This window comes from Haliotis asinina, chromosome 13 (assembly GCF_037392515.1).
Source record: "Haliotis asinina isolate JCU_RB_2024 chromosome 13, JCU_Hal_asi_v2, whole genome shotgun sequence".
Lineage (NCBI taxonomy): Eukaryota > Metazoa > Mollusca > Gastropoda > Lepetellida > Haliotidae > Haliotis > Haliotis asinina.
This window is the reverse complement of record NC_090292.1, coordinates 4,590,520-4,647,392: the sequence shown is the minus strand read 5'-3', so window position 1 is coordinate 4,647,392 and position 56,873 is coordinate 4,590,520. Positions and strand designations below refer to the sequence as shown.

The 56,873-nt window shown below is 44.2% G+C and overlaps 1 protein-coding gene across 1 annotated transcript; it reads right to left on the bottom strand.

Moving 5' to 3' along the window:
• Positions 1 to 17,549: 17,549 nt before the first annotated feature.
• On the bottom strand, positions 17,550 to 56,609 carry LOC137259290 (serine beta-lactamase-like protein LACTB, mitochondrial). The gene is made up of 7 exons (XM_067796924.1): positions 56,218 to 56,609; positions 51,399 to 51,465; positions 36,073 to 36,263; positions 23,576 to 23,647; positions 21,086 to 21,239; positions 19,769 to 19,934; positions 17,550 to 18,988 (listed from the first exon to the last, which is right to left on the bottom strand). Exons 1-7 carry the CDS (start codon positions 56,569 to 56,571, stop codon positions 18,403 to 18,405), a joined length of 1,590 nt encoding a protein of 529 aa, XP_067653025.1. The 5' UTR covers positions 56,572 to 56,609; the 3' UTR covers positions 17,550 to 18,402.
• Between the last annotated feature and the right edge of the window lie 264 nt (positions 56,610 to 56,873).

The window sequence follows — 56,873 nt, the reverse complement described above, 5'->3', positions numbered from 1 at the left end:
GGTGTATCGATACTTCTCACCTGCAAAACTGACATCTAGTTACTTACTTGTCTGGATAACATGGCCATCACCAAGGTGGTACGTGCATCGTCATGCTGAAACCTTGGTATTTTCCTCACTTAAAAGACCCGTGAAGATCCGGGTCGGAACTGATCTTCACTTACCCCTGTTTAACCCGCTGGATGCCGAGTATTTTTTCAGGCACACATTTTCGTAAGGTTTTAAAAGTGAGCGTTGTGCGAGAATTGTGCTCGCGTGGTCCAGGATCTGCGCACGGCTATAAACTTACACACAAATGTAGAATCTTTAAATTCCTATCCGTTGGTATAAATATAACTGCGGCTACCTCAGGGGTTTGAGAAGTAGACACTGCTATATGTTGTCCAAAACGTTTGTGTGCGTTAAAACACAGTACATTTCTCCGTTTTTTATCGTGCACCGGTAAAAGCACTCTGCTATGATTTTTTTAATTTGTCATCTTTACGTAAAGTGTGAGCGAAGAAAATATACTCTTCCCCTGAATATACTAAGTGTATTGAGCCATTGCAAGCAATTATTAGACGTCTGGATGTTGGAAAATTTCCGAAAATGCTACGCAGTGTAAAATTGGAAATTTTTTTGTTTACATTTCAAACAAGCACTGTCTTTCGAGCACAGCGTTCGTTTTCATACCAATTATCTTTCGTTTCGTTTTACCTAGACCATTGGTATTAGTTACTATTTGTAATTTGATTCTAAGGTGTGTGGGGAATTCAATGATGCATTTGTCGCAGCTGACTATGAAACATACGTGATGTTATAGGCGTCTCAATACCGGGATTGTCGAAACGTTTTTTTGTAAACACTAACCAATATGGCGGAAAGCGCACTTCGCCATCGTGTAAGTGTGTTTTCGAAAACCTCCCAACCGATTCTGGGTTCATCGTCGACGTTTTAGAATTATCATTACAGGTTACATGAAAACGGGATATCAGTGATCACTGATATGCTATTTTTGGAATTCATTACTCCCAGTAATTATCCGATTTTCACATTTCAAAACATACTGCAAATAACGCTGTGAATCTCGATTTTGTACAGTTTGAAAAATGACGACATTTACGCTGAAGCCAAAATGAAAGGCAATTTTAAGCACTTTAGCTTGGTCTAAGATAATAATGGGTGGTATCAAGAAACAGGGAATTTTCCGCAGAATTCAAAACTCTGAAGTATTTATAAATGCGTGGTATATTTAGAATTTTATTGGACTTCAAAGTGAGGGATGTAGAGGAAGGACATATATGTCCCTGTGGCATCCAGGGGGTTAAGGCGACCATAAAGGGATCGGGTGGTCAGGCTCGCTAACATGGCTGACACTTGCCACGGTACCCTATGTTGATGGTCACGCCCCGTCCCTCTCTCTCTCAACGCTGGCCCGTCACGGCGTGGGTTCGATTCCAGCATGAGCATAGTGTCTAAAGCCTATTTTTGAAGTACCCTTGTCATAATAATGTTGGAATATTGCTAGAAGCAGCGTAAAACCGTGTTCACTTCCTCACGGGCGACGAAAGTCTCTTCGGTTTCAAAGGTTTTCCCACTCAAGTCAGAGGTAGGATATATATATATACTGTTTGTCGTTCGGAATCTTCTCTCTTGAACCACTCGAGATTGCTTGATTAGAATATGTCTTCTGACTGTCACTTTTCCGATTTGGTAAGCAACTATTATAGGCACCTAGTCAACACCTGAGTGAGTGATTTTAGTTTTACGACACAATAGCAATACTCTAGCTACAGCACCGCGGGGGACACAAGGAATGGGCTTCACACATTGTACCCACGTGTCGAATCGAACCCTTGCCAATGCTGGGATGAGCGAACGCGCTAGCCACTGTGCTACACCTCCCCCCTCGACCCAAAATGAGATTACCCCCGCTCAAGTCAAAACATTGGTTACATAAGTGTCCTTTCCAGGCGCCCACTTCACAAAGCTTTCGTAAGCCTAAGATCTCGTACCTTCTGTCGTACGAGATCTTAACCAACCAGTCCAGAATTTTGAGACCAACTCATTCTTCTGTATGTATAAATGTTATTCAGTATTATCATATACATATCCTACCACTTGTACACTGAAACACTACGCTCCTTCCGATCCTTGCAAACACGTGGTAAAGCTCGCTTTGTAGTGCAGCGTGCTCTAACAAACGGAATTGAAATTTCGAAATCTGAAAACGAGTCTCGGCCGCTAGAAAAGTTTGGTGGCCTCATACGAACTTGATACTATATCAATCACATTATACATTACAAAATACACTTAGTAACCTAAAAGAAAACATAACTGGTGTAACCAGCGATCCATATGAAATGTGAATCATTTTACGACCTCATCAAACAAGGGCAGTCTGTGACGTCTTAATGAAAGTCATGCTGCCTAAATCTTGACATAAAATATAGACAAACAGTTTTTAAAGCTTAAAATTAAAATTCACTTATAAATACGATTTTACTATGAAATAAGGAATTGGAATTTCTAGTAACCACTGTTGTTTATAACGCCTCCTTTCACTTTTACAAGGTAAACCTTGGATCGGCTGAAAAGTAGGTCATTATCTGATTTGTTCGTGAGACTCATGTTTCAGTTTGACGCCATCGTCATTTCATCTGACTTTTATTTATTACTTGATTCAAGATAACAATAATCAATATTTTAATTTTCTGAATTAGGTATTATCATTGTCACAAAACTGTTTGCAGACGTCATTCTTGAGATGCCTATCCAAATTTGCATTTTTGATGTTCAAAAATACTTTCAGATTTCATCAAATTATAGTTAGCAATATGAATAAATTCATTTAGTTATTGACATCTGAAAATCAACACAATATATTACTGCTGTAAATGTATTTGTGAGCTGTGATTGTCATTGAACCAGTGACGAGCTCCGGGAACGAGATATCGCTGTAAGGAGCTGGTCTATTTATAGCGCTGATGCGGGGCACATTTAAAATCAATATCAAATCCTGCGCAGTAAAACTAACAAAAACAGCCACTCTTCCATACTAAAGACGACGTCTCGGGAAAGACAACAACTTTGAACTGCTTTTACTGATGAAACAGATGAAAACTGAACTGACCAAACTCAATCTATAATATTTTCCCCTTTAGAATGAAGGTGTTTAATGCAAACCGCCATTCTACATTCTGTAATAATAACTTGCACCAGTGACAAAGTTTTATAGCTTCTAGAGTCTGAATATTTGATAAGTGCTAAGATTATCTAACTTTCCAAAAGCTTCTGTGCCTTTACTTATTTATTCATTTATTTTTGAAATGAAAGTGGGTAGATGATAGTGTAGGTATATGCTATTTCATGCCTGTTCCGAGCGTAGTTTCATCAGTTTAAGATAGTGAGAAGACCACCGACTGTCAGAGGTGGTTTGGAGGACGAAGGAACACATGGTAATATTTATCACTGGCTTAGGAAGCGGGTGGTGGTGGGGGCATATTTTGAAGTGAGGTGGAATTGCCACCAGTTCGTTTGTTTCCAACCTTTTTTCTGGAAGCGGAAAGTGCAGCGTCGTTCGAGGCACTCAAATGTGACTTCGAAACGGTATGTTCGCTATAAATCGTTCATGTCGTGAGTATATTGATATGGTAACAGACTGTATCTGTGACGCACTAGCATGTTGTGATTACCTCTCTCAGACTGTCGAGGACAACGTTATGATGGAACCAGTGACTTCATTGGGCACATCCGTGGAGGTGCTGCCTAATTTCAACGTGATAAACCATGGGCCCACGTCCATTGCCTGAACCTTGCACTTCAAGAAGCAGAGAAAACCTGCCAGAGTTTAAGGGGTGCTCTTGATGTTACCATGGAGATTACAAAAATAATCATATATTCCCCATAACGAGAACATCTTTCTCAGGAAGTCGAAAAAGTTCATGCAAGAGAGACACCTGACGAAACTGATTTTGAAATGACACACAAGGCACATGGTCTAAGGTCTGTTTGTCCAACACACTGTGAACTCTGTTCTGGAAAGGGGCGGTTGGGTAGCCTAGTGGTCAAAGCGTTGGTTCGTCTCGAAGAAGACCGGGGTTCGATTCCAGTCTAAGTAAACTTAGTCTCAGTATTAATCGTTACACTCCGCTACCGAGTCTAATACGAAGACTAAGTTTATTCGGACTGGTTTCGATTCCCCACGTGGGTAGAGTATGTGCAACACAATCCGTGTGTCCTCTGCCGTGATATTGGGGATTTATTGCTAAAATCCCCAAAAAGTCATAATCACTCACTCACTGTTCAGGAAAACTATGATATTCTTCAAAAACCATTTAAGTGAAATTACAGGGGCATGGCGAGGTGGTGTGGTGGCTCTGCGTGAACAGTACATACTTGGGACTGAAAGGTGCCTCTCTGCAGCATTTGCTTCAAAAACTTCCAAATGTTAAACGAATTCTACAGTGAACGTTTCGACAGCATCCGTTTAGAAACATAGCTGACGATGCCCCACAACACCATAAAGCCCTATTGGTACTGTAGCAGCAGGAGCATATACATATGCATGTCGTTACCAATAATTTCAGTCGTGATTTCCAGACAAACAACCCAACCCTGGTCTCAAGGTTTCAAATGTGCACCCATGTGTTTAAAACTACATCAACGCCGAACTATTTCCACGTTCCTCGTCGACTGCGTTTTCAGACTTAACGCTGTTATTGCAATGTTTAGTTGCAAGGAAGTCATCGATCGATAGCCAAGGGCTTGAAGATCTAAACTAGGCTGACCCGTCACAATAACATTCCGGTCATGCTGTTGATCACTGGATTGTCTGGTCCAGACTATGTTTACAGACCACCGTCATGTATAGCTGGAATATTCCTGAGTGCGGCATAAAACGGTAACCAAACAAAATCCCTTTCTCCACACGCCGTAACTGCCGCTTTAAACAACTTTTCCACAAACCACGGGAACATCTAGAATTAGCCCAGGATGAGTGAGTTAGGGAGTGTGGTCTAGGTATATCCGGTTCTCGATGACTTACCTTTTTAGTATTTTATCTTTATTCAAACGTAGAACAATGTGCGTTCCACTTGACTTCAAAGAGTGGCCAATAAACATGCTGGTTTTTAATATGCTAGTTCATTATTCGTTATAAACATTGACCAGCTGCCATTTTGGCAACACTGTCACCATGGACACAAGACATTGCTTTAGTGCCTCACTCCAGTATGAACAAATGTCAAATTCGGAGTAACAGACAGAACCATGACGGGAAGCTAACGCTTCTCATGTCTGAGAATGTTTAGAGAGTCAATGTTTCCGTGTACATTTGGTCACTATATGGCAGCAGAATTACCGAAACAGTCACGTGATAATGGGCGTCGGCCTAGAGCCGCCCATCGTGCCGTCTCTGCGTTATTCGAGATCGTATTGTGATGACAACTTGAGCATTATATGTAATTCGAAGCTTGTAACCATGACAACTGTCACGCCAGCCCAGCCACAGATGCACCAATTCTCTGTAAAACGGAGCCGTTTATTTATATTGCTGTCGTACTTAAACTATAGCCTCAGGGGTTGGGATTTGTATGTAATAATATGTTTGCTGTTCAATATCAACCCAGAGGCATGGTAAACAAAGTTACACGCCTTCATGCTTATCTGACTATCCACAGATGTTCATACGGACTGATATTACAAAACGCTTGACGCCAGACGGGGTACCTATCTGTGCTATGTAACCCACGGTAGAGAATCCTGAAAACTTTTTTGAAATAGCATTATAAATATTCTATAATGTTGTTCTCTCAAGAGAAAATAAAGAATGGCGTTTAAATGTAGTGTTTTAGCCTAGATTACCATTTTCACATTGTCTCCAGTATCTGCGTGATCTACGTTGCCATTGAATTAATAATATCTAGAACATGCAAATACCTTGGTCAATTCTTCAAATGATGTGACACAGCTGAAGAAGTAATCAGGAACATGTGTTAAAGCTAAACAGCTAAACAGCCGATCACTCCAGATGCCTTTACAATAAAGCATAATTAGAGTTTATACCGTTTTAGTTTTTAAAGATGAAATCTGCGTGACCTACATATTTCTATATACAACATAAAATGCTGGAATTGGTCGACAATAGCGAGGCTAGTGCCTCATGAGGGTGTAGCAGATTGTAGTAATATGTCACAGATGATACACAGAGACAGTCTGTGATACTCAATACACGTAAATGCAATCTCTTTGATGTAAAATACATGTACGTGATGTGATGTGATCCACTTGACAGCTACAATACATTCTTTTCATATACAGCTAATAACAATCAATAAAACACTACTTACCTGATATAATGATCTTTGTTGTTGTCTTCTTTGTTGGTTCGCCCGTTTAGTGGTTTATTGTTGTACTCAGCAGTCAGCAAATGGTACACTTATGTGTAAATAATCGAAAAAATAATCATATATGGACTAGAAAACCCAGAATATTAACAAGCTGACTAACAACTAGTCTCTGAAAAATACTTATTATGCAGAATAAAGGCTCATTGTTAAAGAATAGACAGACAGACAGACAGACAGACAGACAGACAGACAGATATTTTATTCAGTATAACGGCCAAAGGCCCATAATACAAACAAGAAATAGATTCGTTGAGATAAGCGCACATAAAATGATAGGATTTACGTTTTCGGGGTTGCAGCTCTAGTTTCATGCACATATTTAAGAAATTTACAGACACGTATGATGATATTTTTTCTTTAGTGTTAAGTATGTGTATTTAATTTTCTTTGCTGACATTGCCATACAAAAAAGCTGTGATACACCTATTTCTAGCATCATTATATAATTTATAATCCAACAGGACATGTATTTCGTCTTCGTTACATTTCAAATTTTCTGCTTTACAGTACAAACAAACTCTGTCAACCATTGGAATGTCATTATATCTTCCTACCTCTATACCTAACCCAGAATTGCTGAACCTAAACTTTGCTAGAGGAGATTTCAGATAGGGGCAGATTCATAATGATAGATAGCTTTCTGCATGCAGTAATGATTTAAAGTGTTTGTAGGCAAATGAATCTGAAAGATAATGAACAGTGGCAGACCATGAGTGTTTGAGGTTATCAGACAACCGAAGTTTGAATTGCTGCATAAATGCCTTGCCATCACCGACATCCTGTGTGATCCATACAAACCCAAAACCGAGAGTAAATAAGATATTTTTTTAATATTTGTAGCCCATGTGGTGGTATCTAGATCATCAAGAGATTTCAACATGTCACATCACTGAAATGGGAGTCGATGTGATTTTAGCTATATTAACCTACACCAATATGTAACTGCTCTAGAAATATAATTGTATTGTAATGGAAGCCTGCCACATCCCCCTAGTTAAAGAATATAATATAGCGAAAAGGGTGAGACTTTCTTCATTTTCAGAAGCTGTGGAAATCTAGACTTGCCACAATTTATAGACTTACGTGGGCTTTCTTGGATATATTTGCTTCAGGTTTTGTATGTCGGACTAATGAAGACGCAGTGACCATTAAATTCTTTCCACCCTAACTTCTATCAAACAACAGTCCGCCTCCCAGGCCCAATTGAATGAATAAAACCAAGGAGTCTAACCCAAGTCTAGAATGTTTAGGCAAGGCTAGAATGTTTAGGCAAGTCTAGGACGTTTAGGCAAGTCTAGGATGTTTAGGCAAGGCTAGAATGTTTAGGCAAGGCTAGGATGTTTAGGCAAGGCTAGAATGTTTAGGCAAGTCTAGGACGTTTCGGCGAGTATAGTATGTTTAGATAAGTCCAGAATGTTTAGGCAAGTCTGGGATGTTTGGGCAAATCTAGAATGTTTGGGCAAGCCTAAAATGTTTGGTCATGTCCAGGATGTTTTGACAAGACTATGAGACGAATGTCTGTAGTTGTTTATTGAACCTTGTGGTGAACGGGTCTATGAGGGGCCTCTGGGTGGAACATCCATTCCGTGGGTGACGGACGAAGTGGGCGAGATTGAGCGTCTGCTTGTTTATTCTTGGCTCCTGGGATGTGATACGCCTTTAGCAAAATGTTTAACTCGTCAGGAAGGTGAGCTAAAGCAGGCCATTTATGTAGAATGTCACTGTTAAGTTGTCTGTGAGAACCATGACTATTCGGTTCAAATAGTGACTTCGACAAGTGTTTATGGTGTTAATCACAGCCTTCATCTCCAGCTAGAAGATGTTGTTCTTGTTTCAACCACTTCACTGAATTCACTCCATTGCCGAGATGCTCTCCCCATCCTTGTAGCGATGCATCTGTGTAGAGGTTCGTTTTAAAGACAGGCTCTTCTAAATCAACTTGTGAGTCCGCCATAGCTGGTACGTTTTGAGACTGTCTGGTAGGGAGTTCAGTGTGTGCTGTCCAGGTGTCTTGCCAGGACTCGCTGTGATGGACGTAGTCAAGTCCTGCGCTGGCGAGTAGACCGTGGGGATATCGCCATGTTCGTAACGGGAGATAACTGCTTCTGGAATCATCTTGAATCTTGACCCAACGCTTTTCCGGTTCACATGGATTCCATCTTGTGATGAACCTTGTTCCCGGGGTCCGAAGATCTTGCTTTGGTCCAAATCTGACTTCACCAAGTTTACTAGCCATCGCAGTTGTGTGAGCAGTGTGATGATAAAGTCCAGCTGCTGTGTGGGTGGAATGGCTTCTTGATGAACATGCCATCCAGGCAAAGAAGCACTGCGCAGACCTCAATGGTGTAGATAGGTGATGATCAGTCTCTCACGTAAACAACCATGCATGGGGCAGACAATATTCAAAAGGGAAGGACCACTGGAAGTACCGACCTCAGAACAGGAATGTCAGGTATGTTTTCCACTCCTGATGAATCGGGATGTATACATACGGCCTATGCTTGTCAAGCAATCTGCTGGGCAGACGAGTTGTCAGAGTTAAGACAGGTGGATCATTCTGAATTTCTCTGATTTGAAGAGACAGTTTAGTTTGAATCTCTTCATGTTGTAAATTAATGTTTATTTTTCTTTGGCGTTCTTCTTGGGTACCAGGGGATTGGGGAGTAGAAGCCATGCGTCAGATGATATTGATCTATCACTTCTGTGGTTTTCCTGGCCGATAGCTTCTTGACGCCTTCCTCTAGCTTTTCAGTTTGGTTGTCTGCGAAGTTGAAGACTAATGGGTCGAGGGTCAGCCACTCCGTGGCCTTCTCGCGGTACCTGTGAGACATAGTTGTCCGGTAATATTCCCAAATGTTCCCAGAACCTTTGTAGACGTCCACCAACTGTCGACAATTGTACAGGAACGGCTGGAGGTGGAACTGTCCAGCCATTCCGAACCCAACCTTCGGCATTTTGATCCTCTGGAATGTTTTTGAGAGCGCCCACTCCAGGAGTGGATCCTGTTGTTCCCAGAAAACAGTTTTTCTCGCCTCTGAAGTTGGACTGTTTCTTCTCCATTGCCTTCTGCACACCGTGAACTTTGACTTGTTGGTGTATCATGACCTCTGTGGAATCATGTGTGACTTCGTCATTGTCTCTGCCAAGGATAGTAGGTGACACCAAAGGAGCCCTTAGCAGAGGTTTAGTATACCTGTCACTCCTGGAACATGACGACAGTACATCTTATCTCTCTAGTAGGGGGAAACGTGATCACACATGAAGTGGTCAGACTAGTCCTTCTTCTGAGTAAGTAGTGCTGAAAAGATCATCCTACCCTCTTCAGTCATGGGATTCTGGAACCTGGATATCAACGCCTCGATGTTCGCTCTAGACCTCGCCAGGCCAAAGAACGTTCTTCTAGTCTTGGTGTCAAGCTGAACAATCTTCGTGTCTTTCGCCTTTTAAGACTTCTTATGGGAGTAAGATCTGGCACTCTCATGAAACGGTTCATGTGATGCAGAGGAAACTTCTCAGCATTGAGCACAGGTACTTGTTGATTCTGGTACAAGGTTGCTTTCTTGAACACTGTAGAAAGGTTTGCAGGCATCTTGGAGATCAGTTCAGTTGGTGGTATTGTGTGGTGTCGAAGTCATCCTCCATCTTCTTGAAGGTGAACGCTGCATTCAATTCCTTGGGAGTTCATAAGGGATCCAAGGTGTGACCTCTGCTTCCGAGAAGACAAAGTCGCCCTCTTCCCTCATATAATTCTGGGTATGCTGTTCAAAGTGTGCCTGGTCCACGAACCTTCCTTTTGCAAACCTTCTTTCGGTGAACCTTCCCCCTTCTCCTGTGACGAGGCTACTCTATGTCTGTGAGAGCTGCAGGATTCTGATGTGGAGTGACTGAATCTCGAAGAGGATTCCTTTCAGCTTGACGTCCTCGGAACACTGGGGGTTCGAGGGCATAGTTTCTTGTAGCCTCTTCTTCCTCCATGACGACTGAGTCTTCTGAAAAGGAATTTTCTGGAATGTGAACGTTTGCGAATTTCATCTTCAGCTGTTGAAATAGTGGGACGAGGATGTAGTCAAAATTACTCTGTAGGCTGGAACTGATGAAGCATTTCGGATGAGACATCATCTGCGACTTCTTGCAGCTGCAATGAGGCTACGCTGGGGTTGTCCTTGGTGACAGACGTGTGTGCGTTGCTGGAGTCAGGTCTTCAAACAGCTGAACAGCTGTCTTGGTTGCAGGGGACGATCGGCTCGCGGTAGACGTAGGGTGCGTTGACGTTCTAGTAGATTTTACTGGAACTTAAGGTAGCAGTATCGGAGGATCAGCATACAAGTCTGCTTCAGCAGGAGACACGACGTCTTCATCAAACGACCTCTGCTGCATTGTTTTACTGGTACGAGATGACTTCGACGAGGTTCTAGATGAAGACGACGTCCTCTGCACCACAGACTACGAGGACTATTTTTCTTTGATTCTCCACTGACGTTGACATAGTAGTAGCAGCAACAGATAACTGACCCAGTAAAGTACTGGGCAAATGACCTGAATTATACTAGCCACACAAAGAAACTATGCATTGACAAAATATTATCCCAGTTGATAAAAACTATAACAATGTCAAAGGTACATATAGATTTTAATGACAGGATCATGAGACCATAACAAGTCGGGAGAATTTCGATTGAAAAGTCAATCACAGTGACGTCACAAGTCCACAAGCGGGATAGGGTTCAAACGACCATGTCACAAGCTCAGTAACGGGCATGTCCACAATCGGCACTGAAAACAGCATTGCACTGACGACGCATACAGCCGATCAGTCGTGCAACGGAGCCTTGTGTGATGTCACGCCAGATTCTCTCAAGTTCTGTTGCAAGGTCAATGACGTTATCTGAGAGGAAGGAAGATGAGGAAGACGGCGTAGACGTCGATTCATCTTGTCACAAACATGCGCGCCAAGGCAGTCAGTCAACTTTGTGGTGGTGCAAGAAATCCATTGTAACCCTTGCCGTATGAGGGCGGGCATTGTCCTGTTGGAATGTTAACCCAGGACCTTGACGTTGGAGAAAAGGCATTACCACAGGTCGAAGAATCTGATCCCCGTAGCCCATACCAGATAAGTTGCCCTGAACAATTACAAAGGAGTTCTTTAGCGTGCTGTTATTCCACCCCAAATCATCACAAAACCGCCACCAAAGCGATTCCTCTTCAAGACACAGGCCTGTGCATAACGTTCTTCGTCTATAGGTACGTTGACGTCCATCACTATGGGTAATGTTAAACCTGGTCTCATCTGCAAAAACAACATTTGTCCACCAAAACAAGGGTCTGCGGACCACATTCGATTTCGGTGCCACTATCGGTGGCCTTGTCGATGACGTTGTGTCAAGTTAAGTCGTACGGCGGAACGTCGTGGTCTGACCGCGTGATAACGCAAACGTTGTCGAACTATGCTGGGGTGAATACGGCGAAGTCCTGGGATGATCCGGACAGTCATTACTGTAGTCTGAAACCAGTGGTGATGATGGGTCACCCTTATCCATCTGTCCTGTCTTGGCATTGTTACACATGGACGTCCAGAATGTGGCCGATCGGTAACGTTACTTGTGTCCTGATAGCTTTTCACCAGTAGTCCGGTGACAGTGGAAATCTGCAGCCACTTGTGGTTGAGATGTGCCCCTATGGACCATCCAAATGACCTAATGACGTTGTGCAGACTTTAGCCTTGGCATGCTATGTGTTTCAGTATCCGATTAATTTTTTGAACGATCGTAAGGGCAGGGGCCAAGCTTTCTAAAGTGACAGTATTATGTGGCATTCATTTGCTCTGCTTCTCTTGCCAGGAATGTACATGAACCCAGGAATTGCACGTCTCAAGGACGAAACCACCGACGTCAGGGAACGTGGCACGTGCATGCATGCTGGATACATGTCACTAAGCTCTGAGTTTAAATCCTTATGTGTCTACACAGGTTTGATAAATGTAGATTTTATATTTTGTATGCACAGTTTCTTTATGTACCGAGTATATGATCTTCAGACGTAGTTAACAACATACGGTTACCGGCATTGCCTCCAGGTTTATCTCCCGTGAACTGAGATGACTTCCTCACCCTATACTCCCTTGATGCAGTACAAATAACGATTAAATTACAGATCTGATATTAATACAGTATCTGAAACGCAAGCTGAAGAACATGGATTGATGCATTAGGGGCATTGGGAGTGACGATCAGCTGTTGATGACTGGTACCTGCAGTGACTGCCAGATTTCACCAAACATTAAAAAAACACTACTGATCATGAAAAACGGCACAAAATATGGATAACTGTTACACAATTCTGACATACAATTAATTTTAATTATAACCAGAAACCATACGCGGCTAAATTTGGATGATAGGATCTAAATATTGTCGCTGGACTTGGTCGCTGATAAAGTGGGCTGTAGTTGGGTAAAAACTGTTTACTCTGTAAAATATGACAACAACCGTATAAGATGATGTATGGCCGAGGGGTGTAACAACTCACCTCGGCCGTGGCGTGACGGGAAGTGACCAATATCAAGATTGCACAAACTTTATCATTTATTATATGGCCGTTATTGCGCTTTACATAATACCCCGTTGGGAGGATTTCCACCCGTAACCCCCGTCTTATTTTATCTATAATTGTTTATTTATCAAAACTCCTTAACACTAACTACTTCCCTCACCCATAATCCTACCCATAAACCTACCCTAAACCAGACACCATATCTCTGACTAAACCATATCCGAACCCAAACGATACGACCCAAATCATAGCCCTACAGTCTCGAAATAACCATTATACATATATATTACATCTTCGTACGCCTTCCTAAATGAGCAAAGAGGAATGAAGTTATAGATACGTAACGCATTGGGAAATACATACATCATAAAAGGATATAGTGCTGTATACGGGACTCCACTGCTCCACCGTGAGCGAGGAAGGAGAGAGAGACAGGTATGGTTGATTACCAAGTTGTTTTGGCGGGAAAGGACTCAAGGGAGGCAACTCGTGGGTCACTGAACTTTTACGTTCACTTCATGGGATTCAAGTGTTCCACTATCATTCGGATAGAAGGATACAAGCTTGATAAGCATGAGTCAGGATAAGGAAAAATCTTAATTTTAATAAAAAACATTCATTTATACGGTTTGTCATGATCTCCCAATAAAGGTGTGAGAGAGTCGTTACCAGTCCTCTCCTCTGTTACCAGTCCTCTGTTACCAGTCCTCTTGTACAGCTGTTCTCGGTAAAAGAGTGTGTGTGAGTGAGTTTAGTTCTACGCTGCATTCAGCACTATTACAGCTATAGGGCGGCGGTCTGTAAATAATCGAGTCTGGACCAGACAATCCAGTGATCAACAACATAAGCATCGATCTGCACAATTGGGAACCGATGACATGAGCCAACCAAGTCAGCAAGCCTGTACCCGATCCCGTTAGTCGCCTCTTACGACAAGCATAGTCGCCTTTTATGGCAAGCATGGGTTGCTGAAGGCCTATTCTACCCCGGGACCTTCACGGGTATTCGGCAAACGAAGCAAACAGGGTTCAAGAAATACTCAGTCGGGGAAAACGCCAAGAGTCCACGGGTCACAGCACTCTGGTGACGGTCTGATACTGGGGGAAGTACGTTGCGACATGTGCAAGACGGACACACGCCATGAAAGTTTGTTTGTTGCTTTTAACGCCGGGCGCGGCAATAATCAAGCTATACGTTGGCGGTCAGTTAAGAATCTAGTCTGGACCAGACAATTCAGTGATTAGAATCTGAAGCAACGATCTGTGCGGGATATCATCTTGAAAGACAAAACGTAGAGCAGAATGGCGCGCACCTGCTATAGTTACTGGCCCCAGGACGTTCTCTCCGTATCACTGTCCTGTTCAGGTTACCTATGTTCACCCAGAGACCAAATAATAGATCTATTATATGGTCTCTGGTTCAACACAGCAGTCGGCAAACCCTCTTACCAGTGTGTGAAATAATTACTTGATCGCTTGTAAAAATCCAGACAGGCCAGTAAATCTCAGTCAATGGCTAGCAGTTTGTATTGAATCGTGTTGAAAATATCACTCTCTCCGACATCTTACGTTGTCTGATAAAACTGTTCAACATACCAGCAGCCTTATGATGAAACCGGAGTCATGGCGACAATGTCATATTCTCATCTATATTTGCAATCTTTTGCTTAGGTTTAACAGGGAGCCTATATAGAGAGTTATAGAGTATCCCTGGGCTTAACCTTCAAATTCGGGCGAGTGAATTCTTTTGTGAGATAGTAACTTCCAGACATAGCAAGCACGACTCGCTAGCAAAATTTGGAAACTATTCCACACTGCTATGAACTACGTTGCCATAACCACATACCCTAACAAATTTAGGGCAGCTCCATCACCTTAGTGCTTAGTTTTGCACCACGGCCATGTCAGTCTCGTCAGAACTCCAGCGATTGACATCATTAGCACCGACCTTCTGTACTACGATGACATACATTACAGGTGGATCCAGTATTCTGGGTATGAATTCCTATCCAGACCTGCAACACCTTAAGTATGACACCTGAGACAATGTGAGTGGGTGAAATTAGTTTTAAGTGGGGCTCAGCAATATTCCAGCTATATGTTCACGGTCTGCAAATAATCGAGTCTGGACCAGAACAGACAATTCGGGGGTCATTATAATGAACATCCATCTACACGATCGGGAACCGATGGCGTGTGTCACCGAAGTCAGCAAGCCTTACCACCCGATCCCGTTAGTGGCCTCTTACATCCATGTAATGTTTCCACAACAACCAGTCCCAAAAGAATCAGCGAGTAGTCTCAGGCTTTGTAGAAATGTTTAATCAAATAATAATTAAACGAATGTAACACGACATTCCATACACCTTTCCTGTTGTGCTGATAAATGTAAGAAACAATTGAGGGGACCCTGGAATTTGGCACATCCGAGTTCATTCGAAACAACATGTATATATACATTGTATATATAACTGCATTTACATTTGCACAAGTGTATGCAACCAGACACAGACATATTTAATGTGATTAGCATACTTAATCATTATTCAATTGTAAACCAAAAGTCACTGTGTTCTGTAATCTGATTGGTTGAAAAACATGATCAAATGGTATTAGATTCCCGGAAAGTGCAAGACTATTCACTGCGTATTTACACGTAAACAATTGTTTTGTTGTGTCATCAACAGTGGTGACGTCATTCAAATCATATTGTGACGTAAAGTTAGAATGACGTCACAAATGAGCAACTCCAGATGCTACCATGGGAACCAGCTGAAACGGCCAGCTGATGACACTTTACTGCTGTACTCATACTCGATGTAAACGAGTGCAGACAGTAAAACCCCTTTGGTTTACTTTTTTGTTTACAATGTCGATAAACATCATTTGTTGGCCAATTTCAGGGTGTTATTGAGTATTTGAAGCACGGGAATATCCAAATGCATTCCAAATGCATGATGTTTATCTCCTAAATGCATGATGTGCAGAAGCTTGTTTGTTGTTTAACAGGATACTCTTAGGAGATAAACATCATGTGTTGGCCAATTTCCGGGTGTTATTGAGTATTTGAAGCACGGGAATATTTCATTTGACGCCGGAGGTTTCAAATGAAATATTCCCGTGCTTCAAATACTCAATAACACCCGGAAATTGGCCAACACATGATGTTTATCGACATTGTAAACACAAAAGTAAACCAAAGGGGTTTTAGTGTCTGCACTCGTTTACATCGAATACAGACACAGCAGTGAAGTGTCATCAGCTGGCCGTTTCAGCTGGTTCCCATGGTAGCATCTGGAGTTGCTCATTTGTGACGTCATTCTAACTTTACGTCACAATATAATTTGAATGACGTCACCACTGTTGATGACACAACAAAACAATTGTTTACGTGTAAATACGCGGTGAATAGTCTTGCAGTTTCCGGGAATCTAATACCATTTGATCATGTTTTTCAACCAATCAGATTACAGAACACAGTGACTTTTGGTTTACAATGCAGCATGACATCTGTATGACAGGGGTGTCCAAGCAATCAAGTCTGGACTAGACAATCACGTGATAGAATACTTTCTCATGGTAGTACATGTATACAACTCCCAGATCAGTTTTACTGTAGCAGTATATGTATTCAGGACTAGTTTCACTGTAGGTGGTTTCACTGTATTAATAGAGAGTTTCTGAAGTAGTAGTACTGTAGTCAGATACAGGCTCTGGAGTAGTTCTACTGTTGTATAGGCTCTGGAGTAGTTTTACTGTTGTATACAGGCTCTGGAGTAGTTTTACTGTTGTAGTGTACAGGCTCTGGAGTAGTTTTACTGTTGTAGTGTACAGGCTCTGGAGTAGTTTTACTGTTGTAGTGTACAGGCTCTGGAGTAGTTTTACTGTTGTAGTGTACAGGCTCTGGAGTAGTTTTACTGTTGTACTGTACAGGTTCTGGAGTAGTTTTACTGTTGTAGTGTACAGGCTCTGGAGTAGTTTTACTGTTGTAGTGTACAGGCTCTGGAGTAGATTTACTGTAGCAGAATATGTATTCAGGACTAGTTTCACTGTAGCAGTACATAGATTCTTAAGTAGTTTTACTGCAGTGACAGAGTGACAGAGTTTCTGAAGTAGTTGCACTGTAGTAGTATACAGGTTCTGGAGTAGCTTTACTGTAGCAGTATATGTATTCTGAACTAGTTTCACTGTAGCAGTACATAGATTCTTAAGTAGTTTTACTGTGAGTTTCTGAAGTAGTTGCACTTGTAGTAGGATATAGGCTCCGAAGTAGTTTTACTGTTGTAGCATTCTGAACTAGTTTCTCTTTAGTAATTCATAGATTCTGAAGTATTTTACTGAAGTAATACACAGATTCTGAAGTTGTTGTACTGTAGTAGTATGTATATAGGTTCTGGAGTAGTTTCTCTTTAGTAATTCATAGATTCTGAAGTATTTTATTGAAGTAATACACAGATTCTGAAGTTGTTGTACTGTAGTAGTATGTATATAGGTTCTGGAGTAGTTTCTCTTTAGTAATTCATAGATTCTGAAGTATTTTACTGAAGTAATACACAGATTCTGAAGTTGTTGTACTGTAGTAGTATGTATATAGGTTCTGGAGTAGTTTCTCTTTAGTAATTCATAGATTCTGAAGTATTTTATTGAAGTAATACACAGATTCTGAAGTTGTTGTACTGTAGTAGTATGTATATAGGTTCTGGAGTAGTTTCTTTGTAGCAGCATATATGTTCTTAACCATGACATCAGATAAACACTGGTTGGCATCACAGCATATTCACTGTACAACATAATAACAAAACATTACAATGTAAAGTATTGCATCACAATGTACACTGTGACATAACAGTACTAAGTGACAATATGCAGGGTATGACATCACAATAGACACTGTATAGTATCATAATATGCACTGTATAACATCACAATATAGTCAGTTTGACATCTCAATATACACAGCATGACATCACACTACAGACATGACAACATATTATACCCTGTGTGACATCACAGGTGTGATGGGGTGGTGGTAGAGGATGTGTCTGTGTGGGGGTAGACCAGAAATGTTCTTCACACACTGTACCCTAATGGAAATCAGCATGATGAGCCAACGTGCTTGTCAACCAGAATTCCTTTTACCCAAGAATCTCTTTCCCCAGCCAGTGTGATTTGTTGGGACTTAATCTAACACAGGAACACAACACATTCTGCACGCATTATTATAACATACACAGTGATATATTACAATACATGATATATAAAATGAGCAATTTTTTTACAGCAAGTCTGTATTACAACTGTAATAAACGCAGAACATAACTGCCCCAAATACTTAAGAAATTGAAACATTTATATCCTCACAATGCCCTTCCATGTGTAATTTGACAATGTATTACCTCCCCTGATTGACAGTGTTGAGCAGATTACCTCCCTTGATCACAGCAGATTGTCCTGGTGTCATAACATCATCTCCTCAGTTTATCCACTTTTTCAAACTCCTCTGCAATTGAAAGAGCTGTCTTGTTTAACCCTATCGATATCATGTTGACCATGATTGCCACAACAACCCCTGAAGGTGGGTTATCTCCCCCTGACCGAGGCACCACCACCAACACACTACTGGCTCCAATAGCGCCACCTGTGTGAGTAACGTAGTGTCTCTGGTGTCTGCAACATCCATGATCCTGCTTCTCCGGGATGACGGCCCAGCCAAGCGCGTACCCTCCATCTTTGTCCCAAGAGCACTCAGTGTTGTCCACAGGATGCCACATTTCCTCGACAGTCTCTCGCTTCAGGTAGCCACTCAAAGATCTTTTCTCAGAGCCTTCAGTTTGCTTTCCATTTGCAGAAGTATCCAGGTCTGACTGTCGAGAGTCTGTGTCTTCACCAGCTGACTTCTCTGGCAGTTGATGTTGATAGCTGTACAGCATGACATTGCCAAACCTGCACAGGTCAGCCACAGTTGAAAGAAGACCACCTCCAGCCCACTTGTATGAGTTGTCAACATAGGGAGCATTGATCAGCCGACCTTTGTTGTTCTTCACGTAATACCTGCCAAGCAAGACCCTATGTTTTACTAGACCAAGGATTTGGTTCACACAACTTTTGAAATAGTGACACAGAACACTCAAGTTTGGTTCTCTACATAGGTTCAATGGCACAGCTAAAAAGCTATTACTCTCACTCACTGGGGCTGTGAGGTGGCCTAATGGTTAAAGCGTTCACATGTCATGCTGAGGACCCAATTTCAATCCAAGTACCACATGTGAAGCAGATTTCTAAACTCACTCACTGCTCTACTGCTCACTCTACTACTCATCAGCTCTACAATCTAGCACACTGTCAAAACCAGACTATTTCTTCTGTCTAAATGAGAGCCTGATTTGACAGCTTCGACTGTAATAACATTGTAGGCCTTGTCTGAGAACGAATAATTTGCCCATGCTTCTCTAACTTAGATACGTTAAATTATTTAAAATTTACAAACAGTCAACAAATGACTCATGTCAAGATGGTGTCTCAGTGAACTTAATCCCTATACAGGCCACGTGTGAAATAGAAGCAGTACTGAGTTCACACACGGTCAACGTGCATTGCACATGTTTAATCATGGACATATATGTGTATTTGTCTGGATTCTCTGCCCCGTCTACTTGTCACAAATGCATTTCTTGTGCAGGCTCATCTAATACATGTCAAGCAGTAAAAGATTGTAAAATTTGGGCATTTGACCACAAATTACCTTAATCTGTAGTCTTATTGTCACTCAAATACATGTTATATCCCAAAAAATACTAATCCTAACAAATGATCTTGACCTACAAAACTCACCGTGATCTATTATAAATAACTGGAGTATTTTCATCCAGATATGTATGCTTCAGTCCAAGGTCTTTGAAAAGTCCCAGAAGAAGTTCTCTGAATGTCTTCTTACTTGCACCCTCTAGGACTGCGCTGACCAGCGTGTAACCATGAGTAGTATACAGGAACTTGCTGCCTAGGAAATATATTTAATGGTCAGTGAACATGGTCTTCACCAAACACACAATAGTTTTATCTTTCATATCATTTTATTATTTGGTCTCTTCTTTCACACAGCATTCCCACGGTAGAATAGGCCTTCAGCAACCCATGCTTGCCATAAAAAGCGACTCAGCTTGTCGAAACAGGCGACTAACGGGATCGTGTCGTCAGGTATGCTGACGTAGTTGACACATGACATCGGTTCCCAATTGCGCAGATTGATGCTCATGTTGTTGATCAATGGATTGTCTGGTCCAGACTCAATTATTTACAGACCGCCACCATATAGCTGGAATATTGCCGAGTGCGGTGTAAAACTAAACTCACTCACTCACACAGCATGTAACTGCACAGCATAGGGGCTTATCTTATCATCCAGAATAGCACAGAGGTCTATCTTGTCATCCAGCACAGAACAGCGATTTATCTTTCCGTCTTATTTTTTAGCATAGCGTATGGGTTTATCTTGTCGTCCAGTACAGCACAGAGACTTATCTTGTCCAGTACAGAATAGAGGATATCTTACTGTTCAGCATAGCATACAGGTTTTTATTATATAATGGAGAGTGTTATCGATGCAATAAACCCATCTTATATTTTTGTTATCCAAATCTAATAGATTTGCAAATTAGGTAAAAAATACTACTTTCACAAAACTCCACACACCATCATGCGAATCCCACAGCGTAAACGTTGAATGATGACCTCGTACGGAGTTTTCGAGGGTTTTTTCCATTGCATGGGCATGTTTGTAAACAAACATGGCTGCCCCCAAGTTCAATATTGGCGATTCTGTCAAAGTTGACGACACCAAAAATTGTGATCAGGGACTAAACAACTGCAACCTCTTGGTAGTCTGATGCGTCATTACAGCCGCAATGAGTTTCTGATGCAATAAATGATATTACAGGGCACATAATCATGATAAAAATGCAGAGCATGACAAGATACCATAAAGTGTGACGTGGTTACCGAGTGGAACTGTTGCTTCTGCTCTACAATTACATGACTGACGTGGTGAGCACACTGGAAATACAACTGTCTGTGCGACATTGAGATAATGATTATTATCTCTATTAAAATGTCCGTCAAGAAGTGATAGCTATGTTACATATGGACTCTGACCTGGTTTGTGTACAAGAGGGTCATCTTTGAACAGCTCTAGACTCGACTTGACAGAGTTGAAGTGTTTCTTCAGATAATATTCCAGGTGTTCCATTTCTGCTTTCTCTGGGGAAGTGTTCTCAGTTGATGTCTTGTCAGCTTTGTCGTTCTTGTCCTGACACACACAAGTTAACATTGTGAGTGAGTGAATTAACAAGTAAAGAATGTGATGTGTGAATGTGTTGGATAAGCAGGTGTGTTTGGATGAGTGGGTGTGGTTGGATGAGTGGGTATGCTTGGATGAGTGGGTATGCTTGGATGAGCAGTGTGGTTGGTTGAGTGGGTGTGTTAGGACCAGTGGGAGCGGTTTGATGAGTGGGTCTGGTTGGATGACTAGGTGTGGCTGGATGAGCAGGTGTGTTTGGATGAGTGGGTGTGCTGGGATGAGTGGGTGTGGTTGGATGAATGGGTGTGCTTCGATGAACAGGTGTGGTTGGATGAGCAGGTGTGCTTGGACGAGTGGGTGTGCTTCGATCACCAGGTGTGGTTGGATGAGGTGTGGTTGGATGAGTGAGTGTGCTTGGATGAGTGGGTGTGCTTGGATGAGTGGGTATGCTTGGATGAGCAGTGTGGTTGGATGAGTGGGTGTGTTAGGACCAGTGGGAGTGGTTTGATGAGTGGGTGTGGTTGGATGAGCAAGTGTGCTTGGATGAGTGGGTGTGATGGAATGAGCTGGTGTTTGGATGAGCAGGTGTGCTTGGATGAGTGGGTGCAGTCAGATGAGCAGGTGTGCAGGGATGAGTGGGTGTGGTAGGATGAGCAGGTGTGCTGGGATAAGTGGGTGTGCTGGGATGAGCAGCGTGGTTGGATGAATGGGTGTGCAGGGATGAGCAGTGTGGTTGGATGAGCGGGTTAGCTGGGATGAGCAAGTGTGGTTGCATGAGCAGGTGTGCTGGGATGAGCAGGTGTGGTTGGATGAGTGGGTGTGCTGGGATGAGCAGCGTGGTTGGATGAATGGGTGTGCAGGGATGAGCAGTGTGGTTGGATGAGTGGGTGTGCTTGGATGTGCAGTGTGGTTGGATGAATGGGTGTGCAGGGATGAGCAGTGTGGTTGGATGAGCCGGTTAGCTGGGATGAGCAGGTGTGGTTGGATGAGCAGTGTGGTTGGATGAGTGGGTGTGCTGGGATGAGCAGCATGGTTGGATGAGTGGGTGCGGTCAGATGAGCGAGTGTGCTGGGATAAGTGGGTGTGCTGGGATGAGCAGCGTGGTTGGATGAATGGGTGTGCTGGGATGTGCAGTGTGGTTGGATGAGCAGTGTGGTTGGATGAGTGGGTGTGCTGGGATGAGCAGCGTGGTTGGATGAATGGGTGTGCAGGGATGAGCAGTGTGGTTGGATGAGCGGGTTAGCTGGGATGAGCAGTGTGGTTGGATGAGTGGGTGTGCTGGGATGAGCAGGTGTGGTTGGATGAGCAGTGTGGTTGGATGAGTGGGTGTGCTGGGATAAGTGGGTGTGCTGGGATGAGCAGCGTGGTTGGATGAATGGGTGTGCTGGGATGAGCAGTGTGGTTGGATGAGCAGTGTGGTTGGATGAGTGGGTGTGCTGGGATGAGCAGGTGTGGTTGGATGAGCAGTGTGGTTGGATGAGTGGGTGTGCTGGGATAAGTGGGTGTGCTGGGATGAGCAGCGTGGTTGGATGAATGGGTGTGCTGGGATGAGCAGTGTGGTTGGATGAGCAGTGTGGTTGGATGAGTGGGTGTGCTGGGATGAGCAGGTGTGGTTGGATGAGCAGTGTGGTTGGATGAGCAGGTGTGCTGGGATGAGCGAGTGTGGTTGGATGAGCAGGTGTGCTGGGATGAGCAGTGTGGTTGGATGAGCAGGTGTGCTGGGATGAGCGAGTGTGGTTGGATGAGCAGGTGTGCTGGGATGAGCAGTGTGGTTGGATGAGCGGTGTGGCTGGATGAGCAGTGTGGTTGGATGAGCGAGTGTACTGGGATGAGTGGGTGTGCTGGGATGAGCAGTGTGGTTGGATGAGCAGTGTGGTTGGATGAGCAGTGTGGTTGGATGAGCGAGTGTACTGGGATGAGTGGGTGTGCTGGGATGAGCAGTGTGGTTGGATGAGTGGGTGTGCTGGGATGAGCGAGTGTGCTGGGATGAGTGGGTGTGCTGGGATGAGTGGTGTGGTTGGATGAGCAGGTGTGCTGGGATGAGCGAGTGTACTGGGATGAGTGGGTGTGCTGGGATGAGCGGTGTGGTTGGATGAGCAGGTTTGCTGGGATGAGCAGGTGTGCTGGGATGAGCGAGTGTACTGGGATGAGTGGGTGTGCTGGGATGAGCGGTGTGGTTGGATGAGCAGGTTTGCTGGGATGAGCAGGTGTGGTGGGATGAGCGAGTGTGCTGGGATGAGTGGGTGTGCTGGGATGAGCGGTGTGGTTGGATGAGCAGGTGTGCTGGAATGAGCAGTGTGGTTGTGGAGTGGTTGATGGTGAGTGAGTGAGTGAAGGACGTTTACCTTCATGTATTCTTTGCCATAATGCCTTATTCCTCCCAGATGAGACAGCAGCTGTCTTGTTGTTATGGTAACCTGAAACAATAGCGAATGAGTACACCCAGATTGTATCACCTATTGCAGCACGGCTCCCTTGGGAGCTGCATTCGCCGCCTTACACGCGCATCCTGCACGTCATTGGATAGCGGGACCCTTGCGCGTCACGTAGAATTTTTCTGTTTCTTTTTTGGCAAATTTATAGCCCAGCAATTAAGGTTTCCGTGATTTTAGGCCTTCTGAATTTCTTCCACAGGAGTCTCGGTGGAAGACTTTTCTTCCACCCAGCCTCCGGTGGAAGTCGCTCGTGCCATTGTATTTTGGAAGCCTTTTACTTTGTGATATCTATGCATGTTATACATGGTTGGAAACCCGATCCAACGCTCTCTCCAAAAATGCAAACGTGATTCTAATGGTGCCCCTGGTAACCAGTCCAGATTGAATCTCCGACATGATGGTTTGTGTAATTTTGTTGAACTTCAATTCTTCTATATCACAGTAGTCATCATGCCACCATAGTCCGGTCATGATCTAATGGCAACCACTCTTACGATTCACCTTAGAAAATGCATTTCTATACTGCGTTTGAAAGCCAGTTAAAGCGTGTGTCAGACAGTGTATAAAACGCACACATTGCACATTTAGTGGTGGAGCTACATGGGTATTAATGTGCGAAATGCAACAAATACCGCAGGTGATATAGATTGGCGGAATTTACATGAATCTGTTCACCGGCTATACCGGCGTCGTTAATATTTACAACTACAAAGCATTTGCAAGGGGATTCATGTGGGATTCTGGAAATGTGCAACATGCTGGTGTGCAACATTAGACATTCGCTCTACACAGGAATCAATATACGTGACAGAGCTAAAGTTGCAACGAACTGGAATAAAGCCATAGAAGCAACGCCTGTGGTCTTAATATATAAACTTTTACGGTGGTGGAAAGCCCTTGAAAGTGCGGTTCTGCCAAGGTGTAATGTGCATTCGAGTCGCGTCTGAGAGTCAAGCAATGCGCGCCATTATGTAAATGCATTTGCGCCAATGGCGGGTAAAGTAGTCGGGGATCCGGCGCTCGTCTCCCGTCAGTGTTACGGCAGCTATAATTTCACGATACCGTGGATGTGCCAAGGTATACTGTGCATTCGAATAAACGTTCCCTTATGTAACGACGCGCATCAAACAGACAAGATGGCGCCATGCTCTGACAACTGTAACTTATCACAAAGGCCGCCTCTGTCTGGCCACTTAGTTACTGAGTTGCGTTCGCAACTCCTTATCATCATTATTTTCATAACTTCTTTCAGATCTGTCCGCATGGACTGATTGTATATACTACGAGTACACGTTCTTCTCTACCTTCCTGTAAACTTAATTACTACGTGATTAGCTGCATATCACTCGTCTGTGTTCACATCTTCGTACCCTGGAGATGCTATTTATCAGCAATTGTAATTTCGTCACCTGCCTTGCTCTCTTATGGTTATAATCACTCAGCTTGGGTCACTTCCTTTTGACATGCCGCTACTTTGTGATTTTAAACCTCGTCGCCCCACTGACTTCAACTTTGCGTATAAAATTCCTTTGGCATGTGCAATTCACACCTTTTGGCATGCTCTTGCCCCTCCAAATGGACATCACGCATGGAATGGAGATGGACAATTTCCAGTTTCCTCCTCCCCCGTAGAAACATCCGGCTTGGCCACGTGAACTTCATCTAAACCATCCCATTGGTTGTCTGACCGCGACATGGTAATATAAGGGAATGCATGTCACTGCAATTTCATCATCACAGACCAAGTGTCTTAGTGGATCACTACCAGTCAGCGCTGGCAATCACCATTGGCAAGTGAACTTTACTTTTATTTCTTCTCGTTTGTTCTTAATTTCTGCATTTTTCAGTCATTTACATTGCTCACTTTATCAAACTGATACTCAACATTACTAGGTTTATCCCCTAAATAGACATATCGTATAAGCAGTTTATTTCTTAATTTGTCCAAGACTGTGACATCCAGACCAATCATTCCCAGAAAGTAAGTGTCCCAGCACTATCATCAAGTATGCCTTCCACAAACATTTCGGTCGTTTGTCAAAAGTGTAAAACATATTACAAAGGCATCGCGCATTTAAAGCAATGTTATCCTGGTAGCTCTACTCCTGGTCTACACGCCATACACGCCCAAAATCGCCGCCGTAGCGAGTCCTATACTGCTACACAGCTGGTGTCAATGTCGGCTCTATTGGCATTTTGTGGCACATACAGTGTCAACAAAAATCAAATCCCTGATTACATCAGGGTACTTAAACACTTTGGCCACACAATTCAAGGAGAGGACGCATCTGCAGCCTCTCCTTCAACTAGTAATCCAATGCCGAGTACCAGTGCTGGTTTAACTGGGTCTACCAGAAGTGGTACTCGGTATAATTACAAACAAAACACAGTCAGGGCTAATCTTACAAACACTGGCTTATACGATAGGTTCCCTGAAAGTGAGCCGACACTTTCAGGGTTTTATCAATATTTAACCAATATTCTTAAAAAAGCAGGGCGTAATGCTGGTGACACGTGTCGCCGCGTTTCTAAGTTTTTCTATTATATCCAAAAACATGTTTTCCCAAATAGTAATATGGCTTGTATCAACTTTGATATATTTGAGCATGTAGATGAAATTCATTATTTTAACACGGTCCTTTCACAAAATGGGGTATCTGCAGGTGGCATTAAAAATTACATGTCAGCTGTCAAATCCTTTCTCAGCTACTGCCAAACGTACGTTCAAATGTCCCCAAGGGTTTTCGATAATTTGCGTAGGTTTACAAGTGCTACGCATTGTTCATATACAGGTGTCTCTAGCCAATATAAACGCGAAGAGGTCCGTAAATCTGTTACAGAATTCAGAGATGAAACCAAACAACCGCCGCCCATTTCCGTTGTTCAAAAGGGGTACACCGATCCTGCAACCAGACAAGAGGTGAGGGACATCCTGGACCGGGCCAAGGCAGATCAACTTCCATCGGAGGACGATCAGCGCCTGGTGATGCGGTACTTGTCTTGTGGGATAATTCAACTTGGACATGCCCAAAGACCTTCAGTGCCGTCGTGTATGAAGTTGGCAGATTTCAATAAGGCACGGTGTGTTGCCGGGAGGTACCAACTTTCTTTCATGGACCACAAGACGTCCATGAGCTTCCTGGTCACCCTAAGCTTGTCCAAAGAGGATTACGACATGTTCAGGGATTACCGTCAATATGTACGTGGTGACATGCCTGAAGATGCTCTACCGGACAAATCGCCTTTCTTCAGGAGAGTGGACAGCACTGAAGTGGGGAATATGTGTCTCGAGTTGGCCCGCTATCAGAGGACAAGAGGTTTCCTTAAACCCAACTTCGAAAACGAACGGAGGACATTTACGGCCACGGATGTTCGGAAAGCTTTGGAGACTGAAGTGGCAAGGCAGCATCCCGATGATGCTGCAAAACGTAAGATGGCCAGTGACTATCTTGCACATGGCCAAAAGACTGTCAGTAGGTACTACGCTAAGAAGACTCCCTTACAGGCTGCTAGTGAGTGTGCTTTTGTGCAAGATGTTATCCAACAAGCAGCGGGTACATCAAACGCTGAGGAATCTGCATCGGCGTCAGTTCCAACAGATTCCTCCAGCCAGCCCCAGCCCCAGCCCCAACCCCTTGAACGTAGGGGGAAGGGAAAAGGGAAAAGCAAAGGAAAAGGCAAGCTCATAAAGCCCAAAAGGTGAGAAACAAGTAGATGAAAGTGAAAGTAGACCGGAAAGTTGATAAAGCCAAACCCGTAGGATAGAAGTAGTAGGTTATAGCCTGTAATTCCATAACCTTATGTCAGTTTCGACCCATTAGGTTTATACAGCAGTAGTAAAGGGGTTCGCTGTTCGAACTTGCTGTTGTGGGAATGGTGCAGGAAAAGCTACATGACACTAGACCACAGAGTAGATCAAACCAAAACCGTAGGATAGAAGTAGTAGGTTATAGCCTGTAATTCCATAACCTAATGTCAGTTTCGACCCATTAGGTTTATACAGCAGTAGTAAAGGGGTTCGCTGTTCGAACTTGCTGTTGTGGGAATGGTGCAGGAGAAGAAAAATGGCACTCTTAAATGAGCAACCTCCACGTGGTGAGTGCTGGTTAACACAAATAGCTCATAATGTATTTGGTTCAGTTATACAATTCTTTATGTATCTAATGTGTTATGTCTTTTTCAGATATATTTTTCTATATCCGTTCTGCGCTACATAAGTCAAATTTCAAATGCAATGCAATGTTTCGTTCATGTGGTTTCGCAAAAGTCTATTTCATGATATATTTGGTTCAAACATACAATTCTTTATATATCTAACAAAGTATATCTTTTTCAGCTATATTTTCTTTCTACCAAAGATGCTAGGCATGTCCGTAGGTGATGCCGCTTGTCCGTTCCGTCGCAGCGGCGCCGGTAGCGGAAGTAGACTTTCGTTCTAATTTCGTTATCCCTCATTGGATTTCTAATATCTATGATTCATTTGAAAGGTCTCTTCATGGGGTTTCTGGCGATGCATAACATGCATGTCTGCAATGCTGTGCACAGCTGCAACCGTCTGCATATAGTGCTGCTTTTCTATCCGGCTTGACTTCCGCCGCCGACTCATGTCGACCCCACCAATAACCCCTTATAATATCTCTCTCCTTTCGAAGATCCCTAACATCTATAGTGCATGTGAAAGCCCATGCAAATGGGCTTCAAGACGATGTACGACATGCCCATGTGCACTGGCATGGCAAGCTACATACGCCTGCGTGTCATGCCGCGTGTCCCGTGCGTCGCCAACACCATCAGTGCGTTATTTCTTGGGTAATCATGTGTACATGTCTGATGCGACTTTCAGTATCTTATATTCATTAGAAAGAGCATTTCAATTCGCTTCTGGTGGTGTATGGCATGTGCATGTGCGACGTTGAGCAAAGATGCTAGGCATGTCCATAGGTAATGCCGCTTGTCCGTTCCGTCGCAACGGCGCCGGTAGCGGAAGTAGACTTTCGTTCTAATTTCGTTATCCCTCATTGGATTTCTAATATCTATGATTCATTTGAAAGGTCTCTTCATGGGGTTTCTGGCGATGCATAATATGCACGTCTGCAATGCTGTGCACAGCTGCAACCGTCTGCATATAGTGCCGCTTTTCTATCCGGCTTGACTTCCGCCGCCGACTCATGTCGACCCCACCAATAACCCCTTATAATATCTCTCTCCTTTCGAAGATCCCTAACATCATTAGTGCATGTGAAAGCCCATGCAAATGGGCTTCAAGACGATGTACGACAAGCCCATGTGCACTGGCATGGCAAGCTACATATGCCTGCGTGTCATGCCGCGTGTCCCGTGCGTCGCCAACACCATCAGTGCGTTATTTCTTGGTTAATCATGTGTACATGTCTGATGCGACTTTCAGTATCTTATATTCATTAGAAAGAGCATTTCAATTCGCTTCTGGTGGTGTATGGCATGTGCATGTGCGACGTTGAGCAAAGATGCTAGGCATGTCCATAGGTAATGCCGCTTGTCCGTTCCGTCCCAACGGCGCCGTTGGCGGAAGTAGGCTTTCGTCCTAATTTCGTTATCCCTCATTGGATTTCTAATATCTATGATTCATTTGAAAGGTCTTTCCATGGGGTTTCTAGCGATGTATAACATGCACGTCTGCAATGTTGTGTATAGCTGTCCGCATGTAATGCCGCATGTTAGTTCCGTCGCAACGGCGCCGTTAGCGGAAGTAGACTTTCGTTCTAATTTCGTTATCCCTCATTGGATTTCTTATATCTATGATTCATTTGAAAGGTCTTTCCATGGGGTTTCTAGCGATGTATAACATGCACGTCTGCAATGTTGTGTATAGCTGTCCGCATGTAATGCCGCATGCTATTTCCGTTTCAACGGATCGGTAATCGGAAGTTAATTTCGTTGATAATTTTTATATCGTTTTCTCGTTCCTAAATGTCCATAATGCGTATGAATGCCCTTTCAAATCTGCTTCTAACGACGTATCACATGTACATATACAATGGTTTTTGGAGAGGCTACACACGTCCGTATATACCGCCGCTTTTCGCATCTACGGCCTTTCAATGGCGCATTTGCTCTCGTGTTGCCTTATTGCGTCTTTTTTGCTTCTAACTGCAGCACTCTAGTCTGTAGCATACATTTTTTGGTATCATTAGAAAGCTCTTCTGGTGACGGCAACAATGGTGTAAGCAGATTTCATCTATTCTGAAAATTGTAAAGTATATTGCACAATTTGTTCGAAAAAATAGTCTTTTTTACTGTACTTTTTTAAAAAATACTATGTAACTTCTTTTCTAAAAGTCAGATATCAAATTGGATGGTATTGCCAGAAAGCCCATTTAATGGCGGAGGTACATGCAAAATTTCGTTGCTCTATCTTTTCAAATAAAGTAAATCTAAACTTTTTAAAATGTGTACTATCGTCAGGTGAAAGTTTAACTATCCAACGTATTTACGTACTTTTCTACACAAGGGGAACCCGAGCCAGCTTGGCCACTGCTCGGAAAATGCCTACGTTCCCCGGGCACGAACGTAGACGGGACGGGAACGGAACGGCGATGCCCTCTACGTCTGCCCACGGAGGTTGGAAAGTATCAAGGTTGTGCATAGGGGGATAATTCCGACCTCCACCATGATCAAGCACTTGGTTGACGTGGTGGTTAGCGTGAGCAACGGCGCGCGACATTGTTCATACTATTCATCATTCGTTCTGCCGAAGACGCTCGATCTATAAGCGGCCATGGTGTAGCAAAACGGAAAACTATCGAGTCTTGACAGGGGGCTCAATGGCGAGTTTGCGAGAAGCAGAACGATATGCTGGTGTTGCATAGCAGGCGAGGGGACGATCCCGAGAGGAGAGGCGATGATGGTGAAACGGAAGCTGGCGCAGGCAAACCCGTTCGAGTCTTGATTTGCCCGTGAGCAAGTGTAGACTCTGCTGACTTTTGCCTAGAGATGGGTGATAGTGTCGGAAGCAGATCGACATGCTGGTGTTGCATAGCAGGCGAGGGGACGATCCCGAGAGGAGAGGCGATGATGGTGAAACGGTAGCTGGCGCAGGCAAACCCGTTCGAGTCTTGATTTGCCCGTGAGCAAGTGTAGACTCTGCTGACTTTTGCCTAGAGATGGGTGATAGTGTCGGAAGCAGATCGACATGCTGGTGTTGCATAGCAGGCGAGGGGACGATCCCGAGAGGAGAGTCGATGATGGTGAAACGGTAGCTGGCGCAGGCAAACCCGTTCGAGTCTTGATTTGCCCGTGAGCAAGTGTAGACTCTGCTGACTTTTGCCTAGAGATGGGTGATAGTGTCGGAAGCAGAGCGACATACTGGTGTTGCACAGGAGGCGAGGGAATGATCCCGAGAGGATAAGCGATGATGGTGACAGGGTAGCTGGCGCAGCGAACCGGTTCGAGTCTTGATTCGCCCGCAAGCAAGTGCATACGCCGGTGATTTTACCTAGAAGCAGGCGATGTCTCAGCCACGAAGCAGGCAAAACACTGGTGTTGCACAGAGGTTGAGGGGGCGACCTCGAGACGAGAGGCGATGATGGTAAAACGGTAGCTGGCGCAGGCAAACCCGTTCGAGTCTTGATTTGCCCGTGAGCAAGTGTAGACTCTGCTGACTTTTGCCTAGAGATGGGTGATAGTGTCGGAAGCAGAGCGACAGGCTGGTGTTGCATGGGAGGCGAGGGAATGATCCCGAGAGGATAGGCGATGATGGTGACAGGGTAGCTGGCGCAGCGAACCGGTTCGAGTCTTGATTCGCCCGCAAGCAAGTGCATACGCCGGTGATTTTACCTAGAAGCAGGCGATGTCTCAGCCACGAAGCAGGCAAAACACTGGTGTTGCACAGAGGTTGAGGGGGCGACCTCGAGACGAGAGGCGATGATGGTAAAACGGTAGCTGGCGCAGGCAAACCCGTTCGAGTCTTGATTTGCCCGTGAGCAAGTGTAGACTCTGCTGACTTTTGCCTAGAGATGGGTGATAGTGTCGGAAGCAGAGCGACATACTGGTGTTGCATAGGAGGCGAGGGAATGATCCCGAGAGGATAGGCGATGATGGTGACAGGGTAGCTGGCGCAGCGAACCGGTTCGAGTCTTGATTCGCCCGCAAGCAAGTGCATACACCGGTGATTTTACCTAGAAGCAGGCGATGTCTCAGCCACGAAGCAGGCAAAACACTGGTGTTGCACAGAGGTTGAGGGGGCGACCTCAAGACGAGAGGCGATGATGGTAAAACGGTAGCTGGCGCAGGCACACCCGTTCGAGTCTTGACAGGAGACTCTAGGTCGATTTGGTGGTAATTGTTCATGATTTGCCGTGTCAAATCTTTGCGATTCCCTAAGGTGTGGCATATGGGAAATGAGCGGTTTATTGCTGTAGTGTCTACAGCTACGTGAGACATCTACTTGATGGGTAGATGCGACGGCATGACATGCCAGACGGACATTGACGTTTTGTTATGCATGTTGATGTAAAGCGTAGTGTGTGTTGTTCACGTGTAGCAGCTCAACTGCCAACAGTACTTGAAGAACCACGACCTCCTTCCTACGTCGACTCAAGTGTGCCTTCACAGCAATCAGACTTTGGAATGAAAGTTGTATCCTTCCAGGTTTCATGATTTGTATGATACATTTGTGTTAACATATTTGAGGTATCTGTCCATTATGTACGGCAATTGTATGGGTATTCAATAATTCGTGAGCTATGGTTATCATGGTGCATGCTAAATTAAAAGAACAACCTAACGCTGTTCCCTTCTAATCCAAACCATTAACCTCCAATCAAAGTAACATAAAATTAAAACGGAAAGTCCACGTCCTTCTCTCTACACCAAATCACTAACCCATTCCGAATTAACCTAAATGACATAACCTTAAAGCTAAAATCATCAATACCGACAATGTTAAAACTAATCCGCTAACCCAAACCTAAATGACATAAATTTAAAGCTAAAACCATGAATACCGCGGTACGTATAACTGAATAATAAACACTGACAATGACAGAACGTAAAACTGGAGATAAATGCCAAACTAAAAGGACAAAAGTAACACCGCCTAAACCACTTAACCCCAAACCAAAAACATTAAATTAACGTGAAAAAATTACCAAGAGAGAGAGAAGGTGACTACGAAACTCAAACATTACCAGCTCAAAACAAAAACACCTAACACCACTAATAAAAACTAAAAGCGCGAAATAAACAAAGTAGGTGGAAAAGGGTAGATGATGTAACCCCTGACCCAAGTGAAATGGTATACTTGCATCAAGGTCTACAAAGTCAGTCGTTCGGCCGAGGCATTGATAATATGTTACCGGGTGAAGGTGCCATATTTTCAATGCCTACAAACTGGCCCGGAAAAATTGTCTTTAATTCCAGCTGGTGTGATGCTTAATGCCGGGTTTCCATGTTTGCCGATAGTTTGATGTTGCATGGAAATGTAGCCTTGGTATTGTCTTTAGTTCCAGCTGGTGTGATCCGTACTCCCGATAGTTTGATGTTGCATGGAAGTTGTTTGATGTTGTATGGAAATGTAGCCTTGGCATTGTCTTTAATTCCAGCTGGTGTGATGCTTAATACCGGGTTTCCATGTTTGCCGATAGTTTGATGTTGCATGGAAATGTAGCCTTGGTATTGTCTTTAGTTCCAGCTGGTGTGATCCGTACTCCCGATAGTTTGATGTTGCATGGAAGTTGTTTGATGTTGTATGGAAATGTAGCCTTGGCATTGTCTTTAATTCCAGCTGGTGTGATGCTTAATGCCGGGTTTCCATGTTTGCCGATAGTTTGATGTTGCATGGAAATGTAGCCTTGGTATTGTCTTTAGTTCCAGCTGGTGTGATCCGTACTCCCGATAGTTTGATGTTGCATGGAAGTTGTTTGATGTTGTATGGAAATGTAGCCTTGGCATTGTCTTTAATTCCAGCTGGTGTGATGCTTAGTACCGGGTTTCCATGTTTGCCGATAGTTTGATGTTGCATGGAAATGTAGCCTTGGTATTGTCTTTAGTTCCAGCTGGTGTGATCCGTACTCCCGATAGTTTGATGTTGTATGGAAGTTGTTTGATGCTGTATGGAAATGTAGCCTTGGTATTGTCTTTAATTCCAGCTGGAGAGAAAGCGAAGACACTGCCTTTGTGATTCTTAGCGTTACTACAGGTCACCCTCACACAAGACAAACACAATCACATCACATCACTACATTGTCTGGAATTGTGCCGTGACTGGTGTCATGTTTGCAGAAGCACTTGTCGGGGTGGGACACACAAGCTTGGCTCTGATGCTTTGATGGTAATGCCTAATCCGTGAGTTTCTGAGTGAGAAGCCAACCAAAGTGGCGGCAATTACGACTGAAAACACCAATCATTGACTCGTTGTTTTATCCCATAACTGAACGAGATGAGTGAGTCGTGTCAGGCTTAAGCTAACAACAGGTCTTAATCCATGAACGATTGATCCCGTGAGTTCAATGCAGAGCTCAGTACAAACACGTATCAATGACCCAGGCTATATATACTTAGCAGTCAGATACGAGCATCACGGCACTTGTGCTGATATTATTTGACACAACTCATTGTCAGAAATCGTTTTTGAAGACTAACTTCATTCAAGTCATGGCCTGCGCACTTTTTGAAGCTCCTGTTTCAAAGCCACTGCACTTTGCCATCCTGGGGCATAGTTTCGTGCGGCGACTTGTTCAAGTCTGTCCCCCTCCACATGGCATCCTCACTACCGTGCGTGGGATCGGAGGGGCGACCGTCGCTCGGATGAAAGCTGAGGTGGATGCCCTTGATGCAGCTTTTCAGGGCATTGTGTTCTTTCAAGTGGGAGAGAACGACGTGTCGGCCTCTACTGATCCTCGGGACCTGGTCGAAGACCTGCTGGATCTTCTGGACTACCTTCGGTGGAAACGGCCAGGCTCCAGGGCGGTGATAGGGAGTCTGTTTCCGAGGGTAAAACCAAGGAACATGACGGTCTCTGCCTACAAGCGGAAGGTGGAGGAGGCGAACCGGCGCTTGAAGAAGATGTTGCGACGCCGTCTGGATGCCACCCTTTGGGAACACAGCCAGCACATGAGGATGGGACCTGCGCTGCTAGCCAAGGACGGCGTACACCTGACACCAAAAGCTAATGGGCAATTCTGGCTTTCAATTCGTAAGTGTATGTGTAGGTATGTTTAATCACTCACTCACTCACTCACTCACTCACTCACTCACTCACTCACTCGCGTGATATCAAATAAGCTGTTTTGCATCCCGCCGCACGCACAGGCTTTGGCTTTGGGTGGCTTTAAGGGTGGGAAAACATAACGGCAGCCACACGTGTCGCACATGACGCGAAAGTCAAGACACAGGGCTTCCGACCCATGTCGAAGACAAAACCCTGGGGTCGATGTACGAAACATGACAAGTACCTACAGCGTGAAAAAATTGCCATAAATCTGGATAAATCGGGCTTAAAAGCGCCCCGGCGTCGAACCCGGTAAAGATTTGTCACTTCTGATGTTACCACCAGATAGCCCTGGGGACCAGCTTCACGTCGATGTGAAACCTGTCAATAGGATGTGAATATTCAACGTTCGAGTGACGTTTAAAAGATGCTCTCCGAGTAAGGCTTTTGTCTTGGTAAAATTACAGGTCTATAACAGATGGGAAAATGGGCGTGGACGCCCAACCAGGCACCCCATGTCGACCCCGTGATAACCCCAGGTGCTTCATGCACGTGGCCGAATTTTCATGTATGATATGTGTGCAGTATGTCTCTTTCTCCCGGGATGGGACAATTAGTGAACGCAGGATGCATAGATCAAACCCTGGTAATATCAAATCTGAGCTGTTTTGGCCCCCGTTACGCGCACGGGGCTTAGCTTTGGGTGGCTTTAAGGGTGGGAAAACATGACTGCACCCGCATGTGTCGCACATGACGTGAAAGCCAAGACACAGGGCTTCCGATCCAGAGTCAAATCAAAACCCTGGGGTCGATGTACGAAACATGACAAGTACCCGCAGCGTGAAAAGCTGCCAAAAATCGAGTTACATCGGACTTTAAAGCGTCCCGACGTCGAACCTGTCGACGGCAGGTCATTTCTGATGACACCGCCAGATAGCCCTGGAAACCAGCTTTACGTCGATGTGCAACATAGGAATGGGCCGTGCATGGTCAGCGCCCAGGCGGCCGTTAAGTGACGGCACCCTACGTCTCTTGCTCCCTGATATAGGCAAGTCAGCAATATTCCAGTCAACAAGAAACCACTATTGCTGATTGTCAGCATGTGAAACCATTTATAATACTACTGATGTAGCTACGAGATAACTCAGCCAGAAGTGACACCGTGAGTATACTTGTGAGAGGCAGTCATCATGTAACAGTGGCTTACTGATGAATTTACCTTCCGTCCGTCCATCGACTTTTCCGGGAAGTAAGGGACATAATCCTGAACTGGCCTATCCAGATCCAGTAGCCCCATCTCCTTCAGTTTGCCTGCAATCGCCATGGTGATCGGTTTGCTGATGCTCGCAATCCTCATCACAGTGTCTGGAGTACAGGGGACTCGGTTCTCCACATCTTGGTAGCCAAGCCCTGGCACAGAAAAACATAGACATCAACACACACCACAGGCCTCAGTACAGAAGATCAGGGACTATTCTGGAGGTTGTGTCAGGAATACAGGGACTGATTTCACAGAATTTTGTTTGGGGATCAATAGCATGAAAATCAGCCTATGATGGAATTTGATGAAATGTGACAACCCAATCTCGTTAGTCACCTCTTACCACTAGCATGGGTAGCCAGAGGTCAATTCTAACCCATACCTTTACAGGTATGGTTGAGCTGGAATATAGGGAACTTGGTTCTCTACATTGTGGTAGCCAAGCCCTAATGCAGAAAAAAACGTGAGTCTAGATTTTATGCCACACTCAGCAATATTCCAGCTATATGGTGGAGATCTGTAAATAAATCTGCACCAGACAATCCAGTAATCAACAGCATCAACATCAACCTGTGCAGTTGGGAACCCATGACATGTGTCAACCAAGTCAGCGAGTCTGACCATCCGATCCTGTCAGTAGCCTCTTACGACAAGCATAGTCGCCTTTTGTGGAGTAGTATAGGGAATAGGGGTTTTGGCTCACTTTCAAGAAATGTCTCTACAAAGCCTTATTTAGTAAATAAGGCTTTGGTTGGGACCTTAGCTCTTGCTACTATTACCCCTACTACAAAAAGGTTGGGTGTCTATGAAACAGTTTACCGTGTATTGGTTGGAGGTAACACTGTGCCATACGGTACGATCAATAATTCTTCTCTTACAAACCCCCTACCCGGCCCACCCCTCAAGCAGTATAAGTTAGGTTCGTCGGCTTTCATATCCACTTTATCTATGTTGTAAGTTTTGACTGACCATATAGGATCGGTGGCTCGCTTACGGCTATCGCCCTCGTGTTCCCCTACTACTTAACGTCTGTGCCTATGTCATGTTTATATCGATGAAACAGTTTAACGTGAACCGCCTACGATCTCTTTGGTGTTCATAATAAAGGCTTGCTGGGCTTTTTGTATCCCCTGTTCTATGTACTTTTTTTTCTCGTCCTCGCTGATAGCAGACTTACGAGACTTGGATCGAATATCTTGTTTCATTCCGTGATATTTTTTGAGTTCAGAGAGGATTGAACGAAACTCCTCTTCTGAGATCTTACTATCAGAGAGTGCCGTGGAAATTCGCTCACTCACTGTGTTCAGCTTTGCTTCGGCCAGAACCCTGATCTCGTCATGTTTCAATACCTTACGATTAAGTCTGCGTGATACTAACTTAAGCGCCAACCCTGCCAACCCTGCCACCCCAGCTGTTATTTGAATACCTAGCACTATAGGTGCGGCCACGATGGTAGCTAACAACCCAACGCCTGCCGCCCCTAGTCCCATGCTGGTTGCCATAAGGGTAGTGTCAGCCCCGTCCACGATATTGAAAGCTCTATTATATTTTTTACATAGTGCTTTCCGCGTGTCACGGTCTTGTTCTAGTTGACGTTTCACATCACATAACTGCCTCAAGCGGAACCCATCTACGGTTTCCAGCGTCTTCGCTACTTCCTCTACGACTGGGTACAGACCCATCTATAATATATATTTTGAAAAATATTTTAATTGGGTTTCAGTTAATATTTCACGAATGAATTTGAAGCCTACAAGGGATAGATCATAATTAATGATAATAGGTGTGAAGCCAATAGACTTTTCTGTTGTAATAAAAACCCCAGGGAGGCTTATTAAGCGGTTTATAGGACCCCCCGGGTTATTCCGTTGTATAACAATACGGCAATATTGACCTACGTGTTCGTTATACCAGTGTATTGTCAACCCGGGTAAAATTTGGCGTCCTTTCGAGGAGTTTTCCTGGTTAAAATACGTAAAGACGACTTCTATGATGATTGTGTAGAGGTAGTTTATTTGATCAAGATGCTCCTTGGGTAAAAAAAACTTACTGCTAAATGTTAATTTACTTTCTGTGTCAGAACTTAACCCACTTTTTTCTCCAATACGAGAATCTATCGAGACTGTTGCTTTATTCTCCGTAATGAAATCCCCGGGCCAGATACCGTTATTCCTAATCTTAGAGATGTGCCCCCACTTTTCTTCTTTTAATGTGATATAAGGTGAGGCGATTGTTAAGTTGAGCAGCCATTTAGGCTCTTTTAAATCTGATAACGACACCCGTCTGTACACGTTGTCTTTGAAGTGCAGGATGTATAATTCATCTTCCTCACCAGGCTGATCGAATCCCTCCGTGTCTCCTAGGTCGTTAAGCGTAGTGTTGGGGCGATGACTGGTCATTATTATACTATTACGATATAATTTCCAACTGGTTTTTTGATAATAATTCAGGGGTGAACTTCATACCCATGAAGTGTATGTTGTCAGGCAGGAAGATCTTGGTTAGTGATATCTTGTTTTCCACGATCACGTTGACCCCCTCCATACTGGTGTCGGCTCCAACACCCACCCGCACGTAAACGTTGCAAACTTGATACTGGTGTCGTTTCACCCACCCGAGTTTGATCCCCTTCACGATCTCGACATCATTCACCGATGGTTCCCCTAGGTAGACTTTGATGATCAGTGTTGCGTTTGCCGGTAGACTCTCTAGTATCTTGACCACGCCTTCGAATTCAGACATCAACTGCAATGTCACGTTTTGTATGGCCGGTTTACTCGATAGCATGTGGGCTGCCATAGTGTTGACTGGGCTGACGACTACGCTACGTCTCTGAGTTGGGACATAAGCCACGAGCAGGGTTCCATTGTTCACGACTTTGTTTAGGTGGTTGTTTTGTTATCCGTAAACACGTAAGGGGAGACGAGTCTAATATTGAGAAACCAGTCGTCGTTATCGGGTAACAACACCCACTTGTCATCTTCGGTGAAGACGAGCATATATGGTTTGTTTTGGACGACGGTAGTGCTCTCAACATCGTCTAAGTCGAACAGTTTACCCCCGAACGATGGGTATATTATCCAATTATTATCACCGGTGTTGACAAGGGCGTACTTAGTGTTGACTGTTGCTCTTGTGGTATCTATCATATCACTTAGGGTTCCACCGGAGGGGATTTCAACGCGTTTGTAAATGTTGTTTTTCAGTTGCAAGGCGTACGATTTACCATCTACTCCGGGGGCGTCGAAACCGCGCGTGTCTCCGAGGTCGGAGATCCCGATATTGACGCATTTTTTCACTCCGGGCCCTTGTGCGCTGGTCATTTTACATGAAGCGTTAAGCTGAGGTATCCTATATTTACAGGATTATGATTTATATCTAACACCGATATTGTCAGCTCAGGTATGTTGCCCTGGGTTAATCTCTTATACTGCCGTGGTGAAAACGACTCGGTTCTACCGTCGTTGTATTTCTCAGTTTTCACCGGCACTGCTCTCAGTATAGTGGAAGGGTGACCTCCTTGAATGTTGTACGTTGTGCTCACCTGACCGAGATGAATGTACAGCTCTCGGTACGGTACTAGGTCGGGTAACTTCGTACCTGTGACGGTTGTTGTTGGTTTTATCTCGTCAGGAGACATACCGAGTATCCTCGCTAATGGTCGGCCGAGCCTCAAGGAGGTTCTTCCGTTGTTGATTAACACCACTGTGCCGTTTGAGTCGTTCATCTTGAGTTCGGCTCCCAGGGGTTTGAAGACCTCGTCATTTAGAGAGCACACACTATAGTAGCCGTCAGTTATCTGACTGCGAGTTCCACTGACGAACAGCTTATTGTTGCTGATATTAATGTTAGTCCATTGCGGTAGGTAGGTGATATCGCAGAGTGCGACTTCGAGTTGACCTGACGTGTTATCGATCGCGTGCGTCAGCTGAACGGCCTCACCGCTCGTTATTCCTGGAAGTGTTATGTACATATTATAATATATAATTTATATATTATAATATGGATTTAGCACACTTGAAAATCGTGGTGAATGCAGATGGTACGGGGTTTAAAACAACCTTTATTGATATCTTTGAAAACTATATCGTGTCCGTTAATAACGCGCAGGCGGTGGTAAACTGGAATCAAAACCCAATGCAGTTTTGGCAGAACCAACTCAACTTTGCTGTGTGGTGTGCGACGACAGGGTCGGGTGTGACACCAGACTACGGTATAGATGAACTGAGTAAGGCGGTTATTTTGTTTCATATTTATTATCAAACGAGACGAATATTGAAGGAAATAAGTGCTCCTCTTCCCCAAGATAAAGCGTGGAGTATGACGAATAACCCCTATGATAGACACGCTTATGAACGTGTTTGTGGGGAGTTTGAGATTCCAACGAATAAAGACTTTCGCCTTCCTGGTGTGAACCATGGTCTCGGTATAGTTCTCGTGTACTTCTACAGGTCCGGAACATATTATGCCGGTTCTAAAGATGGTTCATACAACCCAAACCGTCATACATTTACAGGCCCCACAACGAATGAAAAGATCCATGTCAGCTGTATAAAGCAAACCAATCCTGATGCAGCCACAGCCTGGACTAAAATGATCTCAAAAACATCGAAAGGATTCACTCGTGCTGGTACAATACGCTTGAACGACTCGATTCGAACGTACGTGTGGGCGCTGTTGGGTGCGCAGTCGATGACGCGTTCCAACATCCTCGGTAAGGGAACTGCTTACGACGCTCAGACACAATTCGTTTCCAACGTTGAGGATGCTATCAATTCTCCAGTTGATCTCCCGAGGGCCATCGACCGTTACCAAAACGTGTTAGAATACGCCAGATCGAAAGTCAATTACGTGTTCGGCGTGGGGTTGTACATGGCTCCGAGTGATATGCAACTGAGAATAAAAAAAGTGGTGGGTTATAACAACAAAATAGTCATAGCCACGGCGGACCAAAAGTTGGGTATCAACCCCGATATTAACACCCCCTATATCCCACACATCCCACCACGTGAAAAGGGTATAGTGGCGCCACCCCCGGAGTCTAAAGTCCATGTGCCCCCCACACACCCCCATATGCATGTGGGGGTACCCCCCTATCAGCAGCATATTGATAATAAAACGGCCCTGGTGGTTGGTGGGGTAACTTTGGGACTTATTTGGTTAAAGATTTCTTAGCCGCTACGTACACCAGACCCGCCACGGCGACGATGGCTGCCCACAGGTTTTGACTGAGCCACATGGCAGTTTTAGACAGAGCGCTCAACAACCACGAGACGATGCTACCCAGGATGCCGGGAAGGGCTTCGGCGGCTTTACCAGCCAGTTTAGCTAGGCCTTCCCCGAGTTTTTTTATCCAGTCTTTAACACCACCGCCACTTGGAGTTCCCCCGCCGCCGGCAGGCCCCACAGGGGTTCCTCCCACCAGTGACACCACCAGGGTTGATATGATGAAACCCAATGCAGTTAGAATGCTGACGATGGTGATCCCTTGCTCCCGGAACAATATCCGAATCCTGTTGGCTAAAGTTGTATCCTCATTCAGTATTCTATCGATTGTTTCCCGAATGCGACTGATCTGGGATCAAAGCTGTTCACGATTCGAGGAAGCGGCTTCCAATCGTGTACGTCTCTCGTCTTCTAAATCACGTATTCGTTCATTGATACGACGCTTCATATCATCGTTTTCAGTTTCGTTGAGTTTGGTTTTTTCCTTAGCGATGTGCTCGTCGATTTCGTTCAGTTTCCCCATGTTGTTCACGAGTTCTCCACGCACGCGTTTCACGGCTTCGTCTAAGCCGTGCAGTTCCCTTACCGGAAAGTCAAACCCCGGTAACGGTTTGTCCCAGTAGGTGCTCAACAGTTTTTCTATGCTGTCCGAGGCTTCTGTAGCACGCTGTGGTGTCATTTCATCTCTAGTGGTGAGGTGGGATCTGGTAGCTTGCAGATCTTCAACAATGGCCTTAGGTATTGCACCAACGTAATCATTCATGTTTAGATGTTCACGGATAAATTCGACACCATGGCGGCTGGCTAGAGTTGACAAGGCCAGTGGTTTTTTAGTGCGCTTGTTAAAGAGGTCAACCTCTGGTTTAGATTTAAGGCGTAGAACACCCTTTGTATCAATAAAAAAATTATCAAGGTATCGGCCCTGTGGATCAACGTAGTATTTATCACTTCTTAAACTTTCGTAATAATCATCTACCGTTGTTGCTAAAAGTTCTTGGTTCAATGGTGAACTAGTAAATGAGGTCTCCTGCTCATCAGATGCCTGGGCACTAGCGCCCGGCATCTCCGTCATATCTATGTCTTCATCCATTAGTATTTAAATATATTTTATTTATATATAACAATGTACGGCAGAAAATTAGATCCTTTCAGAAGATTGAGAGAGCCATTAGGAGCCAGAGCCGTGCGCCAGTCGGTGACCATCACCAACAATCCCAGCAAGATAGACCAGAATCAAACTCTGCTGGTTAGATTTCCAAACCTTGGTGAGAATGACCTCATTGTACCAGGCACTGTTCGACTGGCGTTCAATATCACGTTGACCTCCGACAACGACAAACGCGAGCTAGTGAGTAACGTGGGTCGAGCAATCATCAAGAAAACGACCGTCAAGATCAGCGGTAACGAGGTGCTGAGCATCGACGACAGCGACGTGTTTCACTGCTACAGGGATCTCTGGAAAAGCGAGGGAGAACGAGTCAATGATGTGTACCAGGGTATCAGCAAATCAACCCGGGCGCGCATAGGGTATGTCTTCACGCAAGACCAGCAAGACAAGCTATCGGACGGTGAAAAGGCCATCGCTCGAGCATACGGGAATCGATTCTGCGTGCCGCTCGACTTCGAGTTGCTCACGGGACACGCGCCGTTTTACCAGGCCGCGCTGGGTGATAGGCTTGAATACGAGCTCACGTTTAACGACTATAGCAAAGTAGTGCGTACGCCGAACGGTGATGAGGCCAGTTATACCATAGACAACATCTCTCTGGAGTTCGACATGGTCACTAGCCCGGAGCTGGCCAGGCAGGTTCGAAGCCAGTACTCTGGGAAGATGGCTATCCTGTACGATCGCGTACTGAGGCATAGATCAGTCGTGCGAGATAAGAGCGACACTGTGTGGAATATCAACCTGAACGTGCCGGCGCGATCGATGAAAGGTATCCTGGTCGTCCCCGTGGAGTATTACGATCCATTCCGGAGGGACAGCGAGAAGTTTTTCAACCCCGAGATTGAAAAGGTGGAAGTGACCATCGAGGGCGTGCCCAACCAGCTGTTCAGTCATGGTATGAGGCCACACCAGCAGTGGGATGAGATAAAAAAGCTACCAGTGGGGGACTACATAACAAAGGACCTGGACCTCGGCTCCGTGCAGATTGGTGAATACCTGACCACCAAGTACGCCCTATGGTTGGACATGCGATCCACGGATGATGATAAACTGCACGGTAGCGGGCGCCGTATAGATAACGGCAGCGAAGGGATAACCATCCAGATTACTAAGAAAGCTCAACCCGCTGGTAAGTTGAAATTATATCTGTACGTTATTATGGACGCGCAACTTAATATAGACAATGGGAGATTCGTGCAAGCCATCTACTAGTGGGGGAGACCCCCCCACACACCCCAACAATAAACTACCACAACTACCCACTGACCCACACTGCGCCATAGTGTGCGGGCAGACTGGCTGTGGGAAGACCGTTTTCGTGTTGGATATGTTGGAGGGTTACTACAAGGATGTGTTCGATAACATCGTTATCATGTGCCCTACTCTGAGCATGAATAAAACGTACGCGCGACCTTGGGTGATGACGGACCCGGACGTACACAAAATCGACCCTGGAACACGCCTGCAGGACTGGTTGAAAGCTCTTCACGAGAAATTTAAAGGGGAACCGACGCTGTTCATACTGGACGACTGCAGTGCTAATCGCGAGATAACAAAAAAGAGAGACATGCTATCGTACCTGGCCTTCTCCGGCCGGCATGCAAATCACAGCGTCTGGGTGCTAACGCAGAAGTTCAACTCGGTGTTGAAAGACCTCAGGGAGCAGACGCGATGGGTGGCCTTATTTCACTGCAAGGACAGGGATTCGTTCGAGGAGTGTTTGAGAGAGAACGATGTGATGAGTAAATTAGAACGGGAACGGGTGAAGAAACAGCTCGCTGAAACTAAACACGCTAAGCTCGTTCTAAAAACCGACCAACCAGTAGCATATATAGTATGCTAAGCAAAGCTAAGCAAAGCTAAGCTAAAGCTAAGCTAAAGCTAAGCAAAGCTAAGCAAAGCTAAGCAAAGCTAAGCAAAGCTAAGTATATAGCTATGATATTTGAAGTATTTATCGTGTGCAACTTAACCTTCATTTCTCTGTGTTTTGCCTGCATCGGGTATTATATAGTTAAAACTAAATCTTACTTGTTATATTATAAGATGGAGTGTGAGGAATTGCTCGAACAGTTGGGGGGTACCCCCACTGTGGGGGATTCCCCCAAGCGAGAGAAACTGGTGGCGTTGGCTGTTGGCGGCAAAGCCAAACATTACTTTGGAGACTACACTCCAGATAAAATTCACAAAATGTCAGCCGAAGAAATCGATAAGCTGTACGCTAGATACGAGTCCCGGCTCGGAGCAGAAATGACAAAGACAATAGGATCGGCTATGACCCAGATATACACCGGTATTGTATCACACTTCCTTCCCATTCCACCAGAGCGCCGACTTTACCTGTGGGAGGACCTCGAGAAAGACCCTTTTATCGAACACGCCGTGAGCTCTATCAGCTGCGGGCTGTACCACAAATATGGTATGTTGTTGGCTCCAGTGACGGTGGCGATTATCACGGCAAAACATTGTCAATTTGAGAGAAAGAATAATAATAATAGTATAGATGGATGCTGCACAGGAACCAGTGGAGGTACCCCCAACAGTGGAGGAGACCCCTTCACAGGAACCAGTGAGGGAAGTGACCCCAGTGGGGGTACCCCCAACAGTAACCAGGCAGAAGAATCCTAAGAGAGTAGCTGCCGGTGTAACCAACATAAAGTGACCAACCCAACCCGACTGTTGTTGGCTGTAGGCGTAACTGCTGCCGTGGTTATAACATGGTTATACGTGGGGGTACCCTCCCACAGTGAGCCACCACCCAACAGTGAGCCCCCCACCCCCACTATTGACCCGCATATCATGTTATAATTTTAATATTTTATATCATATACATAATGTCTGAGGGGAAAACGTTCGTCAACGACGCATACCACGCCACAGTGGTAGCCAGTCTAGCCGTAGGGTACGCTCGGTTGACTAAAATGGTGCTTAAACAACCAACTATCAAGCTAGATTTCAACCTGCAGGATATGGGTATGCTCATAATGAACCTTGGTATGGCGATGGCCACAAAAGACATCCTAGTAAAACAAGGAATAATACCTGATAATATAATGAAATAAATATAGGGATGGCCACGATAGCTATGATGGTCGGTGGGGCGTTAGTGAATGCCCTGGCATTTTCCGGGAGTAATTTCCTCTTCTCGAAACTACGAGATGATCACGCGGCTGAAATACAGGAAGAAAGGAAGCGGCACGATCTCGCTACTGAGAAATTACAAAGGGCACAGGCTGAGTACGCTAAAAAACGCCTCCAGAGGATCGATTTTATTAATGAACAACTCCAGCGTGAAAACCATGCCGTTCAAACATTCAACGATGTCGATGAAGCAATGAAAGAATACTACCTACTAACTGGTAAACAATTGGAACCGCTCAATAAACCCACACTCGCTCAGTACTACACACCATCCAAGGGACAAATGAATCGTGAACTGGGCTTCATAGTGTTGGGTATAGCAGCTACTGCGTTGGTTGCGAAGCAATTAAATTAAAATACCTATATAAGTAAACATGAGACCCGCTCCATACCGATGCGAATACATACTTATGGGGAAGACCGAGGCCTGTGGTAGGAAATGCAGGAATCAGGGGTTCTGTTGTTTCCATATGGGAAGTCCTAACTACACGTGTTCTGTGTGTGGTATCGGGGTTAAAGGACACTACTGTCTATGTAAAGCTCACGGAGCGAACGTAGTCAGACATCAACTCATCTACGAGAATAAAAAAGGCTACATAAAAGAACGTAGGCGACTGCTCAAGATAGACTCCAGTGCGTGAAAGGGTTATCTCCCTTTACTGTGAAGCAATTAGACATTGGTTCTCTTAGGTGTAAACACTATGTCTACTGTACGCGAGCTGAAGAGGGTCGCAAAACAGAGAGGTGTGATCGGGTATTCTCGAATGCGGAAGTCAGCATTGTTGAGATTACTAGGTTTAGAAGCCCCTCCTTCAGTAAAACAATTAAAAGCTCAAGCAAAACAGCTTGGATACACGGGTTATTCAAACCTGGGGAGAGCCGGGTTAACCGCATTGTTATCACATGCCCCCGTAGCAAAACCTCCCACTGTAAAACAACTGAAAGCCGAAGCACACGATTTGGGTTTAGGTGGGTATTCCCGTATGAGAAAACCACAGCTTGTAGAATTATTACGACAGAATAGAGCTATTGACCTACAGTTCGTGCGCACTGAGCGCGCTGTAGGCAACTATTTGAGAGGTTGGCGCATGCACGTTGATAGAAACATAGACATTATAGATATCAAGCCTCTGATAGCTGATAAGGTCAACCAGGAACTAAATAATCTAGGAAGTATCAAGTTTCAGATCACAGTGAAAATGTCGCTCGATAAGCAGGTTGGGAGTACCACTGAGTATGTTCAGCCTTACTTCCGAGGTCAACAAGAGGTCGTCACACATACAGAGACCATTGACGCATCAATCGATACCAGTTTTCAGCAGATACGAGAATACCTAGAACGCTACACACACTTGGGGTCCGGGTGGGTTGTAGATAAAATCGATAATGTCTATCTAGACATAGCTAACTACGTGCCGTTCAGAGGCGGGTCATACCTAGCCTTGCCCCCCTACTATAGGAACAAACATGCCATAGTAAACGTTAAGAATAGAGGAAACGATTGCCTGAGGTTAGCTATCAGGTCAGCCTTATTTCCAGCTGGCGCTAATTCAGATAGGCTTTCTAGCTATCCCCAAGATGATGGGCTCAATTGGGATGGTATAGATGAACCCACCCCCATATCCCAGATCACTAAAGTAGAAAAACAGAATAATCTGGCTATAAATGTTTTTGGGCACGAAGGTAACACAACAATAGTACACAGGGTCAGCCCGGTGAAGGATCGCCAAGTTATCAATATATTCATGATCCAGCGAGGTGACAAGTATCACTACACATGGATAAAACACTTTAGCAGGCTGTTGTATGACCAATCAGCATACAAAGGAAAGACCCACTTCTGTGAACGATGCCTACATGGCTTCACCCGAGCTGATTTATTAGAATCCCACCGGGATGATTGTCAAGGTGTGGGGCAGACGGCCATACGAGTCGACATGCCTAAGGAAGGTGATAATATCCTAAAATTCTGTAACCACAAGAACCAAATGTCTGTGCCTTATATCATATACGCCGACTTCGAAGCCTTAGTGGCTGCCGCCGGCGAGGCTCCCAGTGGTAGCTTCACCCACAAGACACAAGAGCATAAAGCCTGTTCGTTTGGATACATTGTCGTCCGTTGTGACGGGGAAACGAAAGCTCCGGTAGTGTATAGGGGCCCTGACGCGGCTGAAAGGTTTCTAAAGTGTTTGCAGGAGGAAGAAAAAATTATTAGGAATGCATTGTATAAAATCGCTCCCATGCGTATGACCCGAGTCGACAGGCTAGCCCACGCTAGTAGCACTAACTGTCACGTGTGTGAATCACCACTTAACGGTGATTCGGTGAGAGATCACTGTCACATAACTGGTAAGTATAGAGGCGCCGCTCACAACGCGTGCAACCTCAAGCTTAAAATCAACCCTAAGACAATAAACATCCCCGTTGTCTTTCACAACTTGAGAGGGTACGACTCACACTTGATCATGCAGGCCATCGCGAAAATCGATGGTAATATAACGTGCATCCCCAACAACATGGAGAGATACATCTCCTTCAGCTTAAACAGACTTAGGTTCATTGACTCGTTTCAGTTCCTCCTGTCGTCACTCGACAGTCTGGTCAAGGCCAACAATACCTTCCCTATCACCGATCGATACACAGACGCCGAGACTAGACCCCTGCTTATGAGGAAGGGTGTGTACCCCTATGAGTACATGGATAGTTGGGCCAAGTTCACCGAGACCAGACTACCCCCTATTGACTGCTTTTATAGCAAGCTGAATGAGGCGTCCGTCTCACGAGATGATTACTCGCACGCGACTAACGTATGGAATAAACTGGGTTTTAAGAACCTGGGTGATTATCACGACCTGTACTTGAGGACAGATGTACTGCTGTTAGCCGACGTGTTTGAAACGTTTAGGCGGACGTGTTTCAAGCAGTATAAACTCGACCCCGCATGGTATTACACCAGCCCAGGTCTGTCGTGGGACACCTTGCTTAAAAAGACCGGAGTTAATTTGGAATTGCTCACAGATTACGACATGCACCTATTCATTGAGAAAGGCTTGCGAGGTGGGATTTCCATGGCATCCAAACGATACGCGAAAGCAAATAATCAATACGTGAAAGGTTACGATCCTAACAAGCCAACCAATCACATTCTCTACCTCGACGCAAACAACCTGTACGGCTGGGCCATGAGCCAGTATCTACCTACAGGGGGATTCGAATGGGTACCCCACGTTGATGTTATGGGGGTTGCACCTGATTCGAACAAAGGGTATATCCTCGAGGTTGACTTAGAGTACCCCAAGGAATTACACACATCGCACAACAGCTACCCCCTGGCCCCCGAACGTATGAGGGTTAACCCAGACTGGATGTCTGAGTACCAACATAACTTGTCAGGTGGGCGTGTGACAGACGTTGAAAAACTCGTGCCTAACTTAATGAATAAGACCAAGTACATCGTTCACTATCGCAACCTACAGCTGTACCTGTCGTTGGGTATGAGGCTGACCAAAATACACAGGGTGCTCATGTTCGACCAGAGCCCATGGATGGAGCCCTACATCAGAATGAACACAGACCTACGAAAAAAAGCCACCAGTGATTTTGAGAAAAATCTCTACAAGCTCATGAACAACTCGGTGTTTGGTAAGACTATGGAGAACCTGAGGAAACGCGTGACCGTGAAGCTGGTTCGGTCGAGTGAGGAAGACAAGCTCAGGAGATTGATAGCCAGTCCGGCATTCAACCGTAGTAAGATATTCACAGACAACCTGGTTGCCCTACACATGAAGAAAAGCCACATAAAATTCAACCGGCCTGTTTACGTGGGGATGAGCATCCTCGATTTATCCAAACACCTGATGTACAACTTTTACTACAACGAGCTCAAGAAACAGTACGGCGACAGGTGTGAAGTGCTGTACACTGACACGGATTCCCTGCTGATGGAGATTCGAACCGAGGACGTGTACGAGGACATGAAAAAACACCTCGATTTATACGACACCAGCGACTACCCTAAGACCCATGCCATACACAGTACGGTAAATAAAAAGGTCCTAGGTAAGATGAAGGACGAGTGTGCTGGCACGCCCATAGCCGAGTACATAGGTTTGAGACCTAAGATGTACTCCATACTGAAAGCCGACAATAGTGAGATCCGGAAGGCTAAGGGGGTTAAGAAGTATGTGGTGAAACAACACATCAAACACGCCAGATTCAAGGAAGCCCTGTTCAAGACCCGTACCTTTAGGCATAAAATGAACACACTTAGAAGTGATGGACATAAGATATACGGACTGACTATAAACAAGACGTCCCTGTCGCCTATGGACACTAAACGTTGGATAGCTATTGATGGGATAAACACATACGCGTATGGACATGAAAAAATTTGAGGCTATTTACTACAGCCCGCGTGGGTACTGGAAAGGAGCTAGCGCAGTAGATAAACTAGCTAAAATAGCGCGAGTACCCCCGGAGGAAGCCAAAGCGTGGCTTGAAAAACAAGCCCTGTGGCAGATCTATTTGCCGGCACCACGCTACGTGCCTAGAAGGAGGTTCGGTATTAACATACCTAATAGCGTTCACCAGGCAGACCTACTGTTCCTACCCCACGACAAGAGGTACAAGTATGCCTTAACCGTAGTGGACGTAGCCAGTCGTTACAAGGAAGCCGAACCCTTGACCACGAAAGATTCGGCCCAGGTAGCCAGAGGATTCGAACGCATATACAAACGCAGCCCGCTGACATGGCCAACAGAGCTGCAAGTTGATCCCGGACGGGAGTTCATGGGTGCCGTGTCACAACTGCTAGCCAAACACGATACAAAGGTCAGGCGTGGCACGGCCGGAGCCCATCGCAGCCAAGCCATAGTTGAGAGATTTAATAGGACTTCGGCCATCAGTATGCTAGGGAGATGGTCACCCCTGGAAAACGATCGACTGAATGGGTCACGAGGTTACCCAAGGTGGTGTCGGCAATCAACCATGAAGTCACCCGTCTCACCGGTAAGAAACCGGCAGACGCTATCAAACTAAAATCAATAGTTGCAGAGTCGGCCGCTCCATTGCGTGGGAAGGAGAAACAGATACCAGATAGGGCCCTAGTGAGGTATCTATACCAGCCTGGGGAACACGAGGGCGATAGCCGTAAGCGAGCCACCGATCCTATATGGTCAGTCAAAACTTACAACATAGATAAAGTGGATATGTAAGCCGACGAACCTAACTTATACTACTTGAGGGGTGGGCCGGGTAGGGGGTTTGTAAGAGAAGAATTATTGATCGTACCGTACGGCATAGTGTTACCTCCAACCAATACACGGTAAACTGTTTCATAGACACCCAACCTTTTTGTAGTAGGGGTAATAGTAGCAAGAGCTAAGGTCCCAACCAAAGCCTTATTTACTAAAAAAGGCTTTGTAGAGACATTTCTTGAAAGTGAGCCAAAACCCCTATTCCCTATACTACTTGTGGCAACCATGGGTTTCTGAAGATCTATTCCACCCCAGATCTTCACAGGTCAGATAATCAAAAGGTTTTACCAAATGTATTTTGGCCGCAGCCACTTGCTTCCTGTTCAGTCGAATTGTTTCAGTTGTGAAACAAGCTCCAGCAACAACAAACACAAATTAGAGCCAGGAGTCCCTTACCACTGCACCATACTGTCAGCATACACTTTAACAATGAAAATGTGCTTTACTATTTAGGAGTAGTAGGTTTTGAAACTAAGATCTGTTGACACGTGACCCACCGAGACTCCATACTTGATTCCCATCCACGCTGACCCCCACCACAATGCCCGGACTGCCAGTCTCATCCTGGAAAGCAGGAATCAAGTGATTAGCGCCGGTCTGATACACACGATTCATACAACAGACCTATCCTATGATGACAGTTTTCCCAAATGATCACATCCATAAATAACACCTAATTTCTGGTCAAGTCATCACAATCATAGCTGACCTGTTGTTGAAACATATTGAGGTGTAATATGATGTGTATAAAGTAGACTTTTGTCATTTTAGTATGAATGAATAGTTGCCGCTGATAAGGTTTCGTTAATTGATTGGATTAAAAATTGACAGTGATGCGAGCTGCAAAATTAATCACTGATAATTCAGTATATCGAATTGCAATTACATCTGCATAAGACTAAGATCTCATTCACTCACAATTCAAATGATCTTTTCTGTTGAACATTAATTCAACAAAAAGTATGAAATCTCAGAGGTATAAATTTGGAATAGCTGCAATACTAATTTTGAGATTCTACAGTAGATTTACTGTGAACATATGAGAGGCAAGTTTTGCCACATCATGTCACAAACTTCACCTCTTGATATAATTTGCTCTCAGTAAATCCAGTGTTCATGTTCTACTTGATACTTATTGTGGTTGTAAGAAAATTAGGACATTATTTTTGTTCTAATGTATCAGATCATTTTTGTTTTTGCATTTATTTGATGTTTACGAACCAAAAATGATCAGAAAGGGAGACTTCAAATGTTCTGCAAAATATGTGAAGAAGCGGGTAAATTGTCTAACGTAATCTACCACTCGGATTTGGATAAACCCAGAGGGAATTTCATACATACAATATGTAACAATTCATCTGTACTAAAATAAGGACAGTCAGTGTTTCAGTTTACCGGCAATTACTGCTATTTTACCAATAAAATATGCCTTGTACTGGCAATCTCAAATGCTGTCAGTTTAGTGTACCAGTAAAAATTATATGCAGTTAGTTTGCTATTAGACGAGTGGTGGCAATCATATGTTAAAAACACACTGAGCAATAAAATCATCTGACTTTTTGATCTCGCCTCTATAGAAAAATTGGCAATGGAAATGCATCTGATCTATTTGTAGAAGTCAGCAAGGTAACCTTGACATGCTGATGTTCCATAAATCTGATAGTTTGAAAAAGCGATTCGCAACAACTCGTGTCCTTCCTTTCTGGGGGAGAGATAAGAGTGGTTACGACTGGCTTTCAAAGCACATGTCAAACAGCAACTCAAAAGCAGCTCGCTCACACTGTCCTTATTCGCCAAAATGCGAGGTTTGACGAAAGTGAGGAAGCACCCGGTGACATAAGTAATAGCTATGATGGCAAACAAGATTCAACCTGTCACAACAATAAGGACTGAGTCAAGCGGTTTAATGATGACTGGTTTCACAAATTTCGCTGTTTACGAACCAAAGGAGACTTCAAGTGTTCTGCAAAATAAGTGAAGTAACTAGTAAATTGACTAGATTTACTTGTGGGTGCATTAAGTTTTGCAAAAACTGGCTTTGAAAGACCACTGTTACAACGATTAATTCCTAGACATTTTAGAAAAGGTATCAAAAGGTTTCCAAAATCATGTTATGAAAACCGAAAATACCAAATTTATTTATTCCATTGCGGTATACCGAACCGAAGGCCATACCGTGGTTCAAATAATACCAAACACCAAGGTGGGGGACACCAAAAATGGTCTTCAGACATTGTACCCACGAGGGGAATCAAACCCGGGTCGTCGACATGACTAGTGAACACTTCAACCTCAAGGCTAAACAAAGATGAATTAGAAAATTAACTCATAGCTTAATTACATGTCATAAGCAGACTACTACACCAAAGTCCAAAAAGTAACCTACCAATGAAAAATGTTGTGGTTCCCATTACACACCTTTAAAATTTAGGGTAGGTAGATAGGGCGGGTTTGTTTGTTTGTTTGTTTTGCATTGTTTTTTCAGAGGCATGAACTAACAGTACATTATCAATGTGTGATTGTTTGTTCAATCAATTTCTGATGGCATGCTTGTGATCTGTTTGATTGGTATTTTAGAAGTTGATGAACAAAAAGAAAAATATAATACTTTCTGGACAGCAGCTTCTATATTTATTATGATGCGATGTAGGAAACATGTCCCACCACATCAGTCATCTCCTAAAATATAATATAAATATGTAGGTGAAATTTCACACTCCATAAATTTCAGCATGAAAGAACACATGGCATCAACCAAACAATCAGACAGTAAATCATCCGTCTCAGGACACATGATCATCCGTCCTAACCACAACATCCAATGGGACAATACTGATGTATTATTAAAAAACCTGCAGGGCTTCACCCCAAAAAGAAAACTGACAGAAGCCATTCAAATCTGCCAACACAAGTCTTCAACAGAGACCAAGGATACCTCATTCCATCTGCCTACAATGAACTGATAAAAACAACACGACAGAGAACTCCAGCCATCATCAATTTAACCTCATCTGCAATGTTCATCTGGTTCCTCCTGTTTCATCCTTTTGTTGGCTCTATTCCCAAATGTCCATATCCCCAAATGTCCACATCCCCAAACATCCACACCCCCACATCCCCAAACGTCCACATCCCCAAACGTCCACATCCCAAAATGTCCACATCCCCAAATCTCCAAACGTCCACATTCCCACATCCCCAAATGTCCACATCCCCAAACGTCCACATCCCCAAATGTCCACATCGTAATACTACCACACTCTGTTAAACCAACTCCTCATCACACAATACGTAAAACCCTGTCAGTAAAGGAAAATAACAAAATGATTTAAAACTCGCGAGCAAATATCTTTAAGAGTAGCAAAACAATACAAAGAAAAATGGACTATTTAGTGCCAAATGATGATGCCATGTTTCCCTTCCCTATGGAACTTTATATATGTTATTTCAATGTACTTTTAAAGTAATAGCCAGGCCCATGCCTTTACTAAATGTACTAAGTGATGTAAGTGATTGTTTGCATTCATTACTCGTCACAAGCAGAGGTAATCAGTATGCCAGAGTGTGTGCAGTCAACCTGAAATGTTGTTATAAGTTGTAAAAGTTTGGGGACGTGGAAGATTTGGGAGGATACCTCTACTGTCACTATATTATTAAATATTCCACTGCTGTTTTTACTAATCCTATTCTCTATGTTGTCTTTCTTAATCCCCGTTACATGTATGTCAGATCTGTGCTGTATCACTTTACTCTTGCTTGACAACAGTAAAAGACGTTATACCGAAATGTAGCATCATAATCAATGCAGAAATTGTTATCCATAAAGTATTACATTGTGGCCATAATTTTTCCTTCCTGTATCAGAATGACCAAGGTCTGCAAGTGCCTTAAAAAATGGCATCTGAAAGCTTATTTTATTCATACTTCTGAAAACAATAGGATGGGCTCAAGAATTCAAGGGAGTGAGTCAGTGAGTGAGTTCAGTTTTACGCTGCACTCAGCAATATTCCAGCTATATGGCAGCAGTCTGTAAATAATCTAGCCTGGACCAGACAATCCAGTGATCAACAAGCATGAGCATCAATCTGCATAATTGGGAACTGATGACATGTGTCAACTAAGTCAGCGAATCTGACCACCCGATCCCGTTGGTCGCCTCTTATGACAAGAATAGTCGCTCAAGAATTCAAGGGGTATTGGGGTAATTAGAACCACATTTCATTTTCAGGCCTTGTCTGAGGAGGGGAATATAATCCAGAGCCAAAGGAAAATGTATATAAATGTTTCAGATGTTGCAAATTAGAAGATGATTAGTTCTTCACAATACTCACTCAGGTCACATGATCAACAAATGCTTGGATGTCATCATCAAACTTCATCATCAAACATTAACTGACGCTGCATATTTGATATTAGTTAGTGATATGATTTCCTTCATTTTGCATTACTTTCATCAAAATTAGTGCTACGCAAAACTACAATAGCCTTGCATGAGATCAGGACAATCATGGCTGGATGTACACTTCATACATAATACACATTTGTAATGGAATGTAATTAATAAATAAATTTGATGGGCAATTAAATAATATTGCTACAGCTGTTGTATTGTTATATATGAATTCATAGAGTCACTAGTCACATCAGGTCCTGACGACTGATACAAAATTTCAGTGGAATTTGTTCGAAGATGAGGAAACACTCCAAAACGTACTACTAGATAATTTCCATTTATGGTTTCAAACTGCAAATACACTTGCATTTCGTATCTGCTCAAAATGCAGCTATTACATTTCACAATAATAGTAATTTAGAGCTGTTGTTCTTTGATATTTTTTCCTATTGATTTGGGTTTTTGTTTACTTCCCATTGAAGTACTTTGGGATATTCAAGGTCTTGTGAAAATGTAGGAGATAATAAATTTATTGGGAAGAGCCGTAGATGCGTCCAGGGTATAGTGGAGACTTATCGGAACGTATACCCTGGAGGTATCGAGGATGACTCAAACAGTGAGTTTAGTTTTATGCCACTTTTAGCAATATTCCTTCAACATCATGGCAGGGGACACCTGAATTGGGCATCTCGCATACCCATGTGTGGAATCAAACCCGGGTCTTCAGCATGACAAGCGAACACTTTAACCACTAGGCTACACCCAGTAACCTAAATAAATCTGTATAAACGTAAATAAATATTTTTCAGAAATGAAGACATACTATCTTATTTGTTTTACGTTTTTCAAAGAAAACAACAAAATCAACTCGAAACATAAAATAACTAATAACTCGGTATATTGAGGGCATGATATGAGCGCACCTTGACCCTTAGAAGAATATCCCTGGATTTGGCGATTGCCTCTTCCAGCGTCTGTGAAGTGTCCCCCTTGTATTCAGTCTGTGCTGTGTCTGGATGGGCGGCCTCCTCGCACCCGGCGCTGATCAACCACATCTTCACCCCAACACAAGTTCCCACCAGAACAAACGCGCACCTGCCAAAGACTCGCAGATTCGATGGACCGAGACGAAGACTGTGCCGAGCGCTTCCATCATTGCTACAATTATTAAATCTGCACAATGGATTTCTTTCAGTCTGTGCCAGGAGACGCGTCTTGCATATGTTTTTGATATGCGGTTTGACATATCTCATGCAGGAAAATGCATTACGCAACATATTGAGCCACACGCCAGCTCCCTGTATATCGCAGCTTTGCACTTCCAGGGGAAGTAACTCTTTCCAAACCTCCCAAATTATTCCTCTTTATAATGCAGTATTACCACTGATAGTAATGGCATCAACATATGCGAGCTGCACACAGTTGGTGACATTCACATGAGAAATCGACACTTGTAACATAAGATAATAGCTGATTATAATGTGCGAACTCAGCACATATATATTTATGTTGTAGAAGAATTCATAAACGTAAAGCGCTAAATACTAAACAGATGGCAGTTTAGACAGACGGGATATTC

Excerpts from the sequence above, each read along its gene's own strand:
- LOC137259290 (XM_067796924.1), bottom strand. The coding sequence starts at position 56,571 with ATGTTGCGTAATGCATTTTCCTGCATGAGATATGTCAAACCGCATATC. Across the intron at positions 23,648-36,072 it reads AGTCGATGGACGGACGGAAG|GTTACCATAACAACAAGACA; the intron begins GTAAATTCATCA and ends CTATTGTTTCAG. Across the intron at positions 21,240-23,575 it reads ATGGCAAAGAATACATGAAG|GACAAGAACGACAAAGCTGA; the intron begins GTAAACGTCCTT and ends TGTGTGTGTCAG.